This window comes from Pelophylax lessonae (assembly GCF_965119305.1).
Source record: "Pelophylax lessonae genome assembly, chromosome: 6".
Classification (NCBI taxonomy): Eukaryota; Metazoa; Chordata; class Amphibia; order Anura; family Ranidae; genus Pelophylax; species Pelophylax lessonae.
In genome coordinates, this window is record NC_138773.1 from 308,412,734 (window position 1) to 308,484,822 (window position 72,089).

At 44.4% G+C, this 72,089-nt stretch overlaps 1 protein-coding gene across 1 annotated transcript; it reads right to left on the minus strand.

The window, feature by feature from the left end:
• Positions 1 to 12,946: 12,946 nt before the first annotated feature.
• IGFBP5 (insulin like growth factor binding protein 5) lies at positions 12,947 to 55,175 on the minus strand. The gene is made up of 4 exons (XM_082262170.1): positions 54,829 to 55,175; positions 17,226 to 17,437; positions 15,395 to 15,514; positions 12,947 to 13,198 (listed from the first exon to the last, which is right to left on the minus strand). Exons 1-4 carry the CDS (start codon positions 55,157 to 55,159, stop codon positions 13,067 to 13,069), a joined length of 795 nt encoding a protein of 264 aa, XP_082118296.1. The 5' UTR covers positions 55,160 to 55,175; the 3' UTR covers positions 12,947 to 13,066.
• Positions 55,176 to 72,089: the final 16,914 nt, after the last annotated feature.

A 72,089-nucleotide genomic window follows, 5' to 3' on the forward strand; every position in this document is an offset into this window, starting at 1 on the left:
CACTGATCCCACCATCACTGATCCCCCCACCATCACTGATCCCACCATCACTGATCCCCCCCTCACCACCATCACTGATCCCACCATCACTGATCCCCCCCTCACCACCATCACTGATCCCACCATCACTGATCCCCCCCTCACCACCATCACTGATCCCACCATCACTGATCCCCCCCTCACCACCATCACTGATCCCACCATCACTGATCCCCCCCCTCACCACCATCACTGATCCCCTCAGCACCATCACTGATCCCCTCAGCACCATCACTGATCCCCCCTCTCACCACCATCACTGATCCCCTCAGCACCATCACTGATCCCCCCTCTCACCACCATCACTGATCCCCTCACCACCATCACTGATCCCCTCAGCACCATCACTGATCCCCTCACCACCATCACTGATCCCCCCTCACCACCATCACTGATCCCACCATCACTGATCCCCTCAGCACCATCACTGATCCCCCCCTCACCACCATCACTGATCCCCCCCTCACCACCATCACTGATCCCACCATCACTGATCCCCCCCTCACCACCATCACTGATCCCACCATCACTGATCCCCCCCTCACCACCATCACTGATCCCCCCCCTCACCACCATCACTGATCCCCTCAGCACCATCACTGATCCCCTCAGCACCATCACTGATCCCCCCTCTCACCACCATCACTGATCCCCTCAGCACCATCACTGATCCCCCCTCTCACCACCATCACTGATCCCCTCACCACCATCACTGATCCCCTCACCACCATCACTGATCCCCCCCTCACCACCATCACTGATCCCCTCAGCACCATCACTGATCCCCTCAGCACCATCACTGATCCCCCCTCTCACCACCATCACTGATCCCCTCACCACCATCACTGATCCCCTCAGCACCATCACTGATCCCCTCACCACCATCACTGATCCCCTCACCACCATCACTGATCCCCTCAGCACCATCACTGATCCCCTCAGCACCATCACTGATCCCCCCTTTCACCACCATCACTGATCCCCCCTCTCACCACCATCACTGATCCCCCCTCTCACCACCATCACTGATCCCCCCCCTCCCCATCGCTGCCACTGATCTCACCCCCCCCTCCCCACCATTGCCACCACTGATCCCACCCCCTCCCCACCATCGCCGCCACTATTACTGGTCCCATTCCCCAGGTCATATTTTACCGATCCTGAGGTGGAAAATCAAACATAACATAACATTAACCACTTAAGGACCGCCCACCGCAGTTTTACTGTGGCAGGCAGCCCCTCCTGCGCAAACCGACGTAATACTACGCCAGTCACTCGCCTGGTGCTAGGGGCGAGCGGGGATGCCAATTCACGGGGGCCTGCAGCCGTGATTGCCGCTGACCACCCGTGATAGGTCCCCGCTGAGAGAGAAGGACGTCGGATGTTGTAAACACAGCTGACCGTTCTTCTCCCTGAAATGATCACAGAGCGCCTGTGATCCTTCTATATAGAATCACAGGTCTCTATGATCATTTCACAAGCCCCTCCCCCACAGATAGAAACACTCCCCTAGGCTTACATTTAACCCCTTGATCACCCCTCTGTTATCCCCTTCCCTGCCAGTGTCATTATTACAGTAACAGTGCATACTTTCAGCACTGATTACTGTAGTAATGACACTGGTCCCCCCAAAAAGTGTCAAAAATGTCAGTCAAGGGTCCGATCTGTCCGCCGCAATGTCACAGTCTCGCTAAAAAGTGCAGATCGCCGCCATTACTAGTAAAAAAAAAAAAATACATAAATCTTTCCCCTAGTTTGTAGATGCAATAACTTTTGCACAAACCAATTAAAATACGCTTAGTGCGATTTTTTTTTTTTTCAAACACAAATATGTAGCAGAATAGAAATTGGCATAAAATGATGAAAAATTAGATTTTTAATTTTTTTTTTTTGGGGGGGATGTTATATAGCAGAATGTGAAAATAAAAAGTGTAAAAATCATGTTTTTTTGGGGGGGGGGGGCCCTTCATGATTTCTTGCACCTGGGCCCTGAAAGTTCTAGTTACGCCTCTGCTGGTAGACAAAAGGCTTGGCAGTGGCATGCAATGCCAAGCCGCTGCAAGCAAAGCCAACAGAATATTGGGATGTATAAAAAAGGGGATTCACTCCAGAAATAAAGAGATTATTCTCCCTCTCTACAAGACTCTGGTCCGGCCACATCTGGAGTATTCCGTCCAGTTCTGGGCACCGGTCCTCAGGAAGGATGTGCTGGAACTGGAGAGAGTCCAGAGAAGGTCAACAAAAATAATTAGGGGAATGGAGGACATCAGCTATGAGGAAAGACTACAAGCACTGAACTTATTCTCTCTGGAGAAGAGACGATTGAGGGGGGATATGATATCAATGTACAAATACTGTACTGGCGACCCTAGCATAAGGAACAAACTTTTCAGAGAAAGGAGATACAATAAGATACTTGGCCACTCACTAAAACTAGAGGAAAAACAGTTTAACCTTAAAATACGTAAGGGGTTCTTCACTGTCAGAGCAGTGGGGATGCGGAATTCTCTTCCACAAGCAGTCGTATCAGCAGGGAGCATCGATAGTTTCAAAAAACTATTAGATGGGCACCTTAAAGACCACAACATACAGGGGTATACAATGTACGGTTAACAGCAAACACACACACATCATAGGTTGAACTGGATGGACTGATGTCTTTTTTCGACCTCACAAACTATGTAACCTCTGGAGGCAAGCAACCCTAGTTGAGAAACCCTGGTGTAGGTTGTTACATTACCAGTACATTCCAGCAGCTATTTTACCAAAAAGGATGAAACTGCCTATGTAGAGATATTTTCGCCAAGCGCTTATGTAGGGTTGTGTTCTTTGATGTCCACAAAATGCTTAATGTGTGCTCCTTTCCCTAATTGCAATGCCCACCATGCATCAGACCTATCATCTAGTACAGTGGTTCTCAATTCCGGTCCTCGGGACCCACTAACAGGCCAGATTTTAAGTATTACCTTGGGGAGATGCAGACTAGAATACTGCAATCACTGAGCAGCAAATGAGATCACCTGTGATGTAATTTAGTTATCTTGCAAACCTGGCCTGTTAGTGGGTCCCGAGGACCGGAGTTGAGAACCACTGATCTAGTATAGCATTTCCCAATCAGGGTGCCTTTTGGGCTCACCAGGGGTAACGCTCTGCAGCCCATATTTTTGCATGTGTTTTCATGGTGCAGAAGGGCCCAACAAGGACTTTTTTGTGAAGTAGAGGGACGGAGGATTTTGATTTTAACACGCGTGTGTGTGTGTGGGGGGGGGGGGGGGGGCACAAGGACTCTGATGTTAAAGGAAGGGCGGTTGCTTGAGGACTATGACGTAAAAGGGAGGTTTGTGAGGTGATGGAGGGGCCTCGAGATTTTGCATCCTTTTTAAGATGCAATGACTAAAGATGGGTTGAGAAATATTTCTCTTGTACATGATGGGTCTTCCTGTTATAAGTCTTCATCTGCCCGACCCTGTTGAGGGATCTAGCATGGGCTGCGCTGCAAATGTTTGTTGTCTGGCCAAGGTCTGATAAGCTATCTGTGAGTTGGCCCATGCTTTAATAAAAATGATGTGTGAGCTTCTGGAAGGGCTATTGCTTGCAGGCCGTTGCATGATTTTGGAATAGGCTTCTGGAGCTATAATGTGCTATCAGATCTAAGAGGACCTAACGATCGTGGGGCCTGCTAAGAGGAACCCAAGAGCTGGGGACAAAGGAATATATACAGGAACTTGCACTAGTCTGGTGCGACAGTTGCCTATCTGGTACAGAGAAAAACAAAAAACCTCTGTAGTATGTCATGCTAGTCTGCTCTGCGTGGGAAGTTTAGGCTTCTACTAGAAAATTGCTTTTTATTGGGTATACACTATATTACCAAAAGTATTGGGACGCCTGCCTTTACATGCACATGAACTTTAATGGCATCTCAGCCTTATGCCTCGTACACACACAACGATTATCGGCCGACCGATCGTCCGACTTTTGTCCAAAGTGGTGTTTTGTTGGTTGGAATGTGCCTAGACTGCACACGAATTTTCTCGGCCAACAAAAATCTACTTCAGCAGTGATGTCATGAGCTGGTTTACTTTCCGTGTGTTTTTTCTTCTCTGAGCATGCCCAGTCTTGCTCATCACATTTTTGTCTGCCAAAATCTGTACTGACTGACGGAAAATCAGCCGTTCTGTTGACAGCCAACAAAAATTTTATAGCCTGCACACCAGATTTTATTCGGCCGAAAATTCGGAGTCGGTTGTCGAAAGCATCATACTAACAAGCCGAAAATCGGCCGATCGGACGTTGGCCGAAAATTCACGGCCAATAATCGATGCGTGTGTACGAGGCATTAGTCTGTAGGGTTCAATATTGAGTTGTCCCACCCTTTGCAGCAATAACTCTTCTGGGAAGTCTGTCCACAAGTTGTTTGAGCAGAAAACAAGTGACAAAACGCTCAAGTCTTTCAGTCGCTCAGGGATTTCTATTGAAGTCTATAGGGCCAAAAAGAAGCTCATGTCTTTTTTTGAGCATCAGGCATTTTGCTTTAGGTGACAAATATGAACAGGGGTTTAGCTTGTTGAGCGTTTTAGAGCTACCAGCTTCAAGCAGAAAATCGCTCAGGTGTGAACGGGGCCTAAAGCAAGTCCCATTCTCCAACCTTGCAGTAGGCTTTCAGTCTACCCCACAGGTGCATTGAAGTTTAGTAACCACAAAAGAGATCACTCAATTGGACTACACTTAAAAAAAAAAAAAAAAAAAAAAAAAGTCTCCTGTGTGAACCAACACCATGCTATGAGATGCCAATGTTAGCAGATTGCTTGCACCATTTTAGAACGTCTGTCTTTACCATGAGCACAGTCAACTCTGTGGTCCTAGCACCTGGAGAATGTCTGGCAACCACCCACTTCTACTGTATGTGGTAGGTCAAAAGGAAACGGCTACCATTAAGGACTTCTTATTTTGCGCATTCTAGATGCCTAGGATGGGGCACTTTTCTTCCCACTGACACCAACAATGGGGCACTATTCCTCCCATTAACGCCAATAATGGGTTACAATTCCTTCAACTGATACCAATGATGGGGTAGAATTCCACCAACTGACACCAACAATGGGGCACTGTTCCTGCTGCAAATACCCAGGATGGGGCATTATTCCTTCCACAAATACCAATGATGGGGCGCTATTCCTCTCGCAAATACCAAAGATGGAGCGCGATCCCTCCCACAAATACCAACGATGGGGCACTATCACTCCCGTAAATACCAACGATGGGGCACTATCACTCCCGTAAATACCAATGATGGGGCACCATCACTCCCGTAAATACCAATGATGGGGCACCATCACTCCCGTAAATACCAATGATGGGACACGATTCCTCTCGCAAATACCAATGATGGGGCACCATCCCTCCCGCAAATGCCAATGATGGGGCACTATTCCTTCCACTGATACCAACGATGGGGCACTATCCCTCCCACTGATACCAAAGATGGGGCACTATCCCTCCCACTGATACCAAAGATGGGGCACTATCCCTCCCACTGATACCAATGATGGGGCACTATTCCTTCCACTGATACCAATGATGGGGCGCTATTCCTCCCACTGATACCAATGATGGGGCACTATTTCTCCCGCAAATACCGAGGATGGGGCACTATTCCTCCCACAAATACCAATGATGGGGCACTATCACTCCCATAAATACCAATGATGGGGCACGATTCCTCCCGAAAATACCAATGACGGGACACTATTCCTTCTCCTACTGACCACAGGTAATTTTCTTTACTCCTATTGGCCACGAAGCCTGAGGAATTGTTTACTTCCACTGATACTGGGGCATTTTCTAACCACACTGGCCCCTAAAGTTAAAAAGGCCATTTTTTTTGTTTTTGTTTAGAAAGTTTGGGAACACCTGTCCAAGAACTTCAAGAAGTGGTTTAGACTTAGAAAAACATATTACTTATATTAAATTTAGCAATAAGGATCATTTATTTTTTTTATATAATATATATATATATATATATATATATATATATATATATATATATATATATATATATATTAAAATATTTTCCACTTTTCTTGGTGGACTCTTAATTTTTAAGTCAAATCTGTTGATTTAGTTTTAGCAAAAAAGGTTGATTAAAAACCATTAATTATAAAAATGGTATACATAACTTTATTAAATAAATGCTTTGTCATGACAAAAAAAAAAAAAAAAAGGGATCAAGATTAGATGAGTAACATAAATTATTAGATGAATAAATAGCATAGAGCAATTTTCACTTTAATAAAATGCAAGATTTTTTTTCTTCTTTTATTAAGTACAAAAATGTTAAACAACTTACAGTTTCCATCGTGTTCAGATTTCAACAAGCTTTTTTTTTTTTTTTTTTTTTTTTCCTTCTTAAACTATATAATTTTTTTTCATTATTTTTACACCGGTTATGATTATGAATAACTGTAATGTAAAGATGAATAAAATGAACCCAAACAATAACAGAGATACAGGGTCCTGTAAATGGATGCAGTGAAAATTGAAATTGTAGTATGGACATAATGAAGTCCACTTGTAAAAAAAACGGTATTGTGGGAAATTTTGTGTTAAATATGACCAGGTATCTGACATTGTTAAAGTGATTGCGACATAAAAAAATAAAAAAAATAAAACTGTAAGTGAATGGTCAGCTGATTTAATAAAAAGTCCACTGGCTGAAGAAGTGTGAAAGAATTTATTTAAAAAATAGTGCAAAAATACTCCTGAAGTAGTGGTTAAAAAAAAAAAAAAAAAAAAAAAAAAAAGCACAAAAAAAAGGTCCATATTGCTGCATTGACAAAAAAAACAAAAAAATAAAAAAAAACACACACTTTCACAAAATGGGTTATTCTAACCGGTAACATTCTTTGACATTTTAAACTTGAAAAGTTTTATTTACAGATTTTAAATAAGTGACATCTCCCCAATTTTTTTAAATGCTCAATTTTTCTGGAAAAATAGGATAAAGTAGATGGATTTTAGAATTTTTACTAAATCTCAAAACACATGTTTTGCTAGCCCCTGAAGTGCTAGAGATCACTGCCTGAATTTAAAAGTATTTTTATTTTTGTTTTATTAGTCTTAAAATATTGTTCACAAAAAAAAAAAAAAAAAAAAAAAAAAAAAGTTAATACTCCATGCACATAAGATGCTATTTACGAGGATACACACTAACTGAACATTTTTTTTTTTTAACAAAATAGACTTCTGCAATGTAAATTTATATTTTTCTTATTTCTAAATATATTCTTTTATTTTTAAACTGGGACTTTGTTATATAATATTCTACCCTCACAGATCAGACATCACTAAGCTCTCAAATCTTAACACTTGCAGATTAACAACCAGCTATAACCAGAAGAAAAGAAGAACGATAGCAAAAGGTGTGCTCTTTTCTATTGGCATAATTCTATTACACAAAAAAAAAAAAAAAATTACAAAATATTAAGGCAGCCTTAACAGGTTCCTGGAGCTTTTTTCCCCTGTGTGTCTTCTGCAAATGGCAAAACCTGCTACGCAAAAAAAATAAATTCACCTACACGTTGATTTACCTTAAATTGGTGTGTAAAATCTGGTGCAGCTTTGCATAGAAACCATTCAGATTCCCAATTTTTTTTTTTTTTTTTTTTGGCAAAGCTCAACTTAACAAGCTGAAGTTAGAAGCTGATTGGATACCACGCACAGCTGCACCAGATGTTGCACTCTAAAGTTTTAGTAAATCAACCCTCCAAGGTTTTGACTATGCTTTCAAGTTTTTTTTTCCTACTACATTCTGTAATGTTTTAATTTTAAAAATAACAAAATAAGTCAGTAAAAATGGGGTAAACTTAGGAGGCCACAATTCAAAATGGTCTTTGCAATGTAATTCATTAATGTAGAAGCCAAAAATGATTTTTTATAATGAAATGAAAGGTCCCGTCATGTCAACTGCTGGCTAGTTTCAGTCTCTGGTGACTGGTTCAGGAAATCCAGGTTTCATTTGTTTGGCTAATTTCTTATAGGAGATTTTACCGCATTTTATTAGCCGCTATTTAACCCTTAGTGAAGAGTTAAATAACGGCTTAACGGTTAACTCCCCATTGGGATTTAAGGGATACTGGACATAAAGTCCATAAAAGGGTAGCTACCCCAAGGCTGCATAGTAGGCATCTTCCAGTGGCCTCCTGTACCTTTATTATTTATATATGCATGATATTGCGGTTTGGCCAAGTATGCCTCCAATCCCCCCCCCCCCCCATCCCAATACAAGTGTTTTGGCATGGCAATAGGTCCCTGAAGCACTGAGTACAGCATTGTGGGAAGGGGAAGAGAAGGTGAGTATGTTGATCCATACATTGACATCTTGGCTCTGCAGTGGACAATCGCAGTGGATGAAGACAGTGTCCACATGAGCCAAGGGTACGCCATTGGCTCTGGAAGGTGCAACTTTGCAGACTTGGAGATTTTTTTTTCCTGCCTCTAAACCCCCCCCCCCCCATCCATGGTAGCCTATGTGTCCAAGCGCACACAGGCTTATAGCAACTTTTAGTGGCCGGATAAAAAAAAAACAAAACAAACCACCTCTGCCAGTGCATCCAGGAGCAGCAGAGTTAGGACAGAATGGATACTACTAAACGCGCCTAAACGCTAGTGCTTGAGCATGAATTCATTTCAATAGCCAGAATAAGCCCAAGCGCCCGACGCCTGTAAAAACTTTAGACACTTACAAGCGTCTGCCACCTTTTCGGAACACATGCTGGCTTCTAGGAGAGAAAAAAAAAAAAAAAAAAAAACACAAAAAAAAACAAAAAAAAAAAAAAAAACACGTTCTGTGTGCATGAGACCTAAATCAGTCATTTTTCTTTTTTTTTGCTAGAAAAAAATAAAAAAAATAAAAATGTAGTTGGCTGCTACGCATGAAAGCATATGTAGGAGAATGGGTCTGGTAACTAATACTGGATCCTTTAGTATACACCTTGTCCTCTCGCTCCTCCTTTTTTAACATTGGTTTTACCAAGAAATGACGCATCCTACAAACCAAAAAACGCATAACATTCATTTTCTTTCTACAAGTTTACATATTTAGCACTAGTATGGACTATTTGGGGAATACAAGATAAAACTGCAGTTATTCTAGTGCCAAAAAAGTAATACACCACTGTTTGATAAGAGAACTCATTATATTAAAACAGGCAATAAATAGTCCCAATCAGATAACTGACTGCTACATCCCTTTTCAAAAAAAATATATAAAAGCGCTCTAAATTAGTTTAAACTAAACACTTATCAAGTATACCAATATTTTTATGATAGCTACAATATCTTTCTATCCATATTATTATTGCTACTTCTTTACCCAATTTTATAGACTTGTATGTGCTCATTTAAATTTTAGAGGACAAAAGTATATTTTAAGTTCTCAAAAAAAAAAAAAAAGTCTGAAAGAATTATTTTTTTAAAGATTACAACTGCAAATGTGTGCAGTTTTGGTTTATTTTTATAGAAAAAAAAAATCATGGTACAAAATATAAATTAAAAAAAAAAAATACAATAAAAAATTGTTGGAGAGAACATCATCAACACACAATCTCTACCAACAATGAAAGAACTGGACATCGTTATCAAAAAAAAAAAAAAAAAAAAACACAACAGCCAGAGTAAGGATTTGCATCTTTTGTCCTATGTTGCGGCTGGACAAATATTAGATTATTATTATTATTATTATTATTATATTATATACCTGGATGATACAGTTTTTATTTTGCTCTTTGGATAATCGTTAAAGTGGAAGGGAGGAGAAACTTCAATAATATCCTGAGAACATCCGAAACTGCAAAAGGTTTTCCACATTTAGATAACTTCTTAAGCTTACAGACTCTTTAAACTCAAAAATAGTTGCATTTAATTTCTTTGTCCTGGGTGTTTACTGATAAAATCAGGCAGATGTGGTTACATCCACTCTCTAATGGGCCATACACACTATAAGATTTTCTGAAGACTTTTTCCTTTAGACTTACCAAAACCATATAATATGAGGTCAAACCTAAACACTTTCAATTTGTATGCAATCTGGCAGGCCCTTGCACTACATAGAAAAGGTAAATCTGAAGGAAATCTAACCACAAAAGTTAGATAGTGTGTATCCAGCTTTCATAATAAGCAGGAAGTAACAGAATCCTGTACAGGATGTCCCAGGGCAACAGAAATTAAAACAAAAATACAATAAAAAAAAAAAATAAAAAAAAACACAACATGTAAACCCATGCATAGAAAAGGTTGGGAAAAAAAAAAAAGAAAAAAAAAGAAAAAAAAAAACAAAAAAAAAAAAACACAACAACAACATGTAAACCCATGCATAGAAGATGTTGGGGAAAAAAAAAAAAAAGAAAAGAAAAGAAAAAAAAAAGAAAAAAAAAAAAAAAAAAAAGCTACAAAAGAAAGTCAAAGTGGTTTACAAAAATTGCAAGACACAGGTGTAAAAGCAAAATACTAAAGTCTTCTGAAGGTGGAAAACTCTTGGCAGAACAAGGTTCGATGGAGAATTTTGGCCAGTGACCATAGTCATGACAATATAAACCCAACTCTGACCTTTCAACTGACGGCTACCCAAGTCCCAGCTTGTCATGCCAGTCTGAGGAGTTGAAAGACCCATTTTTTGCAAGGCTAATTTAGAGCAAGTAATTTTAAAAAAAGGGGTATGCCACTGGTCGCTAACACTAAATCAGCAATATATATTTGACCAAAAAAAAAAAATACAGGAGTAATATACAAAGCTTTCAAGAAATGTTGCAACACACACGCACACAGCAGAGAACATTCAGAAATTGCCGAGCTCAAGAGAAAAACATAAAAGTCCATCAAACATTCCAACCGAACCATCAGTGTTAGATTCGGCCAGCGTCTTCCATTTCACTTTTTGCAAAGTCCGCGTGCTAACTTATTGTCTTGCATTGTTTCCCCAATCCAGAAACTGAAAGGCAGCGAGTCAAGGAATGGCAAGCATAAACTATCAGCAATGCTACTTCATGAAGTCTAGAGCTGGTCATCCAATATGGCAAGATAGGCATTCCACTCCATAATCCCCGATTTTGCAAGGAAGTTTCGAGGTCTACAATCCAAAGTCTTTGTTTTGTCCTTCAAGATGTTGAGTTTGGGCATACAGGAGATATTTTTATTTTTTTTTTCAAGTGAATACGTTCTCAAATCTTTCCATTTGTTTCCCCAACCGGAGTGCCATATGTTATCCATCAAAAAAGAAACAAGGGGAACTGGTTTGAGACCACCATTTTCATCAAAGGTATTCTCATGCTAGTAAATCTACCACCTGCTCCTGGCTTTTAAAGAATTCTTCCTAAACCCCTTACCAGTTCAGCATTAAAAAAAAAAAAAAAAAAAAAAAAAGGGGGTCAGAAAAAGCTTCCCTATGGCTTTGTAAGACTTAGAAAAGTGGTATCTAAAGCCTTCGTTTATTTATTTATTTATTTATTTTTAAAGCCCGAGTCAAATGCGATTGACTCAACCATTTTTCTGGATGTTTAAAGAAACAATCTTTCCACTTGTCCTTTTTAGCTTATATTTTTCAACAAACCATTGAAACGTCAGTAAGAAAAAAACAGCACCAATTATTCTGCAAACATAAAAAAAAAAAAGATGGGGATGGGGAGGGACTGGGAGAGAGCAGGTCAGTAACCAGGCTGCTAAAAGTGCACTGTTGGCCTTTAGTATTACACATGGAACCTGAACTAGTGGGTGATGCCTTCAGCAATGGACCATTTGTATTCATGTGCAGGCATAATAAAGTACTGGCAGCAAAGGGGGTTTGGGGGGAGCGGTTATTTAATTATCTGCAAAATGGAGGCAGAATAAAGAAAAGCAAAAAAAAAAAAAAAAAAAAATATTACAAGATGTAAAAAAAATAAAAAAATTAAGTCACAGCTTCTCAGCAATTAATCCAAAAAAAAGGACTTTCTGCTGTCAGATAAAGTAATCAAGAGCGTTACAAGGTGAATCTGCACACCCAGCTTGAAAGAAGTACTCAAGCAAAAAATGGTGTCACACCTCCAAGGTCTGAAAACAAGCTGTCGTGTAGAGAATTCGGTCAAGTTTCTTTAAAACCATGCCTTGATTGACACAGAGTCAACACAACGAGAAAATTAAAATTATGAAAAGAGAAAGTGCTGCCACTGTTCATTAAGCATTATTCGTTTCATGGAGTGCATTGTTACAAGTGTCCTGTGCCCTGTCCCAAAAATAACTGGAAAAAAAAAAAAAAAAAATTGAAATTAAAGTGACAGGTAAAACTTATTTCTAGGCCTTCAGTCAGTCAGTGAAAACTAAACCAAGATCCGACCTCTTGGTTCATTTTCATCAACATTCATTCTCCATGACTTTCAGTTTGTCGACACCGACTGGGAGGGCAGGAAATGTCTGTCTGCGTTGACAAGCTCTCTTTCAAAGGACTTTTGATTAAGCCCCCAAATGCTTGACAATTTTTTTTTTTTTTTTTTTTACAACAGAACATACATTTTCTCTAAAGTTTTAGATACGCTGTCACCTTCCTCAGTCAGACGATTAAAAAAAACAAAAAAAAAAAAACACAAGAACAGCATGGAGCCAAGAAAAGCTTACAGGGAGTTTCCCCCCTTGTCAAAAAATAAAAATATTCAAAAACGCAACAGATTCTCAAAAACGGAAACGCCTCAACTTTTTAAAATTTCACTTTTTTCCGTTGCCTCAAGCTTCACTCCGTTTAATTTTTTATTCAACAGAAGTTCACCTTTCCTCAGCTTCTTCATCATTGTCTTTATTTTGTTTCAGCTTCTGAAGTGTTCAATATTTTTTTTTTCCATTGCCGATGAGATGAGGAAAAAAAAAAAAAAAAATTATTAAAAAAAAAAAAAAAAGGGAAAAAAAAAAAAAAAAATTCCTCTGGATTTCCCAGGAACATGTAACAAAAAACAAGAGTGATCGTGTCCACCTGGGCCGTCTTAGGATTACTGAGATCGCGGCAGGATCATTCGATGTTGCTGCTGTCGAAGCTGTGGCACTGCAGGTCACCGGTGGCATAATCGCTTCCGGGAAGCTTAAGTCCGTATTTATCTACGCACCAGCAGATCCCACGCTTGCGACCTCTGGAGGGCTTGCACTGTCAGGGAAAAAAAAAAAATAATTTTAAGAAAATGGACCTTCTGAATGGAAATCGTTACATAAACGTTAATACTAAAAATTCTGAATCTCAATCTGCAAATGTTTTGGAATTAAAAAAAAAAAATATATATAGGTTCTCCAAGTATCCACATTGAGGGAGCATAATACAGGGACATCTACACTGCTCACAAAAATTAAATTAAAGGAATACTTTGAAAACACATCAGATCTCAATGAGGAAAAATATGCTGGATATCTATAATGGCATGGACTGGGTAATGTGTTAGGAACAAAAAGGATATCACATAGTTTGATGGAAATGAAAATTATCACCCTACAGAGGGCTGAAATCAAAGACACCCCGAAAATCTAAGTGAAAAAATGATGCAGCACACTAGTCCATTTTTCAGAAATTTCATTGCAGGAGCTCAAAATGGTACTCAGTAGTTTGTATGGCCCCCCACGTGCTTGTATGCATGCTGGACAATGTCAGGGCATGCTCCTAATGAGACGACGGATGGTGTCCTGGGGTACTTCCTCCCAGATCTGGACCAGGGCATCTCGGAGCTCCTGAACAGACTGAGGAGCAACCTGGCATCGTCGGATGGTCCGAAACATAATGTCCCAGAGGTGTTCTATTGGGTTTAGGTTAGGCGAGCATGAGGACCATTCAATGGTATCATATCCTTCACCCTCCTGGAACTGGCGGCATACTCTCACCACATAAGGCCGGGCTTTGTCGTGCACCAGGAGGAACCCAGGATCCACTCCACCAGCGTAGGCTCGGAAAATGGGTCCAGGGACTTCATCCCAATACCCAATGGCAGTCAGGGTGCCATTGTCTAGCCTGTAGAGGTCTGTGTGTCCCTCCATGGATATGCCCCCCCCCCCCCCAGACCATCACTGACCCACCACTAAACCGGTCATGCTGAACGATGTTACAGGCAGCATATCTTTCTCCACAGCCTCTCCAGACCCTTTCATGTCTGTCACGTGCTCAGGGTGAACCTGCTCTCATCTGTGAAAAGCACAGGGCGCCAGTGGCGGACCTGCCAATTCTAATGTTCAACGGCACAGCAGTGAGCATGGGCAGTGAGCACAGGGCCTACTAGAGGACGTCTGGCCCTCGGGTCACCCTCATGAAGTCTGTTTCTGATTGTTTGGTCAGAGATATTCACACCATTGGCCTGCTGAAGGTAGTTTTGAAGGCTCTGACAATTCTCATCCTGTTCCTCTTTGCACAAAGGAGCAGATACCGGTCCTGCTGATGGGTTAAGAATCTTCTACTGCCCTGTCCAACTCTTCTAGAGTAACTGCCTGTCTCCTGGATTCTCCTTCATGCTCCTGTGACTGTGCTGGGAGACACAGCAAACCTTCTGGCAATGGCACGCATTGATATGCCATCCTGGAGGAGTTGCACTGCCTGTGCAACCTCTATATGGTCCATCATGCAACCAGAAGTGACACTGACCCTAGCCAAATGCCAAACTAGTGAAAAACAGTCAGAAAAGATGAGTAGGGGGAAAAAAAGGGGTCAGTGGCCTCCACCTGTAAAACCATTCCTGTTTTGGAGGTCATCTCATTGTTGCCCATCCAGTGGATCTGTTGTTAACACCAAAGCACCTGAAACTGGTTAGCAATCCCCTCTAATACCTAACTGAGGAGCTCAATATCCCGCAAGTTTAACTGACTTGATGCTATACTCGGATTAAAAAGTGTGCCTTTAATTTTTTGAGCAGTGTATTTAATTGCAAGGTTTCCATAAAAATATACTAACATACTTAGCTTTTTTTAAATGTCGTAAGGCCGAGATGGGGTGGGGGAGGAGGTGGAACTCAAAACAAGGTACTCGGACAACAGAGTAGACCCAATGAGGATCAAACACCTGCCAACCCCCCCAACCAAAGAAGGAGACACCTACTACTTAACGTTCAAACATTTGTTTTCATCTCAAAGACTTACTACAACAGAGGTGGAAAATAATGAAATGCGAGACGGTCTGCCACCCCTCCACACCCACCTGAAATCTTTCAGCCCTAGGCCCTCACCTAGGTGACCTTTCCACAAAACCAGGCTTGTGTACAGATACTTTTCAATATCACTAATCAAAGTAAAGGCAAAAGTCCTTTGTTGTTGATACTTGTATGTTAGGTTGATATATCCAAGTCTGTGACATTGTTGGAGATGTTCTTACTTGTTTCCTTTTGAAGAATCCTTTACGGTCACAGTTGGGAATATAGAATGTCCTTGGGTACACGCGATGAGACATCTTCATATCCTGCATAACGGTCTCCATCTGTCTACGGCAAGGACCCTGAGAAGAAAAAAAAGTATGGATTCTTAGTCATTGTAGCAAGAGGAAGTTCATTTTTCTAGCTTTTCACTTCAATGTCAAGTTGTAGACAGAATTTTATTTTTTATTTTTCAATACAGTGTGAAAGGTTTAGCAAAGGGGTGGGGGGGGGGGGGGTCACCAAACTTTTTAAACAAAGTGCCAGATAACTGTCCTTTAGGAGGCAGTACACACTGGAGATGCTGTGCGGCGAGGTGGGATGGTGCTTTAATTTTGCCGGGCTCTGTATTCTTGAGTCCCTAACAGGACACTGTTGCCACTTTTCCACTGCAAGTACCGGCTCGGCTCTACTCGGCCCTGCTTGGCCCGGTTTGCTTTTCCACTGCTGGTACCGCATGGTACGGTGTTGGAACGGTTTCGGTACGGTTTGCTTTTCCACTAAAGAAGTACTAAAGTTAAGTGGGTGGGATAACAACGATTCTCTGACCAATCAGTGGCTAGTAGTGACTGCATGCAAAGGATTGTGGGATATGGTACCGGGTATGGTACCTCTTGGAACCACAATCGAGGTGGTACTGTTTTAGAGAGCCGTACCGTTCGGTTCCATTCAGTGGAAAAGCGCCGCCGTACCGTACCGAACCGTTCCTACACCGTACCAGCAGTGGAAAAGCACAAAAGCGAGCCGTACCGTTCGGTTCCATGCAGTGGAAAAGCGCCAATAGGCTTTCTGGTCCTTCTGGTTCCAAAGTCATAGGATTGAAAGAATCCATGGTGGCTGGTACACCTTTCCATATGTGACCAGTGAGGATCTAATTCATTATTGCCTATGATATATATTCAGAGACTTCCCTGGTACTCAAACATAATCAGCCCTTATTTTTCGTGTGGGGGCTTATTTTGCCTCCAATATGAAATTTATTCCCCACCATTGACATTGGTCCACTTTAAAGGGCTCCCGACGCCTGCACAAGAGTGTGGTTCTCCTGTCTGCCTTATCTACAGTGCAGCATCTTTTTGGTCTTTTTAGTACCCTGACGAAGCTACAATTGTGAAACGCGTTGGTTTTTCAGGGACCGCTAGACTGCACATACATTGAGATCCGTTGGTGTGGTATATTTGTATCCATCACAAGCATATAGTAATCACGGATCCATGTATTTTAATATGTCTATTATTTTGTAATGTCATTTTTGTTTTAACCATATGGCAATAAAGTTGTATATGTTTTTTATATAGTGGTGTTGTGATTGCATCCCTCCAACCATACACATGCCGATATAGTCCCGCTTTTCTGGACCTCTCTTGGTCTTTGTGCCTCCTTTTTTTGTTCTACTATTGGGGATGATGGCATGTATATCACGGTATTATATTTTTGTACTATAACTGTCCTTCAGGCTTTAGGGGGGCCAGATTGTGGCTGGTGGGAGTAAGCAATACTCCCAGCAGCTGTCCGGATGGCTGGTCTCAGACGATTTTCTAAAAAACCCATAGCGGCTCTATGTAGGTAGGTCAAACCACACTGAATGGTGTCAAATGGGAAAGGTACACAAGACACAGACTGAAAAGGGGACAGAAAAGTTGATTGCAAGCAGCAGAATTTGATTGGACCCTTCTATTGACATCTACCGTCAAAAAACGAAACAAAACTAATAAAAAAAAATAAAAAAAAACACACAAGCATTTGACCGGTCATATGTTCTTCAACCAGTCAGTCATTGACACCTTCGCTCACCATCTCCGACTCGATGCTGTACTCGGGTGAAGAGTGAGTCTGGCCTTTGTTCTCCACAGACACGATCCTGGAGGCAGACTTTATTTTCTGACGGAAGTTGTTCAGGGCGATGGCTTTGTGATCCGAGACCGCTTGGCCTCTTTTGCGTGGCTTTGTCGGGTAGGTTTCTTCTGTCTCTGAAGTAGTCGGGTCTTCCTCCCTGGACTCTCGCTCTACAAGAGATTGGAAACTTTTAGTCCTTGTGAGATGACACAATTGACAAAACCATTCCTTAAAAGGGAACTAAATGTATTTAAATGTTCTACAATTCAAAACATACAGCTGTACTTCATGCTAATAAATATGGGAGGCTATAATAAATATGGGAGGCTATAATAAATAAGGGAGGCTATAAATCAGAACATATTTGGAATGTCACTGCAGTAAATATGGGCGCAGATGGATAACAGTGATACCACCACTGTAAATATGGATGCACATGGAGAACAGTGATACTGCCACTATAAATATGGATGCACATGGAGAACAGGGATGCAGCCACTATAAATATGGGTGCGTATGGAGAACAGTGATACCACCACTGTAAATGAGGATGCACATGGAGAACAGTGATGCCGCCACTGTAAATATGGGTGAACATGGTGAACAGGGATGCCACCACTCTAAATATGGGTACACATGGAGAACAGGGATGCCGCCACTGTAAATATGGATGCATATGGAGAACAGGGATGCCGTCACTCTAAATATGGATGCATATGGAGAACAGTGATGCCACCACTGTAAACATGGCTGTATTTGGAAAAGGGGATGAAACTGCTGTAAATGTAACCTGTACAGATATATTGCTAGTAGTGATGTCACCACTGTAAATATGGTGTATGTGTGTGGAGAGCAGTGGTATCACCACTGTAAATACGGCTGCATATGAAACAGGGACTTAACTACTGTAAGTGTAACCTGTATAATAGTAGTGATGCCACCACTGTAAAATATAAATATGGAGAGCAGTGAGGTCAATACTGTAAATATAGATGCATATGAAGTTCAATGAAGTCCCCACTAAACCTGTATATGGAGAGCATAACTTGTATATAACAAAGTAGTGATGTCACCACTGTAAATATGCCTCTATATGAAGAACAGTGGTTTTGCCACTGTAAATATGGCTGTACAGCATGTGGAGAACAGTGATGCCACCACTGTAAATATAACATATTAAAAATACTGATGTCACTACTGTAACTAATTTAATATGTAGAGCAGGGATTTCAATACTGTAAATCTAGCTGTATATGTAGTTCAGAGAGGTCACCACTGTAAAGTTTAATCTGTATATTGAGAGCAGTGATGTCACTGCGGCAATCATGGCGGCTTATGAAGTTTAGTGGCGTCAACATAACCTATATGTATGTCCCCGCTGCAAGTAGAACCTGTATATAAAAGTAGCGATGACACCACTGGAAATATGGTTGTATATGGCGGATCGTAATTTTGTCACTGTAAACATGAGCAGTGATGTCATCACTGTACAATATGACTGTATATAGAGCACAGATAGCAGTGATGTCATCACTGTATAATATTACTGTATAGAGAGAGTGTAAAGATGTCATCACTTTAAATAGAGAGAGATATTTGTTGAGGAATGACGTCACTCACACTTACAGAAGTGGAAAGCAGTTTTGGTCACTTTAGTAAAAATATAAAATTACAATTTACGTAATGTTGTCAATCCTGTAAAATACAATTCGGCTGCAGAGCAGTAATTATATCCCCCCCCCCCTATTCTTCCCCAGGGACTGATGTCAAAGAACTATGCATTCCATGGCCCTGAAAATTATTTTGACTCTCAACCACTATTCATGATCGCCAGTAGGGGGAGACACAGCCTAATATTTTCAAAAACTGCACTAATAATGACACTACCATTAAGAACACAATGGGCTTGCTTGTACAAAAAAAAAAAAAAAAACACACACACTACCCAACCAACCAGTCACCTTCCAGATGTCATTCTTCCAGCACAAATTGCAAAGTGGAAGCTAAGCACTGCAGCTTCACATGGCACATACTGGAGCTCATTGGTCAACAGCTGAGGGTCCACGATACCCAGTTTTAGAGACATTTAGCGTTCGGTCCTCAGCAAGCCATGATTACGGCAATGTGCTGGTGTCCATTTAAATGGCCTATTGCTGACCTCTAGCTGGACAAGAAGTCACAAAATGGGTGAACTTTGCAATCTCTTTGGACAAAGAACTCGTTTATAGAGGAGAGAAAAAAAAAAAAATATATAGGATTACAGAAAGTTGGAGCTTAAGAAAAAAATTGGAACCTATAATATAAGTATCCAAAAAAATAAAGAAAAAAGTTAAGCAGTGGATTCTCATGGTCTCCTCCACAGGGTTGATACCAGTATCTACAGCAGGCATGTACAACCTGCGGCCCGGGGGCCGCATGCGGCCTGGAACCGCAGGCAATGCGGCCCACTGCCCCCTGACAATTTTTTTTTTGCTGGTGAGGAAGGAATGCAGGTCGGGGGCATGGCCACAGCGGCTTCCAACTAACTGTAGGCAGATGCTGCCTTGGAAGGGATCATCCTCTAGTTGTGTTAAATTAGTGCTGGGGGGGGGGGGGGCGCGGCAATGCGGGAAAGGTGCGGCGGCGTTTTATTACTTGTATACCTTAACTATAGTGTATATTTTATATTCGGCCCGAGAAAATTTCTCTACACTCAATGTGGCCCAGAGAAGCCAAAAGGTTGGACACCCATGATCTACAGTGAGGTCAAGAATGACTTCCTCCCAAGTCCTAGTTGCACTGCATTACATGCTAGCAGGGACTTGGTGCAAAGTCTGTACCTGACACCCCTTAACACCCTCTCCTCCAGGGGGCGCAAAAACATGGACATATCCCTCTTTAGTGACAAGGGCTGTGCTATACAGTACATTCCCATGCCTCAACTGACAGCTGAGCTAACAATTCACAGGCAGGATAGAATATTATATTTCCTATTGCTGGAAGAGAGGAACTTGCGCCTGCCCATTGATGGGCAAATATGGCAGCATAAGTGTACCACCTAAAGCCAAAAATTCTCTCCTTTAGCTTTGGAAGTACCTCTCGAGTCTATATTGCTATGTCCCACCTGGGGAATTTTTTTTTTCCTGACGTCCTTGGACAATGTTCTAGGAATGCAAAAAAAAGGGAGGGGTCCCCAAATTACGACTAGTCCGGACATCAAGCTTTCCAACCAGCCCTTCAATATTGCAAACTATCATGCTTCAAGCAAGGGCCCATCAATTGTTCCACCAGGTAGGATGAAAACAAAATGGCATGCAAGGAATACGCAGTGGCGGAACTACCAGGGTTTTAAAGGTCGCAACTGGGCCCCGACATTCCGCCACAGTGAGGGTGGTCCCCAACGACAGCAGGAAGGGGGCCCGCTGCATAACACGTGAAATGGTCCTGTGGCGGGACCGTAAAGCTTGGTTCACACTGCTGCAACCCCAAAGTCGTGCAACTAGCTCCTTTAATTTCCTTGCAACTTGCTTGCGATTTCCTTGAGACTGGCTTGCGACTTTTGTGATTTCATTTGCAGTCTATGGCATTCAAATTGCAACAAAGTCCCAGAACAGTAGCGCAGGAACCTTTTGTTGTGCCTGTGACTTAAGTTGCATTTTCTTAACACGGCACCCATTGAAAAGGCCCTGGTGGTCAGGGGGAGCCCACTTATGGCACTTTTCCACTGCAAGTACCGGCTCGTACCGGCTCGGCTCTACTCGGCCCGGTTTGCTTTTCCACTGCTGGTACCGCATGGTATAGTGTCGGAACGGTTCGGTACGGTACGGTATAGGTTTGCTTTTCCACTAAATTAGTACTAAAGTTAAGTGGGTGGGATAACAACGGGGTGGGTGGGATTCTCTGACCAATCAGTGACTGCATGCAAAGGATTGTGGGATATGGTACCAGTTTGGTACCTGTTGGAACCACAATCGAGTAGGTACTGTTTTTTCAGAGCCGTACCGTACCGTACCGTTCGGTTCCATGCAGTGGAAAAGCAAACCTATACCGTACCGAACCGTTCCGACCCTATACCATGCGGTACCAGCAGTGGAAAAGCACAAAAGCTTGCCGAACCGTTACGGTTCCATGCAGTGGAAAAGCGCCAATAATTTCTTGCCCCGGGGCCCTGTAGGTTCAGCTTGGGAATATGTATTGCCAGTTTTCCTAGAATGCTTTGGCAACTGCATTTTATGTTCACATTAAACATGCATAGGTGAATTATTATAGAGAAGTCTAGCCAGGAACAAACCCTACTGTTACTAGGCAGATAGCTGCATCTCAAACCCATGATCCAAACCGTCTGTCCTTTTAAGGCATCACTGTGACCTTGCTGTCAGCTATTCAATACTGTTGAAAAGACCTGTGACACTGGCCCAACCCCCATGACTATCAATTTCTCTGACCAACTAAATTACCACCGCTCTCCCCCCACCTTTTTTTCAAAAAAAAAAATGCAATCACAGCCCCCTCACAATTGGCCTAGCCATCTATGGCTGTGCAGGTTCAACAATAGTGTCTACAGCTGGGATTAGACGGTTCACTAATACGTTACGAGGCAGTGGACCTCTAGATGGGCAGGAACAGATTGGATCCAAGAGGACACTAGAAGAGGATGGCTAAGTAAACAGAAAGTCATTCCTAAATGAGCCACCTGGACGGCAGTGAAAGGACGACAGCTGCTCAGACTTACTAGCTGGAGGTCTGTCTGTCAATAGAAGAGTTTGCTGACTTGTTTGTAGAGTCTAAACCTTAATTACAGTTTAGAATTTAGAGGTTTTACCCCTTTTAGTCAGTTGTCACTGGAACAAGTGTTCCCAATGGAGGATTTCTCTCTATTCCCGTTCTGGGGACTACTTAAAATCTTGGATTTTCCCTCACTTCAGACCAGGTGACAATAGTCATCAGGCCATAAAAGGGTAAATGACTATCAAATATGGAGACAATCCATAAATAAAAATGGGGATTTGGTCCCACCATATGGCCATATCGTGCTCAAGTCCACCACTACGTCAAAGTACCCCATTGTCAGTGGGTTCACCCCTTTTTTATGGATAGTGTAGGACCCACTGACAATGGGGTACTTTGACGTAGTGGTGGGCTTGAGCACGATATGGCCATATGGTGGGACCAAATCCCCATTTTTATTTATGGATTGTCTCCATATTTGATAGTCATTTCTTTTGCATGTGTGCGCTATTCTTTTTTAATATACAGGTCGCTTGGTTCATAGCTGCACCGGGTTTAGATATACATGTTCAGGGTTTGCTCCCCCAATTTTTTGCTTGTTTATTACATAAAAGAGTAAACCCTACTAACAGTCTTTTTTTTCCCTCTCTGTATACCAACCTTTTTTAACCAGTGTGCTCAGGCACCCTGGGGTGCCTCCAGGTTTCTTCATGGGTGCCTTGCCAAAATTCTTAAAAATTGCCAAATAATTGTATTCAGGCCAGTGGGTGGATCAAACCTGCCGTTTAGTTACAGATAGTGCAACGTCACAACCTTCTAACCACGGATGTTCTAACCACCGATGACGTCACCTGCACATCTTGTTTGCCCCTCCCCTGCCCGTCCCAGTCGGCACTGGGGTCACATTAGGTGAGCGAGTAAGAGAAACGAAGGGAGAAGAGAAACATTAGAATACTAGTCAGTACCAGTGTAAAAAGGTGTATTTGCTTTGGAAGAATAAATCGCCTCTAACGTAGGGTTGTCTTTAACCACTTTACCGCTGCTCACTAGAGCTCTACTGCGGCAAAGTGGCTAGATAACGTCTGGCGACGTAGACCTACGTCGCCAGACATTCCCCATTCCCATTCTCTCCCGCTGTATTCAGTCACAGCGGGAGTTGGGCCAGGGGAGGAGCGGCGGTGATCACCGCCGCTCTTCCCCGATCGTCGGGGAATCGAGTGTGGAGATTCGCCCGCTTGTGTAAACAAAGTGGGCGGATCTCCTAAGTGACAGGCAGGGTCAGATTGCAGGGTTCAGCATAGCTGAACATGCGATCTGTGCCTGTGTCACACAGTCCCCTCCCCCCACACACGTCAGTAAGCACCAGGCATACATTAACCCATTGATCACCAATAAAAATTAACCCCTTCCGTGCCAGTGTCATTTTTACAGTAACAGTGCATATTTATAGCACTGATTACTGTAGTAATGTCACCGGTACCCTCAAAAGTGTCAAAAATGTCAGTCAAGGGTCCAATCTGTCCGCCGCAATGTTGCAATCCCGCAAAAAAAAAAAAAAAATAAAACACCACCAAAAAACTACAGAAATCTTTCCCTTAGTTAGTAAACGCAATAACTTTTGCGCAAACCAATCAAAATACGCTTATTGCGATTTTTTTTACCAAAAATATGTAGCAGAAAACAAATTGGCCTAAAATGATAAAATAATTTTGATTTTTACATTTTTTTTTGGGGGGGGGGGGAATTTCATATAAAAAAATTTGAAAAATATTGTTATTTTTCCAAAATTGTCCCTCTTTTTTTGTTTATAGCGCAAAAAGTAGAAATCGCACAGATGATCAAATACCACCAAAAGAAAGCTCTGTTTGTGGGAAAAAAAAGGATGTAAATTTTGTTTGGGTATGGCATTGCATGACCGCGCAATTGTCAGTTAAAGTCGCACAGTGCCGAATCACAAAAAGTGGCCCAAACGTAAGACAGCAAAATCCTCCGGTGGTAAAGTGGTTAAGTATTTGCATTATGTAAAAACTATTTCTTTTTTTTTTACATTTTATTAGAATGGTGTGCTTCGAAATTTTGCAGAATTTTAAAAGGGTGGCTTGACAAAGGAAAGGTTGAGAAACACTGCTGCATACATGGATTAAAGAGGCATCAAGCTGCTGTGCCTCTTCATGGTACATGCTGGTCAAGCTCTGAGTGGGTCCTATGCAGGGCCAGGACAAGGAATGGGCGGGAGGGGGCAACTTCGCCGGGGCACAATGGTTTACTGTAGGGATGAAGGCACCCTCATTCAGTCTCAAGGTTTAGCAGTTTGGAACATTTGCTCGGGCTCTGGATGACCTTGTCCCAGCACTGGTCCTATGCACACAGGAGAAATCACTAGCACGGAACACTGACCAACTCCTTTTCTTGAAGCCTCTACTGGAGCTTCTGCTGCTTGCACTCTGCCCTGTTACATAGTTAGTCTGGTTAAAAAGAAAAAAAGACAAGTTCATCTGGTTCAACCAAGGGGGAAAAAAAAAAAAATTAAAATTATATACAATCCTATACCCACAGTTGATCCAGAGGAAGGCAAAAAATCCCAGCTAAGCATAATCCAATTTACTCCACCAGGGGAAAAAAAAATTCCTTCCTGATCCCCCAAGAAGCAATTGGATGTTCCATGGATCAACTTTACCTACAAATGTTAGTATCCAGTTATGATATGTACATTTAGGAAAGAATCCAGGCCCTTTTTAAAGCAATCTACTGAGCTGGACAGAACCACCTCTTGAGGGAGTTTATTCCACATTTGTACAGCTCTTAGTGTGAAGAAACCTTTTACGGATTTGGAGATTAAAGCGTTTTTGCTCCAGAGGTAAAGAGTGCTCCCCCACACCATTCTTCCAGAAGCACATTTGTGAGGTCAGGCACTGATGTTGGACAAGAAGGCCTGGCTAGCAGTCTCCGCTCTAATTCATTCCAAAGGTGTTCTATCGGGTTGAGGTCAGGACTGCGCAGGCTATTCAAGTTCATCCACCCCAAACTCGCTCATCCATGTCTTTATGGATCTTGCTTTGTGCACTAGTCCAAATCATTTGGTGGAATTAGTATTCTGGTGTGGGGTTGATATTCAGGGGTTAGGCTTGGCCCCTTAGTTCCAGTGAAGGGAATGCTGAAGGCACCAGCATACCAAGACATTTTGGACAATTTCATGCTCCCAACATTGTGGGAACAGTTTGGGGACGGCCCCCTCCTATTCCAACATGACTGCGCACCTGTGCACAAAGCAAGATCAATAAAGACATGGATGAGCGAGTTTGGGGTGGCGGAACTTGACTGGCCTGCACAGAGTCCTGACCTCAACCCGATAGAACACCCTTGGAATGAATTACAGTGGAGAATGCGGGCCAGGCCTTCTCGTCCACATGCATGACCTCACAAACGCGCTTAGACACACTCCTAAACCTTGTGGACAGCCTTCCCAGAAGAGTTGAAGCTGTTATAGCTGCAAAGGGTGGGCCAACTCAATATTGAACCCTACGGACTAAGACTGGGATGCCATTAAAAGGTCATGTGTGTGTGCAAAGGCAGAAGTCCCAATACTTTTGACAATATAGTGTATGTGTGCACCAATACCATGCATGCAATAGATGTATATCTTGGGTTTGAAGCTCCGTGAGAAACTCCATAATTTTGGGATGACTATGGAGGTTATAAGACACTTGTAGACAGATAATTGAGGTTATAAGACCACTGCGGATTTGCTATTGAGGTTATAGGACCCTTTGTAGACTGACTATTTAGGGATAAGACCACTGTAGACTGCCTATTGAGGTTATATGACCCTTTGTAGACTGACTATTGAGGGATAAGACCACTGTAGACTGACTATTGAGGGATAAGACCACTGTAGACTGACTATTGAGGTTATAATACCACTGTAGACTGACTATTGAGGGATAAGACCACTGTAGACTGACTATTGAGGTTATATGACCCTTTGTAGACTGACTATTGAGGGATAAGACCACTGTAGACTGCCCATTGAGGCTATAAGGCCACTGTAGACTGCCTATTGAGGTTATATGGCCCTTTGTAGACTGACTATTGAGGGATAAGACCACTGTAGACTGACTATTGAGGTTATAGGACCCTTTGTAGACTGCCTATTGAGGGATAAGACCACTGTAGACTGACTATTGAGGGATAAGACCACTGTAGACTGCCTATTGAGGGATAAGACCACTGTAGACTGACTATTGAGGGATAAGACCACTGTAGACTGACTATTGAGGGATAAGACCACTGTAGACTGACTATTGAGGTTATAGGACCCTTTGTAGACTGCCTATTGAGGGATAAGACCACTGCAGATACAACGAGAGCTTTGCTAAGTCCTTCTTTATATAGAAGGCAGGTATTTCTTGGAGAAGCTTGTCTGGCATTACAAGAGCCTTGAACAGGCCATGCTATTCAAGCAGTAATTGCTGATACAGGCCAGGTCACTTACAAGGGGGGGGATTGTGTGTCTCACGGCAGCGTGTGGAACAATGTGACTTTTCTCTGGCGGGGTCGTGCTCATGAAATGGGGGGACCCGGCATAGTTTCACCCACACTCTCCCAGAGGGGCTGTAAATCTGAGGCACAGCAGCGCTACTGACAGCTAAGGAGTTCAAGACAGCAGGGGGAGAAATCTGGAGAGTTCTTAAATTTAAACCAGAGGCCGAGTGTAGGGTAATCCTGCGTAACAATGTAAGCCCAGATCAACGGATATTTGTCTTGATACAAAGAAGAAACTAAAACAAGGATCTTATAGTTCCAGAAAGGTAGAAATGTTTCTGTCTAGGGAAGCAAACTAAGAATTGTGTCTCTGAACCTGGGAGAGCTGCCGACATGCAAATGATGGGGATTTCTAAGCTAGTTCTCTAGAATTAGGTGTCTGTACCAGGACCTTCACCCTCACACCTTCCTCTGCCCCCTCCCCCTCACATTTGGATTTTTTTTTAACTTTATATAATTTTTTCGTGATGCAACACAGCACTTCCATCTTTCTAACCTATGGGAGAATGGAGTTTGCCCCCCCCATCCCCCTTCCACAGGATTCTAAGGATTCTAGGCATGCAGATCTGCATGTCCTGCATCTGCATATGTTTCCAGGGCATGCTCAAAGACTGAGCGGATATTGAAGTCCAGCACTCAGCATGTTTGTGCATTGGTGGAATCCCCCCCCCCCCCAAACCCCATCCCATGCAGAATGGGCAAGTTAAGCAAAACCGTTCAGCACATCTGCCAGACTAACAAGCATGGTGGTAACAGAGGGTGCAGGGCCAAAACTAAAGAAGAAGTTCCTCTTTAAAGTGGTTGTAAAGGCTGAAGGTTTTTTGCATGAAGGTAAGAACCCTTAACGTGAAGCTCCCACCTCAGCCCCACCTAATACTTACCCAAGCCTGATCCAGCGATGGGCACGAGAGCAGAAGCTCAACCAGGTCTCTCCCTCCTTATTGGCTAAGACACTGCAGTGTTGAAGCATGGTCACCCTGTAACCAGGCTGAATTAGTCATATAGATGCTCTCCAGGCCAGGAGGGTAGGAGTTAATGCCCTTCCCAGTACTTTCGTCTTTTTGGCGGGTGCTTCTGTGTCCAGCCCACTAATCCTGTGACCTATAAATAGGGGACAGTGGTCCAGGATGCCCCTGGAAGTAGTAGGGGAGAATTCTGGAAATTTCTCCATGGACAGCATGAGTTGAGATCGAGATGGACAGAGAAGAGTACCCACGAGGAGCAGAAGGAGGTGGTGATCTCCCATCACTATCGGGATGTACAGACTCCTGAACCTGAGGTTCATCCCAAAGACACCAGCAATGAAGAATGCCTCTGAAGGACTTAAATCTTCATGAGAGTGCCTCTGAAGGACTGTAATTGCTTGGAGTTTACCTTTGCATGCATGCCAGGGTAGCAGGAGCCTGTAGTTAGGGATGCAGGAAAGACCTTGCACTTGTTTGTTGGACTTTGGAATGTTCATTTTGCACTTTTTTTAAGTAAAGCATTGAAAGGTTGTCCTTGCCTGGTCTGAAGTTGCTGAAAGGGGTTAATTGTAACCACCACATATAGCTTACCAAGTGGGTCCCAACACTTTGGGGTATGAAGATATCGGTGGAATGGAGTAATGTGAAGACATAAGTGGTTACTTAGGGTAACAAAGTTTTACAGTGGCCTTTTGATAGCGTGTACCAGTTATAGGTGGTCCAGCCTGAGCCTCTAGCAGCAAAGGAAGATGTTGGTGGCACTCCTTTCGCCAGCGGTCTGTCTTCCAGAGCAATGGGAGTGGATTCACATTGCAGAGGTTCCCATCCTGTACAGAGGTACGGAAGCTCAAAAGTTAAATTGAGTGCATGTGTGGAGCCCGCGCAGAGTGCATGTTGGGGCCCACTCTGCTACTGGGGAGTAGTAGTGGAAAACGCCTGACAGGTGGATGTGGACAGAGCTTGGCATGACCCTCCAAAATGCAGATCAGAAAGAAGGTGTACACTGTCACAGGGAACGGAGTTAACTGGAGGACAGTTGCAGGGCAATGTACATGGTGCACGGTCATCTCTAACAGCAGAGGCACACCTGAAAAAGTCCAGTGTTACCCCCACGGCGGCCTCAGCCTTTCCCAAGGCATTGATGAAGACATTGCAAAGTAAAAGTATCACCCATGTTTAGTATAGAGACGCTGTACAGTTGGACGCTGTGCCTAGCCTAGCCCAGAAGAACCCACCACGGGGTAGGCCTCTCATGTTACCCTTGCTTGGCACCCAACGAGGAGGGAAACATGGAGGACACAAACACCCAACCTGCCACCAACCCCCTTACAATCCTATAATAAGAAATGCCTAAATAGGAAAATTCATAACAGGATCACCAAGTATTCTTTCAACATAATGTGCAGATTTAAGAATTACGATGGCCGTTGGGACGACATGTTAAAAGTGTTTTAGCAATTGGGTTTCCATTTTGGGGTTTTTGAGGTCTTGTTTTTTTTTTTTTTTTTTTTTAGTAAAGAACAGCAATGTTTACAAACAACTATTCAGAGATAATATCATGTCTGCTCCGTCTATAAATACAAGGCTAATTTTGGCTATGTGTACATCGGACGTGCCGATCTTCCCCTCCCCGCGTTCCGGGTTTTTGATGAGCCGGCGGATAGGAAACTGATGCCTATTTGAACCCTTGCTGAGAGGTGCGCACGGGGCAGTGTGGGCTTCTAAAAGAACATACAGGGAACCACCAAAAAAATCAGGATGGGAGCGATTGGTCATCCACAGGGCATGATATATGGAGAGGCCTGGGACATCTGGCTTGGCAGCAAGCTGCAAGGTTCAGCAGTCAAGGAATGACAGCAGCAAAGGACACAATCATTACCATATATACATGATACTGTGAGGATGTAGGCAATGGTACAGAAGCATGAACTTTGTTTAAATGTGAAAACATAAAAGCAGATCATATACCAATTCTTAATTCTTAATATGACAGAGGTCTACTCGGCCCACACATACGCTCACAATCGATAAACATCATTTGGCTGGATCTACCCCAATCTTATAATCAAGTAGGTATATATTAATAAAAAGTCCCTTCTATTGCTCTTTGCCTCCTCCAAATCCCTTTTTTTTTTTGCTGTGATCTGACTTTGTTAGAGGGTGGCTATGTTCGTTCTCAAATATCCCACTGTATATAAGAACGTAGCCACCCTCTATTGCCCACTCCTGAGATGGATGCAGGACTGCTGTTAGAAATCATGGGGCACCATACAGCCTAGCTGAGAGAAACAGTGAACCAAGACTAACAGGTGTCTCCAGCCGCATGAACAAACCACCCTTCCATCCATGCAACCCATAGGCGTGTGCGCACAGGGTGTGCCAGGTGTGCCTGGGCACACCCTAATCACCCCTTGTGGTCCAGATTCCCCCTGTTTAGACCCCTGATATTTTACCAAAGCTCCCTAACTAGGCGAACAACAAAAAAAAGTTGTAAAAAAGAATAAAAAAATAAAACTACAGACACGATCTCTACCCTACTGGCACCATCAGTATATACACACAGATATGCGTTTGGGCTTTGGGGTGCACACCCTAATGCAATAGGCTGCGCACACCTATGATGCAACCAGAATATCTGTGAGAATGAACCCATTTTGTTCTACAATTTTAGCTTTTATTGTTCACTTTTTTTTTTTTTTTTGAAAACTGGTGAAATATCAGGGGTTAAAAAAAAAAAAAAAAAAAAACCCAGACACTTGAGACAAAGAAAGATTGGAAGACACAGATTCCTCAATCCATTCTCTGCAGCCTCAGATACATAGTGAACAAACAGGAAGCACTCTGTACAGAAGCTCCCTGTTCATTCACAGACTGAAACTCTATAAACACAGGGAGGGCCACAGGAGGATAGGTTGAAGTAATTGTGCCCACTCCTGCTGCTCTGTGCCCCCCCTGTTAAAAACTTATGGGGCCTGAGCCCTGTACAGGAGGGCAGGTGCTACCCCCTTATCCATAGTTCACAAACTGGCCCTGAATTGGTCGGATCTATACTTTATAGTTGTATATAAAATGCACTTTTTAGCTTTCAATACGTGTTTCCCAGTGCTAAACCTTTCAACCAATGTTTACATTGATGCATTTGTAAATTTCAAAAGCCAATATAAAAAGGAATAGCAGTGGTAAAACAAAAGTACGGTGTTTTAAGAGGTTGTAAACCCAATTTTTATTTTTTCAACCAGAAAGAGAAACACATAACGAGCTAGTATGCATCGCATACTAGCTCATTATGAAATACTTACCTTAGAACGAACCCCCGCCGTGCCACCCGCTTACCTCTATGACGGGCGACATGTTCAGTCGCCCATCTTCCGGGATCGCGGCATCTGGCCATCTGATTGGCCGGAGCCGCAATGACGTCGCACGCGGGAGCCGACGGTCACGGGACGGGGCTCTGAAGGAACGGCACCAGCGGCCGTTCCTTCAGAGCACATGCGCCAGTGACGTCACTGGCTGCATGTAAGGTAAATATCTCCTAAACGGTACATGTTTAGGAGATATTTACAGTACCTATAGGTGATCCTATGATAAGGCTTACCTATAGATACAACTTGCAGAGGAGGGTTTACTTCCTCTTAACTAATCCTTTTTTTTTTGTATAATGCTCCTTTAATTAAAGAGGGTGCATCCCATGCCTCCATACTTTTGCTAATAGGTGTCCCTCATTCCCATCTCAAAAAGTTGGGAGGTATGCCTTATCAGCAGCCCTGGGACTAAGGGATGTGTAGCAGCAAAAAGCAGTACATATGACCTTAATATGCACTGTTCGCTCTGAAGTTCATGGAGAGACCCCAGGCACGGCGGATACAGAGTGCAGAGGAAGCAGGATTTTCGGCAGGATCAAGGAGCTTTTTTTTGGGGGGGGGGGGGGCAAATAAGAGATGTTTTCCTAGGGTCTTCATTCACATTACGGCCTGACCAACCCAACCCAGAGGTGCTTGGGCATAGCATTCACTTTCTTCCAGGACTCTGTATGAGCCTTTTAGAAAACCTAAAATGCACAAGTGAAACCTGTCCACTACGGTTCTCTCATTGCAGAACTCCAACCTCACATATGGAAGAAGTGGAGTCCAGAAGAGATCTGAAGGTCCATGAAAGGAGATGTGAGGAGCATATGGCACTTTTCCACTGCAAGTACCGGCTCGGCTCTACTCGGCCCGGTTTGCTTTTCCACTGCTGGTACCGCATGGTACGGTGTTGGAACGGTTCGGTACGGTACGGTATGGTTTGCTTTTCCACTAAAGTAGTGCTAAAGTTAAGTGGGTGGGATAACAACGGGGTGGGTGGGATTCTCTGACCAATCAGTGGCTAGTAGTGACTGCATGCAAAGGATTGTGGGATATGGTACCGGGTATGGTACCTGTTGGAACCACAATCGAGTAGGTACTGTCTTTGAGAGCCGTACCGTTAGGTTCCATGCAGTGGAAAAGCACCGCCGTACCGTACCGAACCGTTCCTACACTATACCATGCGGTACCAGCAGTGGAAAAGCACAAAAGCGAGCCGAACCGTTCGGTTAGTGCGTAGCTTTTTTACCTCTCTAGGATGATGAAACTTCTGTAGTCTCTAGATTTGGTATTGCACATGTGTATGCACAGTATGTATGTATGCATGTATGTATGCATGCATGCAATTAGGGTGTGCATACTTTTTCCTCATTAAGATTGTATGAAATGTGCCTACACCCAAAATCCAAGGGAATGGGTATAAAATAATTTTATATGATTGGGGGGGGGGGGGGGGGGGTATGTCCACCTCTATTTCCAAACTGCCAGCCCAACTTCCAACTGAGGACACGTTAGTAACATAAGTACCATCTTCCAAAAACTAAAAATCGCAGGGCCTCCGAGTAACTCTACACTGAGAAGTTACCATCTTACCAAAACCAATAGTTGGGCATCAGAGTAACTCAGTGCCAAGTAGTTACACCACATGGAACGAACCCTCATACCAAAACCAATCGCAGGGCCCCTAAAGTAACTCTACAATGAGAAGTTAGAACACATAGAAGGTACCATCTTACCAAAACCAACCGCAAGGTCCCCAAGTATCTGCACTGAGAAAATGACTAAACAGAAGGTTCCATCCTACAAAAAACAACCGCTGGGCCCCTGAGAAACCTCTACACATAGACGGGGGAAAGGTTACATATACCAGTAGTAAATCTAGTCATTATTTCACACATAAATGGAACGCTTGTCCTCCAAATGTGCCAAAATATACTCTTTATTTTTGCTCCCTTAGGGATTTCCTTGTAGCTCAGCGAATCCTCTCTGTATTAGATTAGCAGCGAAGGTTTTAAATAGTCGACACCCGTGGGTCAGGTCACTTGGAGAGAATGGTGCGGGCTGCTATGATTTCACCATGGATATCAGCTGTGGAAACATGACCTCTGTAGGATCTCCGACATTCTCAAACAAACCCATCCACCCCCCCCCCCCATCCCCAATTGTCTTTCCTGCATACACACACCTGCTGCCCCTTCCCCCCCCCCCTACAAACACCCCACACTTCATCCAGATCCTGCAACACCAGCAATAAACTGACAGTCTATTTATTCCCAGAGGGAAGGGGGAAGGGAGGGGGCTTCAGTGAAAACAGGACTCTGCTTGGAGGGAGGAAAGCAGGTGCAAACAACCTGCAGCCCCACTGACAGCTTTTCAAACTGCAACCCTGTCCTCACCTACCTATAGCCATCAGATGGTCAGCTCTTTGATCTTTAACCCCCTTCACCCACCTATAGCCATCAAATTGTGGTCAACTCTTCAAGCTTAAACCCCAACACCTACCTACAGCCAACAGATGGTCAGCTCTTCGATCCTCAACCCCTTCACCTACCCTTATCTATCAGATGGTGGTCAGCTCTTCCAACTGAATCCCCTCTACCTACAGCCATCAGATGGTGGTCAACTCTTCAAACTGATGAGCTGACCATCTGATGGCTATAAATAGGTGGAGGAGTTGCAAACTGCAACCTTTCCACCTACCTACAGCCATCCGATGATGGTGAGCTCTTTAAACTGCAATGCCTACCTACAGACATCAGATGGTCAGCTCTTCGATCTTCAACCCCTTCACCTATCAGATGGTGGTCGGTTCTTCAAACTGAAACCCCTCTACCTACAGCCATCAGATGGTGGTCAACTCTTCAAACTGATGAGCTGACCATCTGATGGCTATAAATAGGTGGAGGAGTTGCAAACTGCAACCTTTCCACCTACCTACAGCCATCTGATGATGGTCAGCTCTTTAGACTGTAATGCCTACCTACAGACATCAGATGATCAGCTCTTCGATCTTCAACCCCTTCACCTACCTTAATCTATCAGATGGTGGTCAGTTCTTCAAAATGAAACCCCTCTACCTACAGCCATCAGATGGTGGTCAGCTCTTCAAGCTGATGAGCTGGCCATCTGATGGCTATAAATAAGTGGAGGAGTTGCAAACTGCAACCTTTCCACCTACCTACAGCCATCTGATGATGGTCAGCTCTTTAGACTGTAATGCCTACCTACAGACATCAGATGATCAGCTCTTCGATCTTCAACCCCTTCACCTACCTTAATCTATCAGATGGTGGTCAGTTCTTCAAAATGAAACCCCTCTACCTACAGCCATCAGATGGTGGTCAGCTCTTCAAGCTGATGAGCTGGCCATCTGATGGCTATAAATAGGTGGAGGAGTTGCAAACTGCAACCTTTCCACCTACCTACAGCCATCTGATGGTGGTCAGCTCTTTAAACTGTAATGCCTACCTACAGACATCAGCTGATCAGCTCTTCGATCTTCAACCCCTTCACCTACCTTAATCTATCAGATGGTGGTCAGTTCTTCAAACTGAAACCCATCTACCTACAGCCATCAGATGGTGGTCAACTATTAACTGCAACTCCTCCGCCTATTTATAGCCATCAGATGGTCAGCTCTTCAAACTGCAACCTTTCCACCTACCTACAGCCATCTGATGATGGTCAGCTCTTTAAATTATAATGCCTACCTACAGATATCAGATGGTCAGCTCTTCAAACTGAACCCCTCCACCTACCTACAGCCATCAGAAGATGGTCAGCTCTTCAAACTGATACCCCTCCACCTACCTACAGCCATCAGAAGATGGTCAGCTCTTCAAACTGTAATACCTCCACCTTCCTACAGACAAAAGATGACAGTCAGCTCTTCAAACCGAAACTCTTCCACCTACCTACAGCCATAAGATGGTGGTCAACTCTTCAAACTGAAACCCCTCCACCTACCTACAGCCATCAGAAGATAGTCAGCTCTTCAAACTGAAACCCCTCCACCTACCTACAGCCATCAGAAGACGGTCAGCTCTTTAAACTGTAATACCTCCACCTTCCTACAGACGAAAGATGACAGTCAGCTCTTCAAACTGAAACTCTTCCACCTACCTACAGCCATAAGATGGTGGTCGGCTCTTCAAAACTGCAATTCCATCAAAAACTGGAAAAACTGTAGGCAAAAAAGACCATAATACTTCTCTCCCTAAGAATATCAGCCAGCTTTGGGTGGACTTGATCCTTTAAATACAACTGGAATGCATGAAAGACAGCACGTGTTGAGAGTCCATAAATGTAATTTATCAATTTTACAAATGGCCAAAAGGACAACAAATGACAGCCAATGTGTTTCAGGGGACAAACACCCCCCCCCCCCTTCATCAGGGCTTAATAAATTAATATAATACATAAATCCTGGGGGGGATTGTTTGGGCCCCGAAGTCACAAGGTGAATCAGATTACCAGAATCTGCCTCCAAAAGATCAATGCCCAACACATTTTCTTCTTTTACCCCCTGTATGTACCCAGCCCTTATCTGTCATTTGTCTACCCTCTCCCCCCTTGCAGTACTCATATGCGCATTTTGCGCGACATCCATCATACTTCCTTCCTATAGCGATTATCACGTCTTATTTTCGCTGGGCGATCAATGTCGTAGCCAGTTTTCTCCCCTTTCCTCAGGCACTGCCATACGCAGGGCCAAGTCCATGTCATATTCCAAAGCAAAAAAAATAATCACCTGTGTTCAAACGATATAAACACATGATAGAAGGATAAAGGCGAGTTATTAATAGCAGTCGCAGGAAGGCGCCTGCATGTACAAGTTCACTTAAGGTAGAAAATCCCTTTTAATACTTAGCTGATGTTTAAAGAGCCAGAAGGATTTAAAGTGACCCTGTGAGGAAAAAAAAAATTCTATTATTTTAAATGCCTATTGAAGGTGTATTTCTTTTGCATAAATTAGGGCTTGACAAATTTGCTTGGAATCTAGGAACCAACTCAAAAAAGTTAGAAGCCAATTTTTTTCTCGCATGCCAAATGGCCAGCTTCTGTCGGACCACCTGCCATACTCACGGGCCAAATGTCAACCAGTTTTTAATTGTACCGGCTGATGTTGCCTTGCATTCGGTCCGTGTGTACTTGGCTTGATGGTGTGATGGGCAATGGCTCAATAGGGAAGGCCAATGCAGCAAGGTGGGGGGCGATAGGCGATCCAGTGATTTATGGCACTTCAGGCCCCTTTCATATGGGCGCTTCCGCTAAGCGGAATCCGCTTGCTTAGCGGGGATTTATCTGCTAATCCCCACTGAGCAGGTAGATAACAGGTCCTGTCCGTTTGCTATGCAGAGCGAACACTAACAGTCCCGCTCGTCCCCATTATGGGGCTGCCTGTCCATTTCCATCCGATCCGCCGAAAATAGGACCACCATCCGTCTGTTTTTGGCAGACAGGATTGGATGGCGGCGGTTGTCAGCGAACATCCACCTCTTCATAGAGGAGACTGAAGGGTTCGATCAGGTCCGCCTGAAAAACTGACAGGCGAACTGATCCAACAGCCTGTGTGAAAGGGGCCTTCGGCTGTGTGGCATGACAGGGAGAGAATGAAAAGTAATAAAAAATGTATTTTCATAAAAAAAATAAAAACGGTTTCCATCTTTGTGGGGTTGTAAATGGAACTGAGGCTGTTCCAACCAGCTGCCCCACACTCCCTGTCCACTCACCGGTAAGGACAGGGTGCCAGATCAAGCCCTCAACAAATTCAACCTCTTCTCTTTGGAAAGAGATGGGCGGGCAGTGAGAGCAGGCAGGGGAAACCCTCAGTGCCGCCAGTAACTACTTGTTGCATCCCCGGCCACCACAAGAGGGCACCAGTTCCCCAATGTAAGAGTCTCGCTCCAGCAGGCCGCAAAGCTGCGGCCTCAATTCTAGGCCGGCGCATCATTTTGGTCCGCACACCCGCAGACGGGGGACGCATGGCAGACATCCCAACCTAACGGGTATGGCTGGCTCCTCTGGGAGACATCAACGGAGTGTGAGGAGTGGCGCTGGAGGAAACATGCAGAGCCGATGCTTCCTGTATTTCTCCTCTCACAGGCAGAGTGCATTTGACATCACTCCGCCTGTGACATGACGGAGCTGGGACTATACAGGAAGCATCGGCTCCATTCTGACAGCTGACAGCCCGAGGCTGGGATATCACATGGCACTTGCGTCATGTCAGGGAGCCGAAGCCCGCATGCGGGAGACTCCTGCACCTCGCGGGAAACTTGGGATGTCTGGCATGGGGAGAGGACACCTGCCCCAGTGTAGCCCAGGCGCCAGGCTGCTAATTCTAGTGGCCAATGCGACCTGGCGCCTGGGGTTTGTAAAGCCCTGGCATAAATTATCCTTTACTGCCTTTCCACGTGCCTTTGAAATAGCTAGAAAAATCGACTAAGCAGTTTCCTAGCATAGCCCCCTCTCCTTGCACGTCATAGCCTTCTCTGCCTCTGGGAGGGTCTAGTTATTGTCTGTGCTGGCTCAGCTCCTTCACCCCTTACCTCCCTACATAACCCCTTGTAGCTGCTGGGGGGAGAAGGAGCAAAGTGGAATACTATATAGCAGGAGTGTTCAAACTACAGCCCTCCAGTTGTTCAGGAACTACAATTCCCATCATGCCTAGCCATGCCTGTGAATGAGAGGAGTTTTCCAATGCCTCATGGAACGTGTAGTGCCACAACAGCTGGAGGGCCGTCGTTTGAGGATCCCTGCTATAGAGAGAAACCTCTCTCAACCCTTTTAGGACCTGGAACTTTAAACGGGACCACCAGATAGGAGATCAGTTAGCCACAGCTCAAGGAACTCTTAGCCACCCCTTGAGGAACCCTGGTTGAGAAAGCCTGGTATAGAGTGGTGCATGGGGGTCCCCTCAGCTGTGGCCATTAACCTCCAATGCAATGGTGCCTGCTTAGTTCCAGGGCCAATACCACTTAGAGCCAGTGAGTGGCACCATTTTTTTTTTTTTCTACCAGACTACCATTGTAAGGGTTGTATTCTTCCCGCTAACAGCGAATAGAGGGGGCATTTTGCCACTAATACACAATGATCAGATTTAGTAGGGGGTTCTCCAAGACCTAATAACTATTCTAAGGGTTGCTCTGGGGTAAAAGGCTGCTATAAAATGCCACTTGAGTGACAGCTCTGAGTTGGCCGACATTACATCCAAGATGGCGGCACCTAGCAGCAGTCTCTGGGCTTTTGGATATTTACACAAAGGAGATTTTACAGGTACATAAACATGCATGTACACACACACATACACACACCTATATGGGAAGATTGAAATGAATGCTGTTTGACAGGGTCTCCTTAGGCATGATTATACACCTTCTACCAAAAGGGGCCAATGATAGCACTCATGATTGCACATTTGAAATTCACTACTTCTGTATGGGATCTGAGACATTTAAATCTATATTTGCTATTTATGTACAGCTTAATTTGTATCATCACCCATTTCTGGATATGTTTAGGCTTACTGCATGCTACCCTACTGGGATTACCAACTTCAACCTTATCTGCACAGGTGTGGAGATCTGTAGACCAGTGTAAAGGGGCGGTCTTTGCAAAACGCAGGATGCACAAGTGTCCCATGAAGAAAGCCTGTTAAAATCAATGACAGGACAAAGCATGGACCGGCATAAATCTCCATATGCATCCACATAAGTCTGATGCAAGGATCAGAACACTGAGTGCTATTCCATGCATCGGACCCACATGGCTGCACGTTGAGATCCATGCAGCAGGTCAATTGTCATAAATTTGAAACGGTTGTATGTATGGGTCAGCACTGAACACCTATGTATCCTGTGTGGGTGAAACGCATTGCCCTTTAGCAGACATGCAGCGGTGCCATTAGTAGTTAATGGCACCCCCACGCACATACCAACGTGCGTGAAAAAAATTAATTTTGAAAGTGGGTCAAGGGCTTCTTTTGCACTTATCCTGCAACCCATTGAAATTAATTGACTGCCCTACACACGACATGCGGAAGGGCGCACATGCTTGGTAATAAGATTTAAAATTACCATATGTACAATTTACCCCAAACAAAAACCCACATTTAGAGTTCAATTTCTTTTGAGAACATTTTTCCCATCCTAACACTTCATTTTCTCATCACAAGGGTTGAAAGCGAACATCAGTTTGGCCCCACTAACTAAAAATCGAAAAATTGTTCCCAAGACGAAAAATTCTTTCAGGAGAAGCTTTAAATTTATTTCGAGAAAGACTCATTTTGTAACAGCAATTCACTCTTTAGGAGGGCCCATCACTCTGGATCAGTCTACATTGGCTGCACATTTGATGCGCCAAGAATGAGAATTTCCTCCTTGGGTGACGTGCCTGCATTAAAGACATTCTACGGCTTTGGAGCCAGAATCAAACTTTTATATGGCTCTCAGTGTGGGACATATAGGAAAGCAAAAAAAGCTCTCATGGTGCAGTAAGTCGATAACATCAAACTTTTATTAAAAGGTAATGCACTTACTACAATTCCAAGATAAAAATCGCTTTGTACAATCATGGATATTCACCGTAGCTGGATGAATGAACACCGCTTCACGCCAGCGTTCCACCAACCCGGAAGTCTACAGTCTCACGCTCCCGACGCACGTTTCGTCAGTTTCGTGATGCTGACGTCATCAGGGGATCCCGTGAATATCCATGATTGTACAAAGCGATTTTATCTTGGAATTGTAGTAAGTGCATTACCTTTTAATAAAAGTTTGATGTTTCGACTTACTGCACCATGAGAGCTTTTTTTGCTTTCCTATATGTCCCACACTGAGATCCTGTACCTGGTCTGAATGTCTACCCTGGTTGGTGAGGGAATTTGAAGCGGAGGATCGGTATATTAATTGGATCAATATGTCTGTGTGACCCCCTATAATCAAGGGGTCATATACTTCTGGTAAGAAGTACCTTGTAAGAGCACTGGGTGAAAGTTTGGAGGTGGAGGCTTTTAATCACTCCTATCAAGTCTATGCTTTTATCAAAAATTGTTGCTGCTGATTATTGGACTTTTATATTGATATTGAGCATTTTAGAGACTTTTTGTACTCTTATTTATTTATTTGCACTAGCACTTTATTGATTAACACTTATGTGTTGAGCGCAATATACTCACCATTTAAAAGAATCAAACTTTTGACATCGCTAGGTTTGCCTCGCGATGAAAAACGTCCCTCGCAGGCCCGCTCTCTTTGGGCAGGTGGGGGTTAAACAAACCACAGGGGATTCTCTTACAAATCCTTGTCTGTCCTCAGGATCTTCAGTCCTTCTCATTTTTTTATCCTGACACAGCACTTTTCCCTCCCCCCACACCTTGCACTCCCCTTCCTCCCCTTCTTCTGGCACAAAGAGCTGAGAAAAAAAAAAAAAAAAAAAGTCTCAAAAGTTTAGAATAACTTTGTTTCGAGTTTTGATAACTTGTTTTAGACCCCTCCACAAAAAACAAAAAAAACACACAAAGGCAAATATTTGCTTCGGGACGAGCCCGTCTCTGAAACAAAAACATACGAGTACAAATTTGTCTTCTGTGGTGAGGTAAGGACGGGAAAGACATTCAGATACAAAGTATTGGATCTTCAACAATGAGACAATGGCCTGGTATTAGGGATAGAAGTCAATGGGAACCCTAAGGCTACGTTTAGATGTGCGGCTAAATTGCCGCGCCTCTAAAAAGCGCTCCACGGTTGGAGGTGTTTGACGGATGACAGGATGCCTCCTCACCGTCAGGCTTTAACCGCATAAATGCTGCATCAAGGTGCCACAACTGCGTGCATTTTTATGGCACGTTCCCATTTCACTTGTATGGGTTGCGCTTGGCAGCAGCACTGTATGCTGAATTTTCATGCAAACACCCCTGTCCTTTGTAACTTAAAGCGGAGTTCCACCCTAAAATTAAACTTAACTCCATCTTCATGCCGGGGGGTCACCTGAAAAACAAATGGATAATCGCAATCTTTTTTTTTTTTTACTTGCCTGGTTTAGAAGATAATATACTTACCTTACTTCCTCTTCCTCCCCTCGGCGGCCACGGCGAGTCGTCACTTCCTGGCTTGCAATGATTTCTGGGAGCTGAACGTCATCGCTCCCAGGAATCAATGCGCCTGCACCGGCCCCGACGTCAGTTCCGGTGCAGGCGCCGTCATACCTTGCTAAACAGCTTCTGGGCATGCCCAGAAGCTGTGCAGGGATGACGCTGCGGCACCGGAAGTGACGGTGGGGCCGGTGCAGTGCATCGTGGGACCGAAGAAGACGGAAGAGGACACAGAAGAGGATCGCACTGGCTTCAAGCTGCCCACACCTGAGATGGCAGCGATGGACAATACTTTTTCAAGGTAAGCATTTCTTCTAAAAAGGTAAGTGCAACCCGGGACAGATCAGAGGCTATCCATTGTGGAATGCACTAGCCCTGACTGTCCCGGGGGTATTTTTATTAAAAAAAGCTTTCCCAGGGTGGAACTCCGCTTTAAGGTGGGGGTTTGCGGTGCTAAAAACATGACTCCACCACTTTAATAACCCCCCCAAACGCAAGTCTAAACGAGCTCCTAGTCCCCATGTAGATTCGAGTGCGTTTCCACAGTGTGTCTGCAAGAACATATGTGCATTGGTGCCTTCATTCTTAACTGCAACCCAATGCACCGAATACTCATGCATTGTAGCGCTCCAAAAAACATGGGTGCTGAGCATTCTGGTGCGACAAAAAAAAAAAAAATGGTATACATTAAAAAATGTGCTGCACCTTGTGGTTGGCTTTGTAGGGTGTCAACTTTTTTACATTTATTCGTTAGGTGAGTGGAAGCTAATAGAAGGATTGGCAGAGAGGGTTAGTGGAACGGTTAATACGATGGATGAGTGAGAGCAGCATTCATGATAGAAAGCAAAGGTGTGTCCAGATGCTGACTGGCAACTTTTGGCCCAGGGGGCAAGTACAACCCAGAGGCCCACGGTGCAGCGACTCCCATTCTCGCTCTTCCCTGCCTCCCCCCGACCCATCCCAGGTTGAAGCTCCGGTCCAGGTACTCTCTCTGCTCATGGGGCTGGACAGCGCCTGCTGCACCGACTCCATGCTCCCGAATTGGCCAGCAGGGGGCAGTGGGGGCTGCAGGTGGTGGTGATGTTGGGGGGTGTGCCAGGGCGGCTCAGTCAGAGCTGGCTGGGGAAGGAGAGCCTCTGGTGGGGTGCTGAACCAGCCTCTGCTTGGACACTGTCCCCATCCTCATCCTGCACTCAGTAGGACACCGACAGGCATTTATTACTCCTCACCACCAGGAAGCCTTTAGGCTTGTCTGTGGCAGAATCAGTGCAGCCTTTTCATTTGGCATCAGAACGACAATTGCCCCCCTGCCTAGTCCACCCATTGGTATGCCTATTCCAGAATGGGCAAGGTTGGGATGGTGTGGCAACAGGTGTGATAGTGAATGGGGTGAATGTGCATGCACAGTTGGGCAGGAGAGGGTCAGAGACAGTTGTGGAGGAGATCTCCCATGTAGTGCTACTAAATTAAATTACAAAATGTACTTATAATGAAAACTATTGTGCAGAAAAACTCCCCACCAAACTTAGGCCCAGCAACTCTTGACTGTGACCAGAGATCAGGGACAGCCTGGAACCGTCCACACTCTGCTTACTCCATCCTACCTTCTAGCAGTGATTGAGTTAAGAAGGTTTGCTGCAATTTTCCCATCAAATCTTGGGTTTTGGCAAGCTCTCCTCTAATCCTTGATTACTGATACAAAGTCTGAGCCCGAGGCGCTGCGGTGTGTTATTCAATATGGGCTCACATCACCGCAAGAATACGAAGAGGAAAGGAAGACGAGGGGTGGGAATGAGAAGAGGCTGGGGCCTGAGCCGTACCCGCCGAACGGTACCTAGAATTCAGAAAGGCTGAGCTGCCACCTGACCTTGTAATCAACACGGTCAGCTGGCAGAGTATTAAGGATAGCTCTGTTTAAACAGAATTGTGTGACTAAGGGGATTCTAGTGATTGGCAGGCCACGGATATCCTTGAAACCTGGTCTGTAAGTAACCCTTGACCAATGGAAGCATGTGATCCAAGGCTAGCTAAGAAAGAATGCCAGGATGACAAGATCTCTGGATTGGGCTGTGGGTAAGGGCGGTGATGCATTTAACCCTTACTCCTGTGCCCCTCGACCCAGAGCTTCTCACCCCTGTGCCCCTCAACCCAGAGCTTCTCACTCCTGATCTGAAGTTACATACTTCTGTGTCCCCAGTGCTCCCGATTTCTGTGCCAACACTCCTCAGAGTGCCCTACTTCTGTGTCTCTGACCCAGGAGTTCCCTACTTCTGTGTCCCCATTCAGTGTTCCCAACCTCTTTGCAGTGCCATCTGCACTGGGGCCCCGCCTACACAATCACCCACGAGAATAAAAATGCAAACTAAAATCGATAAGGCGATATTTATTGGTACAGCAGTGCCAGGCTAATGACAGCCTCTAAGTTCGGTGGCTGGGTCCGGTGAACACACACACGGACAGGAGTCAGACTCGACTGTCCTGTGTGTGTCTGTTCCCGTGGAGGCAGACAGGCATTCCTGCAGTTGTGGGTTCCCCCTCCACAGCTCAAGTGTCCTGATAGCAGCGCAGGGCGGACAGGCCACCTGCTAAGTTCGGCGGCGGGATGCACACGGGAATCGGGACTAATGCTTGGCTGGGTCGCTGGGCAAGTGGGGCCCCCGGGTAACTGCCGGCGTGCCCAATCGGTAAGATGGCCCTGCCTCTTTACTCCCAGCCCAGAGCTCCATACTTCTGTGCCTCTCAACCCAGATTTCCCTACTTCTCCCGATACCCAGGGACCCCTTTTTCTGTCTTATCAATCTCCAGGGCTCCCTACTTCTGTCCCCCTATGCAGAATTTCCAACTGCAAATTCAGGTATTGCACAGCTACCCAAGAGTTGGGGAAATCCCTAAGAAACATATGGAGCCAACAATTTACACATATGTAAAACCCAAATTTTGCCTTTTCATTGAATTTGGAATTGTTGGAGCAATCAGTAGTTAGTAAACGCCAATCACTAAAATCTCATTGTTTTAAAAGGTAATTTTCATTATTATAAAAAGGTATTTTCCACGGTTGCCACCATCAAGAAACCGGTCCTAAAAAAGCTGGAGCGCGCGAAGGAAGAAAGGAAGTAGTGGCGATCAGCATCACTGCAATGTAATAACAGATGGGGGGGGGGGGTTAATAAATTGATTAGAACATATATAAAATGTATTAATATATAGTATATAAATAATTGAAAATATTTAATATCGAGAAAAAAAAAAAAAATGCGAAAGCAAAACTGTGTTTCTGTGCGGCGACTGTAGGGGGCACCGGAATCCACAACATTGCACAGAAGACACACACAGTACAGTCGCCTACCCAAATTTAAAGGCACCGGTACTTGTGTAGCATAAAAGGTAAAAGTAACAAGATCGTTTTTGTCAGAAACACGCACTCATCTAAATCCAGTCCAACAACCTAAAGTTTCTCCTCCCCCCCCCTTCAGTTTCAAAAGGTTCCTCACTTATTTTAAAGGGCTAGTCCACCCAAAACTGACTTTTTGATTATGGTCACCTATTCGTGTCGTGGATTTATCTGCTTCTTATATCTCTTGAAGACATAACTTGCATGTTTTTGTGCGTTCCATCAGTACAGTACAGTACGGTATAAAAGGATAAGGCTAAAGCACCCTAAGCTACCACTGACGTGATAGGAAATGCATATCCAGAAGTGCTCTACATCTTGATGATCAAGAAAGTTTAGGAGCTTTTTTTTGGGGGGACATGATCATGCACTTTTGGTTCCAATAGACCAGGGGTGTCCAAACTATGGCCCTCCAGCTTTTCAGGAGCTACAATTCCCATGAGGCGTTGTAAATCTCTGACATTCACAGACATAACTAGGCATGATGGGAATTGTAGTTCCTGAACAGCTGGAGGGCCATAGTTTGGACACCCCTGCAATAGACTTTATAAGGAGCACGCCTGGGGGGGATTGGGGGGGGGGGGGGTCGATTGGGTGTGGAAGCCCTACGTCTTTCTTGCCTTGGCAAAAAAGCAGAAGTGCTGGGCCATAGCACTAAAAAAAAAAAAAAAAAGGTCAGAAACCATTAAAAAAAAAAAATGTGGAAATGTTATCCAATTGTGGAAGAGGGAGGGTGGAGGAACCAGAAGCAAAAAAGTTGCTGTAATAGATGAAGATCTGCTTTAAGTGCACCTACGGCATGCTAAAGTGGTCTCTCAGTCAGTATTATCGTATGTCATTTCAACGTGCCTTGAGGAGTATTTGGCACATCAGGCCCTATGAGAGAAGGAGCCAGGTGCAGGTCTAGTGGCCTGTCCAGATCCCTTTTATCCAACGTCCTTATTCCACGATTGGTCACCTAAATCGGACTGAGCTGGTAATGATGTGAACGCATCAGCATTGCTCCCTTCTCAGGCTCCAGGAAATTTGGATTGAGTCCAAACATGTAGCCTGATGTGCCAGGGCTGCTATTTAATCCGAGCCTGGCGATGCCATCCAGAGAGAGGTGCTGGGGCAAGGCAAGCAGGAAATTAGGGGTACCCGGGTACCCTTCAACTGCTACCACCACCAGCAAACCATGAGCTCCACCTGAAGCCAGAAGCGCCTCCGCCACCGCCCTTGCCTAAGGCTCAAGACTTCAAAACTCATTGCTTTCCGTGTAGCCTAGTCGATGACTTCAAGGAATTGTCAGCTGGTAATGAGTCAGCAGAGAGAGTCACTAACAGGGACAGAAAGTGAAAGAGAAAGAACGAGGCACTTCCTGCACTCAGCCTGCTGGGGAATCCACACGGGAATCTCCCACACGGTTATTCTCCGCTTTCTTCCTACCGATGTTTGGACAAAAAATTTGCTTTCCATTTCTGGTTTGGAAACTGGTGTCAGAAAAGGGAACCCAAAATGTAACTGTGGTCACCAGAACAGAAAGCGAAAAGAGATCACCCAATCGAGATCCCTATTCCAACAACAAGTGCCAAAAGGTGGGATTTATCCACTAAACTGGCCAACCACCAGTAGAATTTCACTTGCACATTCGTACGGAAATTCAGAAACACCATTCAGAGCATTCAATATTATGGACTCACCAAATTTTGGATGGAAACCCGGAAATTTAAATATGTACGATTTTTCCCAAAGCTAAGACCACATTTGCAGTTAGAATTTAGTTCTGGGGAAAATAAATTACATCCTTCTCCTTTGACTTTTCGTTGACAATACAGTTGAAAACAACTGCCGATCTGACCATATTATCCCCATTACAAAATCCAACAAATATTCTAAAACAGGGGTGTCAAATCCAATTTAGTCATAGGCCGCATCAGCAATATAGTTGCCTTCAAAGGGCCGGTTGTATCTGGGCTGCGCTGTGTACAGAGTGCAGAGTCCTGGGGTGTGCTGTGCGCAGAGCCCTGGGGTGCGCTGTGTACAGAGTAAGTTTCAAGAGTGCACTAAACACAGGATTCAGGGGTAAGCTATGCACAGATTTCTGGAGTTAGCTAAGCACAGGGTGCAGAGTTCTGGGGTGCGCTACGCACAGCGCGCAGAGCCCTGGGGTGCGCTACGAACAGCGCGTAGAGCCCTGGGGTGCGCTGTGAACAGAGCGCAGAGCCCTGGGGTGCGCTGTGAACAGAGTGTAAGTTTCAAGAGTGCACTAAACACAGGATTCAGGGGTAAGCTACGCACAGATTTCTGGAGTTAGCTACGCACAGCGCGCAGAGCCCTGGGGTGCGCTACACACAGCGCACAGAGCCCTGGGGTGTGCTACACACAGCGCACAGAGCCCTGGGGTGCGCCATGCACAGAGTGTAAGGTTCAAGAGTGCACTAAACACAGGGTTCAGGGGTAAGCTACGCACAGATTTCTGGAGTTAGCTACGCACAGGGTGCTGAGTTCTGGGGTGCGCTACAGTGCAACCCCTGCTCCCCAAAGCTTCCTCGCATCTTTCTCCCTTACCTGGCCCGGCTCTGGTTACTGTGTAGGCATTATGGAGATTATTATTACCCCAACCACCCCCCCCCACCTTCCATTCGCTCCCCCTTTAGATGGAGAGACAGCGGCTTTGGATAGAGACATGCCGCAGTAGGAACTATGCCCTCTGTTGCAATCACCGAGCATATATCCCTCTCAAGTGAATGCAAGTGCATTACACATGGTTGCAGAACTCTAGTGGTACAGCAGGCAGTGAAAAGGAGATACAATGCTCTCTGAAGAGGAACCATCCAAATTCTAATATTGTAAAGCAATATTGAAATAATAAAAAATAAAATCTGAATTCCATATTCTCTAGGCTGGAGAACGCTCCTAAAGTTACAATGCTGGGTTGTCACTTTCCAGCTGTACCGTACCGGGGATCGTTCGCATGGTCCCCGACTGTCACTGGTTTTCATTTATTACAGCGCATGTTACATAAGTGATTCTGTGCCATCCATACCTCGCAAGGCTGAAGGAGGGCATGCCGCCAAAAATAAATGGAGGAGGAACCGTGCCGCGGGGAAGTTTAACCCCTTTCTGCTGGAGCGAGTAGGCCTTGTGACAGTCCAAGTATCCACGTTAACATAAAATGGACTTAAGTAAGCCATGTCGGGGACGGTGGAAGCCCGATATGGGTCATGATCTGTAATTCTACAACAGCAGAAGAGCTTGCCAACATCTGCTGTGAAAACATCACTAGGAATGTCTGGAACAGGATTGGATCTCCCCCAAATGCTGAAGAACTACAAGAACTAAATATGCTCTTCCGGCATCTGAACCAGATGAGAATTTTGGCACCTTGAAGGGTCTTTCCAAGCTTCGTTAAAGTTGAACTCCAAGCATACAAATAGGCATGGTTTTACCAAAAGATTTGTATTTCTGTCCATCCAGTCCTAAGGTTCATACAGTCGTTCCAAACAGCATAGATGGGTTGGTAACCCGACTTTTCTGTACTACAGTTATGCAATGTCACTTGGTCACCTTCCCTTCCCCAGCCTGTCATTGGCCAGGGAAGGAGCAGCAGAAGACTGATGAGTCATCATTCTCCATCATTCTCCCCTCTCATGCCAATCATAAGTCAGGTTGGTGACCTGACTTTTCTCTACCGTAGTTTCGCAATATAGCTTGGTCACCTTCCCACCCCTAGCCTGTCATTCGGCAATGCAAGAGACTCAGACTGAGGAGTCATCACTCTCCTCTCTCTCTCATGCCACACAACATGGGTGAATTGGTGGCCTTGCACTTCTCATCTGCAGTTAAGCAACACAGCAACACTTTCCCACTCCCAGCCTGTCATTGGACAAAGAAGGAGCAGCAGAAGACTGATAAGTCATCGCTCTCCTATCTCTTGTGCCAAAGAGCATAGTCAAGTTGATGACCTGACTTTCCTCAACTGCAATTATGGTCACCTTGCTACCCCCAGCCTGTGATTGGGTGAATAATGAGCAGCAGAGGACTAATGGGTCATCTATCATTCTACTATCTTTTGTACCACAGAAGATAGGTTGGTGGCCATACTTTTCTCTGCAGCAGTTAAGTAATACAGCTTGGCCACTTTCCCCATTCCCAGCCTGTCACTGGACAAAGAAGGAGCAGTAGATTATTCATTCTCTTATTTCCTGCCACTCAGGATAGCTGGGTCAGTGACTGTACTTTTCTCCACTGCAGTTAAGTAACACAGCTTGGTCCAATCCCACCTCCAGCCCTTCATTGGCCAATAAAGGAGCAGCAGAAGAATGATGAGTCATCATTCTCCTATCTCTCCTACCTAAGAGCAAAGTCAGATTGGCGACCTGACTTTTCTCTACTGCAATTATGGTCACTGCTCCACCCCCCAGCCAGCCTGTCATTGGACAAAAAAAAGGAGCAGCAGAGGACTGATAAGTCATCATTCTCTTTTATTTTGCTCCACACAGGATAGATGGATAGTTGGCTGGGTGATCTTTCGTTTCTCAGCTACAGTTAAGCAATATGGCTTGGTCCACCTTTCCACTTCTAACCCATCATTGGCCAATGAAGGAGCAGCAGGAGACTGAGGAGTCATCCATTATTCTCCTTTTTTGTACCACACAAGATGGGTTGGTGACCCTACTTTTGTCAGCTGCAGTTAGGCTGGGGGTGGGAAGGTGACCAATCTGTAGTGCTGGTTATTGGTCAGTGAAGGAGCAGCAGAAGAGTCTCTCTCTCGTGATTTCACTTCTCCACAGCACACCTCCAGCCTGCTATTGGCTAGTTAAGGAGCAGCAGAGGACTGGTGAGTCATCACTCTCTGCTCTCCTATCAGAATGGCTCCTAATGCTGCCCCCGTACTGCTGGGAAATTAAATTTGAGTACTCATTGTACACTGTACAATACTGTATTACATTTTGTATATTAAAAAGGAGAGATTATATATATTATTAAATATATACACAGGTCACCTAGAGCCCAAAAAAAAAATGTATATCATATATATATATATATATATATATATATATATATATATATATATATATATATATATGCACCACTCTGCATGCTTACCCCCTAAGCATAAATCCCCCTGCCTAACAAATCTTTGCCCCACCCCCAAATTCCCCCCAAAAGAAAAATCACCCCTCCTAGCACAACTCCCCTATCCCTTTAAATTTCCCCTCCGAGTACACATCCTTTCCCCACCCCAACTCCAAATCCCCCATCCCAGCACAAGTTTCCTCCTAATCCCCCCCTACTAGCACAAATCCCCCCCCCCCCCAAAATAAAAATTTCCCCACCTAGCACAAATACCCCCCAATCATCCCTATCAGCACAAACCCCCCTAAAAAAAGAAAAATACCCTCCCCCTCTTCTAGCACAACCCCCCCCCCCACCCCAATACCCCCCCTTCTAGCAAAAATCCTCTTCCCCCCCATCCCATCACAAATTCCCCTAAATCACCACTCCTGACACCCCCCCCCCCCATTTGCCCTACTCGAACAATTCTTACCCCCTGCCACCCCCTCAAATTGCTCCCCACCTCACCATGATACAACAGTACCCAGGGCAGTCATCCCTCCTGCCCACCCCTGTGTGTGTGTGTGTATATATATATATATATATATATATATATATATATATATATATATATATATATATATATATATATATATATATACACACATATATACATACACACACACACACACACACACACACACACACACACATACATACACACACATATACATACATACACACGCCAACTGCATGCTGGCACCTGCAGTCCCTCAAGAGCCAACGCCCATTTCTGCAACACAATACCACGAGGACGAGAATTTATGGCCCAGTCACAGCCTCACAAAAATAAACCAAAAGTTCCGAAATATTTTGGCGCCTTCTCAAATCTCCACTATGTTATTTAGATTTTCTGAAAACCTTCATGTTACAGCAGCTAGATTTTCCATTAGTGCCTCTCGGCTCCGATCCTCGGTGACTAATACCGCAGGCTGTCCAAAAGTCAAGTTAGCAGCACAGGTGGATTCATCGGTAACATTCAGAGACGCACTGATCCATTCACCTGCATTCTCGTATATGGAATGACCCATTAGGGGTCCCTGAGGGCCCCTTTGGGAACCCAAACTGTATGCATTTTAGGCCTTTGTGGGTACAGGTCTTTACTTTATTTATGGAGGTGGAAGAATTGGGGAAACCCAGATTTGCAGCAACTGTGAGCGACGAACAAGACCGAAAGAGGCGTGACCACGCACACACATCATTGGTTGATGCGCCACTTAAAAGGGCGAAGTCACGCGTGCATCAAACACTACTTTTTTTTTTTTTATTAGAAGGAGAATAAACGTTATTTTATTTCTATTTTTAAATAATTTTTAATAAAGAGTTAACCCTTTCTTGGCACCCTCCTTAACTGCATTAGTATGACTATTAACCACATCTGGAACAGCAAGGGTTCCTTGACTTCTTGGCATAGCATTTTCCCAACATTTCTAATATTGAATAGCAAGCTCTGTGCTCCAGCTGCACAAAGAGCGCTATACCCTCCCTTTAGATTGTAAGCTCTATGAGCAGGGCCCTCCTACTCTTTTTGTATTGAACTGTATTGGAATTGTACTGTCCCCCTTTAGAATTGTGAAGCACTGCGTAAACTGTTGGAGCTATATAAATCCTGAATAATAATAATAATAAGAATAATAATAAAAATAAAATAATAATAATAATATAATATATAAAAAATAAAATAATAATAATAATAATAATAATAATAATAAGAATAATAATAAAAATAAAATAATAATAATATAATATATAAAAAATAAAATAATAATATATAAAAAATAAAATAATAAATAATATATAAAAAATAAAATAATAATAATAATAATAATAAATAAATAATATTATATAAAAAATTAAATAAATAATAGTAATAATAAAAAATAAAATAATAATAATAATAATAATAATAATAATAATAATAATAAAATTCCTAGATGACGGAACTACAATGCAATGCTCAAAACTCTTAGCAGTTTTTTTTTTTTGGTTTTTAAATCTGGCTTTAGACGCAGCACTCAAAGAACCCATTTGGCACCAGTCTCAGAACATTTTAGGTGTGGACCCCGCAATCCTCTTGCCAGCAAGTTGTGCAATTTCTCAAAAAATGTTAACCAGTTCTTCTCCCTAACTTGCCGAATATCAAATTCCAGTCTGACAATGACCCCCCCCCCCCTCCCAAAGGTCAGGTGGCGCTACCAGTAACACTGCTATGGAATGTATACATTGCTGGGTAATTACAGGTGTGCTGCGGCGGATGGCGAAGAGGAAAAAAAACTGAAAAAAAATTCCTCACCGATGACCTTTTGTTTTTTGGCAGCAAAAAGAACAAGCGCTGCGCCTTCCTGCAGACAGGGGTCATCATCGCCAATGCAAAGCTTTCCGAAAATCTGTGCAGCAGTCTCGGGCCTGGGAATGGATTGGGAATCGAAAGACATCAGGTAGGCAGAGTCCCAACAGCGGCCGCCCACCCCTCCGCCACAGCAGCCGCCTGCTCAATGTTCTCTTGGAGCTGCAGCTCGGACAGCCAAGAGTTAATCGTGACTTTGCAAAAGTTAACCCCTCGCCTGCCTTTCAATCATCTGGGATGGGAGAGAAGGGGGCTGGCTGCATTCCACAGAAGCCGAACAGAAAATGATGATGCAACTCCTCACTTACATTAGTCTGAACAGTGCTGGGGGAATGGGGGCCGGGGACCGGCTTACACAGGGGCTTTGCTGCACTAGTAAACAGAACTTATCAGGTATGTGCAAACTGGCTGGGCATCTGCTGCAAGCATGGGGCATTCAAGAGAGGAAAAAAAAGTTAACTCTTTAACTGCATGTAAACTTGGATTGAGCTTGCTCAGCTTCTAGGAGTCTCCAAACATTACTGATAATATTAAAGATCAATAAATAGGAATGCAAGCCATGGATTAACCCCTTTTGTGCTCCATAAACATTAGAGGACATTTAATATCTATAGGGAGGATTAGGTCTTTAAGAAAGGCATGCTAAACTTATTGTCTTGACTTTTGATTGATTAACTCCTATCCACAATTCTTGATCAATATTTAACAATACAAGCCATTGAGGATTAACATATTAAGGGCATGCTTGACTTTTAATTGATCAGTTCCCTTTCACCTATACTGATAATATCAAAAACCAATATCTGATACAAGCCATGGAGGATTAACTCTTTAAAAAAGGGAGGCAAACTTTGATTTGACTTTTGATTGATTGGCTCCCATTCACACATATTGATAATATTGAAAACCAATATCTGATTGAACCAGCCATGGGGGATTAACTCTTTCAAAGGGAGGCAAACTGATGTGACTTGATTGATTGTGTCCCATTCACACATATTGAAAACCAATATCAGATTGAACAAGCCATGGGGGGGGATTAACTCTTTAAAAAAGGGAGGCATAGGACTTGATTGTTCAGCACCCATTCACATATATTGATCATGATATTAACTACTAATAACGGACGATACAAACCATGGAGGATTAACTCTTTAAAAAAAAGGGTGGCAAACTATGACTTGACTTTTGATTGATCGGCTCCCGTTCACAAATATTGAATACAGTTATCGAACTATACAAGGCATCAAGGTTTAATTCTTTAGGGGCATGCAAAGTTTGCCTTGACTTTTAATCAGCTCCTATTCACAAATATTGGAATACCAATATCTAATACAAGCTATGCAGGATTAACTCTTTAAGGGAATGCAATCTATAGGCTTTAATTGTGTTTGCTTAGCTTCCATGAAGCTTATAAAGTTACTGATAAACCCTGGACATCTATATAAATGAATACACGTTGGAGGATTAACTCTTTAAGGCAAGCAGACTATAATATTGAATACCAATATCTGACGATGCAAGCCATGGAGGACTAACCCTTTAAGGCAGACTATAATATTGCATACCAATGTATGACAATACTAGCCATGGAGGATTAACTCTTTGAGGCATGCAGACTAGAACATTGAATACCAATATCTGACGCTACAAGCCATGGAGGATTAACCCTTTATAAGGCAAGCAGACTATAATACTGCATACCAATATATGACAATGCTAGCCACAGAGGATTAACTCTTTAAAAAGGGAGGCAAACTACGAGTTGACTTTTGATGGATCAGCTCCCATTCTCCATGGACTATGCAGACAAATATTGAATACCACTATCTGATGACACAAGCCATGGAGGATTAACTCATTAAAGGCATGCAGACTATAATATTGAATACTACCATCTGATGATACAAGCAATGGAGGATTAACTCTTGAGAGGCATGCAGACTAGATTATTCAATACCAATATTTGATGATACAAACCATGGAGGATTAACTCTTTAAAGGAAGGCAAACTTCGACTTGACTTTTGATCAGCTCCCATTCCCAAATATTGATAATGCCCAATACAAGCTATGCAGGAATAACTTTTTATTGGAATGCAAACTATGACTTGACTTTTGATTGATCAGCTCCCATCCACTCATATTGATCATAATATTGAATACTAATCTCTGACAATACAAGCCATGGAGGATTAAACCTTTAAAGGGAGGCAAACTACGACTTTTGATTGATCAGCTCCCATTCCCAAACATTGATAATAACCAATACAAGCTATGCAGGAATAACTTTTTAATGGAATGCAAACTATGACTTGACTTTTGATTGATCAGCTCCCATCCACTCATATTGATCATAATATTGAATACTAATATCTGACTATACAAGCCATGGAGGATTAACTCTTTAAAAGGGAGGCAAACTACGATTTGACTTTTGATTAATCAGCTCCTATCCACTCATATTGATCATAATATTGAATACTAATATCTGACAATACAAGCCATGGGGGATTAACTCTTTAAAAGGGAGGCAAACTAAGACTTGACTATTGATTAATCAGCTCCCATTCCCAAATATTGATAAATACCATTACAAGCCACGCAGGATTAACTTTTTAAAGGCATCCAAACTATGGACTTGACTTTTTAATTGGACAGCTCCCAATCTCAAATATTGGAATATATAGCATGCAATCATAATCCTATCATCACTCTATTGCCTTTCCTAGCAACAGCCCATGTGACAGTACATTTTGGCAAACTGCAGGGTTTCACCTACACTGGAGAAAAAAAAAAAAAAAAATTTGCATTGAGCTTCACTGACTCAAAGTCCACATGACACTTAAGATTATGTCTTAACATGAACTTGAAAAGAGAAGGGTGTGATAAGGTTGGGGAAGGTTACAGACTGTAATCTCTTCCCAGAGCTGACTCACTTTTACATCAGAAATACAATTAAATAAATAGAATATAAAAAAAAAAAAAAGGAGATGGGTTTTGACTGACAGCTGTCAATCACAACCTGCAAAACTGGAGTTGACTGGCAGCTGAGCTGCAGAGAGTCTCTTACCTATCTTTACCTGGTCCCGGTAGATCTTCTCGTTCAGGCAGACCCCTCTGCCATGGAGCAGGGCGTGCAGGGGCTTCTCCTCTCCTTGCTTGGGCAGGCAGCGGAGCCCGCCGGAGCAGCGCTCGGTGTACACCCCGCAGGACTGCCCTTCCGCCAGGGCGCAGGTCATGCAGCAGCCGCAGCCGGGCTCCTTCACCAGCTCGCAGCCGACGGGGGTCGGTGGGCACATGGACATGGCTTTCTCATCGCAGGGCTCGCAGTGCACAAAGGAGCCCAGGCACTGACACATCCCTAGGCACAGGGTGAGCAGGAAACAGGCAGGCACAATCATCTGGACAGGCAAAGTGCTTCCCCCTCCCCAAAATTAAAAAAAATATATATTGCAGCGAAATTCCCCCAAAAAATAGTGCACAAAGCCTGGGGGGAGACCTCCAGGTGCAGAAATCAAAGCTGGGGGGGAAGTGGGGGGATTGCACTCTTTGCAGCCTACAAAAAAAGACCAAAAATGCAAACTGCACACCAAGCAAGGTGCTGCTGTCTTCTAACACAATTGTCGGGGACCTGTTGCTGCAATCAGAAGCAACAGGTTGGCTATGTCAAAAAATAATAATAATTACAAAAAAAAATTATCTATTTTAAATCACAAAGCTTCCTTAGCCAGAATGCAAAATCCGGTAATTCTTTGCAGTCCTGCAATTGAAGTGTTAAATTCCTCAAATAATGCAACAAAAAATAAAAAGTGTTTAAAAAAATCTGTAGCTTTTTAAACTTTGGAAACAAGTAAGGAGTTTTTGTTTGATTATCCAAAAGAAAAAAAAAAGGAAGCAAAATAAAAATCAGAAAGAGTTACAAAGTATCAAGGAGGAAAAAAAAAACTACTTTGTATATCTCCCACCAGTTGTAGACTGCAGTAGAGTTTGTAAAGAGACTGGTTACTGTAGGAGCAGTCTGTCTTTTTAAATAGGCTTACTTCTGGCCGGCTGCCAGACTTTAACTGCAATTCGATATCACGACAGCTAAATTGAATAGCTGCCAGTGAACAGGCAATATAGTGAGCTTGAATGCGAGCAGGTCCCTTCTTTGTAAGTTAACTAGTTTTCTTCCACAGCTGAGAAAAGGGAACAATGAAAGTACATGCTGACTTTTAACTTCTGAAAAGGCAAAATTGCCCTCAAACTTACAGCCCCTCCCAAGGCTTTTCTCTCCCTTCTTTTTTTTTTTTTTGTGTGGAATGAACTTTCAGAAGTTTCTTAGAAAAGTTTTCAAAAACTTTTTTTTTTTTTTAAAAGGTACCAAAAAAATCTGACAAGGGCTATTGGAAAATGCTGCAAGTTGTACAGGCTCTTAATGTACGGTGAAAAGGGGGGGGGGGGGTGCCGCTGTAACCCATAGCAACCGATCAGTTACTTTTCGTCGATTTGTCTGCACTCAGTCGATATTTTGTTCCAAGCCATTGCACTAATTCGTTTGGGGGGGGGCTCTTGCTCTGCAGATGAGTCCTCATCAACGCAGCTTTGAAATCGCGCAAGCTCATCGGAACTCTGACTTCGGGGGGCGACTTGAAAGACATCTGTGCGGGTTCATGCTTAGATGTCTATTGAAATTGGTGCGGTGCCGCAAAGACGGCGTCGCAACCATTGGGACATTCCTATACGGTGAAAGGGAGGGGGTGCCGCTGTAACCCATAGCAACCGATCAGTTCCTTTTTGTCTATTTGTCTGCACTCAGTCGATATTTTGGTCCAAGCCATTGCACTAATTAATTTTGGGGGGGGGGGGGGGGGGCTCTGGCTCTACAGATGAGTCCTCATCAACGCAGCTTTGAAATTGCGCAAGCTCATCTGAACTCCGACTTCGGGGGGCGACTTGAAAGACATCTGTGCGGGTTCATGCTTAGATGTCTATTGAAATTGGTTCGGTGCCGCAAAGTCGGCGTCGCAACGATTGGGACATTCCTATACAGTGAAATGGGGGGGTGCCGCTGTAACCCATAGCAACTATCAGTTCCTTTTCGTCGATTTGTCTGTACTCAGTCGATATTTTGTTCCAAGCCATTGCACTAATTCGTTTGGGGGGGGGGGGTACTCTGGCTCTGCAGATGAGTCCTCATCAACGCAGCTTTGAAATCGCGCAAGCTCATCTGAACTCCGACTTCGGGGGGCGACTTGAAAGACATCTGTGCGGGTTCATGCTTAGATGTCTATTGAAATCGACCCGAAGTCACAAAAAGTAGTGCAGGGACTGCTTTTGGAAATTGGTGCTGTGCCGCAAAGTCGGCGTCGCAACGATTGGGACATTCCTATACAGTGAAATGGGGGGGGGGGGTGCCGCTGTAACCCAGCAACCGATCAGTTCCTTTTCGTCGATTTGTCTGCACTAAGTCGATATTTTGTTCCAAGCCATTGCACTAATTTGTTTGGGTGGGGGGGCTCTGGCTCTGCAGATGAGTCCTCATCCACATCAACGCAGCTTTGAAATCGTGTGAGGTCATCTGAACTCCGACTTCGGGGGGGCGACTTCTATTGAATCGCGAAAAGTAGTGCAGGGACTGCTTTTGGAAATTGGCGCTGTGCCGCAAAGTCGGCGTCGCAACGATTGGGACATTCCTATTCGATATTTTGTTCCCAGCCATTGCACAAATTAGTTTGGGTGGGGGGGCTCTGCAGATGAGTCCTCATCCACATCAATGCAGCTCTGAAATCGTGCGAGCTCATCTGAACTCGCATTTCAGTCTGACTTCGGGGGGCGACTTGAAAGACATCTGTGCGGGTTCATGCTTAGATGTCTATTGAAATCGACCCCGAAGTCGCGAAAAGCAGTGCAGGGACTGCTTGTGGAAATTGGTGCGGTGCCGCAAAGTCGGCGTCGCAACGATTGGGACACTCCTATTCGATATTTTGTTCCCAGCCATTGCACTAATTAGTTTGGGTGGGGGGAGGGGGGCTCAGGCTCTGCAGATGAGTCCTCATCAACGCAGCTTTGAAATCGCGCAAGCTCATCTGAACTCCGACTTCGGGGGGCGACTTGAAAGACATCTGTGCGGGTTCATGCTTAGATGTCTATTGAAATTGACCCCGAAGTCGTGAAAAGTAGTGCAGGGACTGCTTGTTGAAATTGGTGCGGTGCCGCAAAGTTGGCGTCGCAACGATTGGGACATTCCTATTCGATATTTTGTTCCCAGCCATTGCACTAATTAGTTCGGGTGGGGGGGCTCTGGCTCTGCAGATGAGTCCTCATCCACATCAACGCAGCTTTGAAATCCTGCGAGCTCATCTGAACTCGCATTTCATGCTGAATTCGAGGGGGGCGACTTGAAAGACATCTGTGCGGGTTCATGCTTAGATGTCTATTGAAATTGACCCCGAAGTCGCAAAAAGTAGTGCAGGGACTGCTTTTGGAAATTGGTGCGGTGCCGCAAAATAGGTGTCGCACCGATTGGGACATTCCTATTCGACCGTCTGCGCTCATTCGATATTTTGTTCCCAGCCATTGCACTTATTAGGTTAGGGGGGGGGGGGGGAGGGGGGCTCTGGCTCTGCAGATGAGTCCACATCAACGCAGCTTTGAAATCGTGCGAGCTCACCTGAACTCGCATTTCAGTCCGACTTCGGGGGGCGACTTGAAAGACATCTGTGCGGTTTCATGCTTAGATGTCTATTGAAATCGACCCGAAGTCACCAAAAGTAGTGCAGGGACTGCTTTTGGAAATTGGTGCGATGCCGCAAAGTCGGCGTCGCACCGATTGGCACATTCCTATTCAACCGACTGCGCTCAGTCAATATTTTGTTCCCATTCATTGAACTAATTAGGTTAAGGGGGGGGGGGGGGGCTCTGGCTCTGCAGATGAGTCCTCATCCACATCAACGCAACTTTGAAATCGTGTGAGCTCATCTGAATTCGCATTTCAGTCCGACTTCGGGGGGCGACTTGAAAGACATCTATGAGGGTTCATGCACAGATGTCTATTGAAATCGACCCCGAAGTCACGAAAAGTAGTGCAGGGACTACTTTTTGAAATTGGCGCGGTGCCGCAAAGTTGGTGTCGCCCTGATTGGGACATTCAGTCGATATTTTGTTCCCAGCCATTGCACTGAATAAGGAGGGGGGGCTCTCTACAGATGATTCAACCCTCGTCCACATTAACGCGGCTTCATCTGAACTCGCAGGATTTCAAAGCCGCATTTCAGTCTGACTTCTGGGGGCAACTTGAAAGATCTGTGCCATATCTATTGAAATTGCCCCCCGAAGTCGCCAAAAGTAGTGCAGGAACTACTTTTTCAGATTGATGCGGCACTGCAAAGTTGGCGCTGCACCGATTTGAACAGTGCGATTGCCGGCAATAGGATGCGACTTGTCATGCGATTTGACCTGTCAAATTGCATGACAAGTCGCTCCAATGGGAGAGAAGGCCAAAGGCTTGTTTTTTTTTTTTTTTTTTTTTTTAAGTACAAAACATGTTCTACTTTATAGGAACCCACAAAGGGGAGAGAAAGGGGTTTACTCACAAATTCCCATTTTTTTCTCTCCCCTTTGTGGGTTCCTATACAGTCCTATACAGTCCGATACAGTATTAGGTGATTTGATCCCCGTTTACAGTGGGGTACAGAAACATACCATTTAAATAGAAACATGTTATTCTTACCTACTCTGTGCAGGGGTTTTACACAGAGCAGCCCCGGATCCTCCTCTTCTTGGGTCCCCTACTGGCACTCCAGGCTCCTGCTGAATCCCCCCAGAGCAAGCAGGCGGGCTCCCTAGCCATGGCTATGCGTATCCATTCACACACAAAGCTGTGGCTTGGCCCCGCCCCTTCATGGACCTCATTGGCCAATGGCTCCCACTGCCTCACCCAATGAGGAGCGATTGTCCCCGGAGAGCAGAGGCTGTCATGCACATTGCTGGATCGCGATGGAGCTTAGGTAAGTATTAGGGGGGCCTGGAGGGCCGCAGTACATTTTTTTACCTTCATGCATAGAAGGTAAAACACCTTAAGCCTTTACAGCCACTTCAAGCTTTTACAAGAAAACCTGGAAGCTGATTGGTTTCTTTGCATAGCTGCACCAGATTTCACATGCTCCAGTTTTAGTAAATCTCTTGTGTTTCTTTTTGTTTGTAATCTTTCAGCATTGGAGATGAGCTTGGGCATTCTCCAAACTCCTCTCCTCAAGTTCGGAGTTTGGCTTGAGATGAGTTTGGAGGAGACCTAAGTTTAAAGTTGGCCATTGATGGGCATGGGCAGACTGACAACTTTCGGCCCAGGGGGCAAGTAAAAACCAGAGGCCCATGGCGCAGCGACTCAGCCCCCCTCCCACTCTCCCTCACCTCCCTTTCACTCTCCCAATCCTCCTCCTGACCCCCATTCCAAGCTGAAGCCTTGCTCTAGATACTCTATACTTACTCTCTGAACCTGGGTTTCTGACCTGGCCAGCAGGGGGAGCTTTGGGGGAGCTGGGGCAGCTCGGTTGGGGCTGGCCAGGGCAGAAGAGTCTCAAGGGGGGCATGGAACCGGTCTCTGCTCAGACACAGTTTACACCATCCATGCTGGGGGGAGGCCCGCGCTTTGTCCTTGTCTTTAACCCGCACTCAGTAGGTCAGCAGCAGGGACTTTTTACTTCTCTTCACCAGGAATCTTTAGGCATGCCTGTGGCAGAAGCGGTGCAGCCTTTTTATGGGGCATCAGAGCAGCCCAGGGGGCAATTGCTCTCCTGCCCCCTGGCCCAGTCCTCCCCTGTACATGGGGCATATTTCATCAGGAAGGGGCTAAAATGCAAGTCATAGGTGGCCCTGGTGATGCCCCACAGACCACGCCTTCTTATCCGCGGCTTAATCATAGAGATGAGGTCCTCACCTCTATGATTAGCTTTGGCGGTGGGGTGAAAATCTGCCGGCTTGATCTGAGGAGCGGCGTCTATATGCCCCAATGAAGGAACCATCCTTGTTGAAGTTACTGTATTCACCATCACTGTACAGAACAAGGCTGTCTACATTGTCTAAGGTTTTAATGTCTAGGCTTAGAAGTACCGGAATCCACCGGTGAAACCGATCGCGGGAACCCAGCTTCACACACCAGTCGGCCATCCCTAAGACAGGGATGCTGAAGACCTTTATCTGCAGTGCTATGTGCTTATGGTTTTATGACCTTTGTGAGTAACACTCCTTTTAATCTTCATTATATTAATTATATGCTACACTTAGGAGGCGCTTGTGTTCTCTTCCCAGTTGTCACACATCTTAGCTAGGATCGGCTCAGGTGAGCGGCGGTTTCTTGCTTTGATTCTTACTTCTCACTTGGTGACTTATTCTTCAATCCTGGCATCCCTATAATCCTGAGCACCAACAGGCTTTACACCACTAAGTACAAATAGACATATAGGTGGCCCTGTTGGCACACCACCTAACACCCTTGGATCTGAAAATTAAAGGCGTTGGGTGGAAAATTGTTGGACGAACTGTAGCTGCATTCAATCAGATGCAGCCGCTGTTGGGGTATAAGCTGTGGATGTTGGCTGTCAAAATGCAGTAGCCAGCAGCGGGAGATTCAACCATCTTCACGTGGATGGTGGGAATAAAGTGATTGACGGATACGTTTAACGTGGACAGAGGAATTCATCATAGGTGTACGCAGCCTATTGCATTAGGGTGTGCACCCCACAGCCCAAACACATATCCGTGTGTATATACTGATGGTGCCAGTAGGGTAGAAATCGGTGTCTGTAGTTCTATTGTTATTTTTTATTCTTTTTTTACAATTTTATTTTTTTGTTAGCACAGTTAGGGAGCTTTGATGAAATATCAGGGGTCTAAACAGGGGGAATCTGCACCACAAGGGGTGATTAGGGTGTGCCCAGGCACACCTGGCACAACCTGTGCGTACACCTATGGATTTCATAGGCTGAAAGAGAGATATCTTACAGTGTAAAACCAGTTTATGGAGCTGCCCACACAAGTGCGCAGCAGTATAGTGCATTACATTCATTCTGAATGGCACTTCATTGCACACACTTGCAACACAGTGTTGCCCTGCCAAATTTTCTGCATGCACCTTTTATGGTGCCTTAGGTACCCCATTACAATAAATGGGGCTTCCTTAATGCAGCGCATATTAACACACATTTGCTAATGCAGCAGGACAATGTAAAGTGGACCTTAATGTCCAATGTAGCCCTAGCCTTAGAAGGGCTTATTTTATTGCATTGCAAAATGCCTTAAAACGTGGCAGCCTATTTGCATATTCGAGTGTGTGAGCTTATGTCTGAAAAGAAGGGGTTAAGAATAGAATGCTCCATATGCTTTTTTGAGGACTGCAAACTATGATCTTGCTTGACTTGTGTTTGTAAGTTTTTTTAAACTTTTGACTGACAGCTGCCAAGTTGTGCCGTTACTTGTGCCATTTATGAGAATTCCAGGGCAGATGTAGATTTTCTTCATCTGTAAACGTTCGGACCGCTGTGCGCTTCGGCAGCTGAAGAGTCACTTTCCATGATGCCGTCCTGACAACTTTCCCATGGCCGGTGGGCATCTGAAAATAGTCCCTTAATATAGCATTATTGGCAGCGCTGGCAGCCAAGGTGAAAAGTACTAAGTTGGCAAGAGAGAAATAATGCACAAATCTCCGTGCCAGCTAAGATCAGGGAATTAATCAGGTTCCCGAGAAGTGGCTCTCTATACACTTTAAATAAGTAAGTGTTTCCTAGATTAACTCTCATACTTTCTCTTCTTATCTGCTGGAGTTTTGCATGTCCCAGTAGTTACAAAAGTAAAATCAGTACTTAAAACTCAATTAAATGAAGATCATGTCCAGTTGGGGGTGTAATGTTCTATGTATAGAGTGTAATAGAATTGTATGGTGATCATGTCCAGTGGTGGGCCACGTTGGAGGTGTAGTTTTCTAGACATAGGGTGTAATAGAATTGTATTATGATTCTGTCCAGTGGTGGTTCATGTTGGAGGTGAAGTGTTCTATGAATAGAGTTTAATAGAATTGTATGATGATCATGTCCAGTGGTGGGTCATGTTTGGGGGTGTAATGTTCTATGTATAGAGTCATAGAATTGTATTATGAGTATGTCCAGTGGTGGGTCATGTCGGTGGTGTAGTGTTCTACGTATAGAGTATAATAGAATTGTATTATGGTCATGTCCAGTGGTTGGTCATGTTGGAGGTATAATGTTCTATGCATAGAGTGTCATAGAATTGTATTACGATCATGTCAAGTGGTCGATCATTTTGGGGTTGTTCTATGTATACAGTGTAATAGAATTGAATTATGATTATGTCCAGTGGTGGGCCATGTTGGAGGTGTAGTGTTCTATGAATAGAGTTTAATATAATTGTATGATGATCATGTCCAGTGGTGGGTCATGTTGGAGGTATAATGTTCTATGTATAGAGTGTCATAGAATTGTATTAGGATCATGTCCAGTGGTGGGTCATGTCGTGGTGTAGTGTTCTACGTATAGAGTATAATAGAATTGTATTATGGTCATGTCCAGTGGTGGGTCATTTTGGGGTTGTTCTATGTATACAGTGTAATAGAATTGAATTATGATTATGTCCAGTGGTGGGTCATGTTGGGGGTGTAGTATTCTATGCAGAGAGTGTAATAGAATTGTATAGGGTGCAATAGGATTGCATTATGGTCATGTCCAGTGGTGGGCCATGTTGGGGGTGTAGTGTTCTATGTATAGAGTGTAATAGAATTGTATTATGATCATGTCCAGTGGTCGGCCATGTTGGGGGTGTTCTATGTACACAGTGCAATAGAATTGTATTATGATAATGTCCAGTGGTCGGGCATGTTGGGGGGGGGGGGGGGTAGTTTTCTATGTATAGAGTGTAATATGGTCATATCCAGTGGTGGGCCATGTTGGAGGTGTAGTGTTCTATGTATAGCGTGTAATAGAATTCTATTGTGATCATGTCCAGTGGTGGGTCACGTTGGAGGTGTAGTTTTCTAGACATAGGGTGTAATAGAATTGTATTGAGGAGCACTCAGGTAACATCTGTGTTGTGTTTGTAAGGTTCTTAAAAAGTATCTCCGCTTTTGTTGAGAAAACATTCCCCTCTGGGTAATCTCTCTACATTGCAAGGTACGTTGCAGATTCCTACCTTTTGTTATTCTGAAGTAATCCCTGTGTGTTTGTGTCCATGTGGAAAGTGAATCTAATGGGAGTGGCTTCATAGTTATAAATCATCTGCTGCACCTGCAGGGCTCTAATGAGGAAATTGTCAGGGTTCCTTTAGACATGCTTTCCTGTTGGGAGTATCTCACCAAAAATGACATTTTTGTTGCAGGGGATGCCTGATATCTGACTTGTATCTTAGTACGTGTACTAGGTGGCCAATTTGCATTTTACAGACCCGACGATTGAAAAGGAAAAGTAATTTATAATAACATTCAATTACAATATGACTTGTGTTGCAATTGTATATACTATATTATTTTCTTTTTTATTATTTGCTACTTTTTTCCCCATGGATGTAGAGTTGCCTTTTAAAGGAACTGAACTCTGGAAGTAGGCAGGAAGAGGGCAAAGGACTAATCCTCAGTATTGCCTGAGGTCTCTCTGCAGCTGGCCTCTCCCCCTTCCTGACTTACCATGCCTTGTTTTGCGCTATGTCTCTGTGTGGAGGCGGCCATCTTGGTAGAGGCCGGGTATTGCTTCCTCATGTCAGAGCCTCCAGCAAAGAGAATAGTGGGCAGCACAGCTTTGGTATCGCAAAATGTCACAAAGCTGCCAGTGAGAGTCAGCAGTGCCCTAGATCTCATGCTGCAGATTTACAGATAGGAGGCTACAGGGCAGGGGTGCCTAGGCAAACTCACATACCAGGAAGCGCACTGCTTTTTTTTTTTTAGGGGGAAATCAAGACAAAATGTTGATTTTTTTTTTTTTTTTATGATCCCGCTAAGGCACAATTTACATTTAAAAATGCCCCTATGACAGCAAATTTCACTTTTTGAGTTCAGGTCCATTTTAAAGCAAACCTGGTACAGAAGAGCGGGTTGTAACTCTACAGGAATCACTTTAGCTTTTTAAGCTGCCAATTGCTTTTAGCTAAGTAACTAATTAAAGAAGAGCTCCACCCAAAAGGGGAAGCTCCACTTGTTTGCTTCCTCCCCTCCCCCCTCCGCTGCCATATTTGGCACCTTTTGGGGAGGAGGGGGTACCTGTTTTAGACAGGTACCCGTCTCCACTTCCGGATGACATTGCCTTAGGGAGGTCCCCCAGAAGTTCGGCCCCCTCCTCCTTTTCCCTCCTCCGGGCCATTTACAAAGTGCAGCGCTCTTCTTGCATGCGCAGAAGGGAGCCGGCTGTGAAGCCGTAAGGCTTCGCTCCTGGTTTCCCTTACAAGGAATGGTGGCAGCAGCACCTGAGAGCTGCCTAAAAAATCTGCTGGGGTGCTGACATTGCGGGATCCCTGGACAGGTAAGCAGGGCCGGGACAAGGGGTGGGCAGGAGGGACTGGGCGCCTTGACCCTAAACCTAAGGGAAGGGGGGGGCACAGTTTGGCATCCTTGCCCTGGGTTCTGGATGACCTTGTCCCAGCACTAAGTGTCCCTAATATTAAAAGCCAGCATCTACAGTATTTGTAAAGGCAAAGTAATGCCGCTCTAGGTGAGTGGCCGACACTCACATGTTGTGGACTGGAACCCAGAGTGCTGCATGGCTCATCTGTGAGAATCAGTAGCATGCAAAAATCTGGAAAATTGCTGCACTCCTTGGTATCTTTATTGAAGCATTAAAATCACATCACAGGTAAGACAGGAACAATAAAGGTAACGCGTTTCATCAGCGCTTACTCAAACTTACTCACTGACTGACTTTAGCACGAAACGTATTACCTTTTTTGTTCCTGTCTTACCTGTGATGTGATTTTAAGGCTTACTCAAACTTACTGACTGACTTTAGCATGAAACGCGTTACCTTTTATGTTCCTGCCATACCTGTGATGTGATTTTTTAATGCTTAAAGCGGAGTTCCGGGCACAAAATCGATCTTTTTTTTTTGTGCCCGGCCGCTTGTTCTCCTTCACCTGAAACAGAATTGGATAGTTAGGTTTTTTTTTTTTTGTACTCACCTTGTAATTGTAGATCAAATATACTCACCTATTCTTCACTTCCTCCCTCTGCGCCGCGGCTCCGCCGTCACTTCCTGGCTTGCAATGATTCCTGGGAGCTGAACGTCATCGCTCCCAGGAATCAATGCGACGGCACCGACCCCGCTCGTCACTTCCGGGGCGACGCCGCATTCCCTGCTAAACAGCTTCTGGGCATGCCCAGAAGCTGTGGAGGAATGCGGCACCGCACTGGAAGTGACGAGAGGGGCCGGTGCAGGCGCATTCTGGGAGAAGAAGACACGGAAGAGGATGCAGAAGAGGATCGCGCTGGCTTCAGCTGCCCACAACAGAGATGGCAACGCTGGAGAAGAAATTTTAAAAGTGAGTATTTCTTCTTGCAGGTAGGTGCGAACCGGGACAGATCAGAGGCTATCCATTGTGGAATGTACTAGCCCTGACTGTCCCGGGGGTATGTTCACTGAAAATTTTTTTCTGTGCCCGGAACTCCGCTTTAAATAAAGATACCAAGGATTGCAGCAATATTCCAGGTTTTTGCATGCTACAGTATTTGTAGCTGCTGACTTTTAATTTTTTGGTGGGGGGGGGGTGGGGGCTGGAGCTCCTCTTTAACTTTTATAATGCTGCCATTGCCAAGTAGACAGCAGTGGAAAAACCTGCCGTTTGGCCTTTTCTATTTAAATCTCAGACAGTTTTGTGAAGATCAACGTGTCAGCTAAGCCCAAGAGATGCACACTGTTGAATCTCCCAGCCCTGCTCTATCTCAGGACCCCGCATCAAATTACAGAGCTGCACCCGGAGCAAATTTATTATTATACTGAAAAATTAACCCGGACACTGAGAGAATTGGCAAAACACCTTGTCTAGTTAGTGAGCCGGCGGTACATCCAAGTGGTGAACAATTTTGGACAAATTATTCCAGAAAAGGCCACATTCTTGCATGCTTTTTCTGTACTGATAATAACAGCAGTCATCTGATTGGATGTTATGGACAATTGTGTTAAACACAATTCTCGGTTCTCAAACCTACTAGGTAAGAAAAGGAACTTAATTAGAAATGTGATGGTCAGAAATCTTAAGAAGACACAAGAGCCCCAATCATAGAACTGCCGATGCTTCCCAGCAAGCACTGCATTTGTCCTGAGGTCAGACTCCAGAGAGCTTCCTGCATGTTCAATGGGAGGGTGCACTTAGTGAAGCCGTGGATGTTTTCTGAATCTGCCAATGAGTGTTCTTCCCCTGCCACTGTATTTATGGAAATGGAACTCACACTGGCCATGAGAGAAGTATTAGGCTTGGCTCACTTTACAGCATGCGCGGGCGTAGTTTACGCATGTTCCAACGCATCGCATGGAGGGCAGTCCATTCATTTTTTTCTTTTTAATAATATTTATTTATTAAAGGTTTGTACAAAAAAATGATATAATAGACCTCCATGACATCTCTAGAATACACCCCTATTTAACCAACCACACCACCAAGCTTCTAATTCAGGGATTCCCAAACGACGGCCCTCCAGTTGTTCAGGAACTACAATTCCCATCATGCCTAGTCATGTCTGTGAATGTCAGAGTTTTACAATGCCTCATGGGATGTTTAGTTCCGCAACAGCTGCAGGGCCGTAGTTTGGGAATCCATGTTCTAATTCACTCCCTGGTCATCTCTTGCCTCGACTGCTGCAACTGAGGGCCATCTTACCGAATGGGCATGCTGGGAAGTTGCCTGGGGGCCCCACTTGCCTGGGGGCCCTACCTGCCCAGCGTCCCAGCCCCAACCAAGCATTAGTCCAGTTTCCTGTGTGCATCCACCGAAGTTAGCAGGTGGCAAGCGTCTGTCGACCCTGCGCTGTTGTCAGGCCACTGGGCCATGGAAGGGGAGCTCACAACTGCAGGAATGCCTGTCCGCCTCCATGGGAACAGGCGCACACAGGACAGTTGAGTCTGACTCCCGTCCGTGCGTGTGTTCACCGGACCCAGCCGCTGAACTTGGAAGCTGTCATTAGCCTGGCACTGCTGTACCAATAAATATCTCCTTATCGATAATTTGCATTTTTATTCTTGTGGGTAATTGTGTAGGCGGGGCCCCAGTGCACTGCATTGCCTGGGGCCCTTTAATACCCTTAAGATGGCACTACTGCAACTCTCTCCTCATTGGATTACCTTTACATAGACTATCCCCCCCTTCAGTCCTTCATGAATGCTGCTGCAAGACTCACCCACCTTACCAACCATTCACTGTCCTCCACCCCTCTCTCTGCCAATCCATTCACTGGCTTCCACTCACCGAACGAATAAAATTCAAAGTACTAACAATAGTTTACAATGCTATCCACAACTCGGCCCCCACCTACATCACTAACCTGATCTCAAAATTTCAACCAAGCCGCTGTCTTCGGTCCTCCCAAGACCTCCTGCTCTCCTTCCTTGTCACCTCCTCCCATACTCATCTCCAGGATTTCTCCAGTGCTTCTCCCATCTTTTGGAACTCTTTACCCCAATCTGTCCGACTGTCCTCTAATCTATCCATCTTTAGATGATCCCTGAAAACCCTTCTCTTTAACCACTTAAGCCCCGGAAGATTTTACCCCCATTCCGACCAGGGGGTATTTTGCGATTCGGCACTGCGTGATTTTAACGGACAATTGCGCGGTCGTGCGACGCTGTACCTAAACGAATTTGGCGTCCTTTTTTTTCCCACAAACAGAGCTTTCTTTTGGTGGTATTTGATCACCTGTGCGAATTTTTGATCACGCGCTATAAACAAAAAAAGAGCTTCAATTTTGCAAAAATAGCAATATTTTTCACATTTTTTTATATGAAATTCCCCCCCAAAAAAATGTAAAAATCAAAATTTTTTAACATTTTCGGCCAATTTGTTTTATGCTACCTATGTTTGGTAAAAAAAAATCGCAAAAAGCGTATTTTGATTGGTTTGCGCAAAAGTTATCGCGTTTACTAACAAAGGGAAAGATTTTTGTCATTTTTGTTGTTTTTTTTTTTAATGCGTAATGGCGGCGATCTGCGATTTTTTTTGTGGGACTGCGACATTGCGGTGGACAGATCGGACCCTTGACTGACATTTTTGACACTTTTGGGGTTACCAGTGACATTTCTACAGTAATCAGTGCTATATATATGCACTGTTACTGTAAAAATACACTGGTAGTGAAGGGGTTAACTTTATTTGGGAGGGAGGGGCTGTGTGTGTCCCTAGGGGCGTGGTTTCTACTGTGATTGGCTGTGGCTTGAGCTGTAAGGACACTGATCAACGAATCTACATAGTAGATCCATGTGATCAGTGTCTTTACAGCGAGGAGAATGACAGGTGGCTTGTTTACACAAGCTGCCTGACATTCTCCCTCTCCCCCGCCGATCGCCGAGTGACCGGCGGACATCGGGTCTGCTGGTCACACGCGCGGGGGGGGGCCGTGACCACGCGGGAGCGGGAGCGCGCCTCCGGCGGCGCGCGCTCGCTCCCTAGACCCTCACAAGCAAGCAACGTAGCCCTACGTTAGTTTGCCTGTGAGGGGCTGACCGCCGACGTAAATAGTCGTGCGGCGGTCGGCAAGTGGTTAAAGAAGCCTATCCGGCTACTAACTAATACAATGTTTCACTTTCTCCATCAGCTCATCCCCCACAGCTATTACCTTTTGTATCAATGACCCTCCCCTTTAGATTGTAAGCTCTAACGAGCAGGGCCCTCTGATTGCTTTTGTACCAAAATGTATTGTAACTGTAATGTCTGCCCTCATTTTGTTAAGCCCTGCGCAAACTGTTGGCGCTATATAAATCCTGTATAATAATAATAATAATAATAATAATAATAATAGGAAAAACACTCATATATCAATGTTGGTAAAAAAGGAACAAACTAGAAGGATTATTCGAAACAATATCTTGCGAGATAGATCATCAGGGCAGATTGCATATCAACAGATTTTGCCCCTGGGCCAAACCAAGTACATCATTTGATATCCTCATCAAAGTCTAACCTGTAAACTGGACCAGCATACCCAGAAGGAGGACATCGTGCTTATCCAGGGAATCGTCATCACATATAAAAGTGTACGATATAGGACCAGTACCATTGGTCGGTAGATAATTAAGAAAAAGAAAATAACAAAAGAATAGGAAAAATGGGATAAACACCCCAAAGTGTAAACCTAGAAGAAAAACCAGGTATGGCCAAGTAGTGTCGGGGATGCCCCAGCTGCGCCTAAAACTGTGAAAGGGCCTTGAATTCCGGTATTAAAGTGAGGGCTTTGGGGGGTGGGGGGGGGGGGGAAGCTACTAAGTCTGGAAAATATATAATTAGCCATCAGGGATATCTTCAGAGTAGTACATCCACCCCCAAATATCGCGGAAAAGGTCTAGCTGGTCCTTAACAAAGAGCACCCAGTGTTCAGACTCCATGATGTAGTTTACTTATCACTTCCATTCAGTTAGTGTTGGACAAGCGGCCTGTTTCCAGTATTTTTGAGATCGGGCATTTGGCAACATTCAACAAATAGGGAGTTACACCCTTTTTGTATCGCCTAACAGAAGACCTAACATCATGGAAGAGGAACTGAAGAGGTGTAAACCTAAATGGCTGTATGGATGTCTTCTGAATCCAAGGAATTATTGAATCCCAGAAAGCCCTAATCTTCGGGTAATCCCACCAAAGATGAAGGACTGTACCACGGTGGGTGCAGCCACACCAAAAACTGGGATAAGACCCTGGAAATATCTGAGTAGGACGAGAAGGTGTTCTATACCACCTAGTCAGAAATGTATGGAGGATTCTTAAATGCGAGTACTGATGGAGGAAACATGGGCCAGGTGCACTATTTTCTGGACCCATGGAAGAGAACATTCAGTCCCCAACTTCTTCTCCCATTCTTTAATAAAGTAAGGGGTCATCTGTGAATACGCCCCAAGCACCAACTTGTACATGTGGGATAGCAGATGTCTAGATTCTAAAGGCCATACACACCAGCAGAGGCGTAACTAGAACCTTCAGGGCCCCGATGCAAGAAACCATGAAGGGCTCCCCAGACCCCTGGCCGGGGCCCTTCCCTTCAAGCCCGGGGCTCTTCCCACTAATCCTGGGGCTCTTTACTCTCGTTGCATGGCCTTTTATTATAGTCCCGCAGCAGGATCCTTTCACAAGTTCTGCAGTGGGCCCCCTTCCTGCAATCTTGGGGCCTCCCCACAGTGGTGCAATGCCAGGGCCCGGTCGCAAGTGTGACCTTTGAGATCCCGGAAGTTCACCCACTGGTTTGCTACCGGGCCCCCAGGAGCATGGGGCCGGTAGCAATTGCAACCCCTGCAACCCCTGTAGTTACGCCCCTGCACACCAGGATTCAAAGGGGGAATAGTGTACCCTGTGGGTGACTGCAATTTAGAGAGGAAGTCCGTCAATTGTCTATGTGGGCAGTCCATTCAGTTTATTGGTCTGCCTTACTCACAAGAAATGCAGGGAAAGTCCCCAACCCTTGCTGCACAAAACCCCATGGTGCTGCGGCATCGTGCAATTTGGTACACGCATTTGAAGGTGCATGGGATGCCGTTAGGATTTATTGGAGCACCCATGCAACTGCTATAAAGCAGTGTGCTTCTCTGCATGTCAGGAAAGCATGCAATTTTGCGTTCATTCTCAACACACATAGATGTGAGCCACTCTTTAGACAAAAAAATTCAGATCATTTGGTGAAAAACTGCAGCCGCTGGATGGAAAACTGAATTATTACGTACGGTTGCTGTGCTCACTGTAGGCCTCTCAAGGCTTTATTTTTGTATTGGCTGGAGAATACCTCCACCTTGGCAGTCCAAGTCTTTCAGCACCCTCGGCTTGGGTATTATAGGGGCACGATGGCAGGTTTGGTGTGCAACATGGGCTCATCTACACCCATTTAGACTTGGGACTCTCCTAGATGTAGATGATTACCTACCTGCTACAAGATGTGTCTGCAAGCTGCTTTTATTATTTAATTATGTATTACAGGCATTTACAGTATATAGTGCCGTCAGTTTATGCAGTGCTTTACATACTGTACATTTGTTCTTGCCCCCAAGGAGCTATCTAAGGCAGTGGTCCTCAACTCCGGTCCTCGGGGCCCACTAACAGGCAAGATTTTAAGTATTACCTTGGGGAGATGCAGACTAGAATACTGCAATCACTGAGTAGCAAATGAGATCACCTGTG

Excerpts from the sequence above, each read along its gene's own strand:
- IGFBP5 (XM_082262170.1), bottom strand. The coding sequence starts at position 55,159 with ATGATTGTGCCTGCCTGTTTCCTGCTCACCCTGTGCCTAGGGATGTGT. Across the intron at positions 15,515-17,225 it reads ACAGCATCGAGTCGGAGATG|GGTCCTTGCCGTAGACAGAT; the intron begins GTGAGCGAAGGT and ends TTTTCTTCTCAG. Across the intron at positions 13,199-15,394 it reads GATTCTTCAAAAGGAAACAA|TGCAAGCCCTCCAGAGGTCG; the intron begins GTAAGAACATCT and ends TTTCCCTGACAG.